This window comes from Salminus brasiliensis, chromosome 3 (assembly GCF_030463535.1).
Source record: "Salminus brasiliensis chromosome 3, fSalBra1.hap2, whole genome shotgun sequence".
NCBI classification, from domain to species: Eukaryota; Metazoa; Chordata; class Actinopteri; order Characiformes; family Bryconidae; genus Salminus; species Salminus brasiliensis.
Window position 1 is genome coordinate 27,474,185 of NC_132880.1, and position 72,089 is coordinate 27,546,273.

General features: G+C 38.7%; 3 protein-coding genes across 3 annotated transcripts; 2 read left to right on the plus strand and 1 right to left on the minus strand.

Moving 5' to 3' along the window:
* The first annotated feature begins 2,740 nt into the window (after positions 1-2,740).
* On the plus strand, positions 2,741-22,273 carry iffo1a (intermediate filament family orphan 1a). Its single transcript, XM_072675791.1, has 9 exons — positions 2,741-4,041; positions 11,464-11,524; positions 11,942-12,037; positions 13,134-13,274; positions 14,625-14,812; positions 15,241-15,358; positions 16,693-16,785; positions 18,129-18,259; positions 18,933-22,273. Exons 1-9 carry the CDS (start codon positions 3,053-3,055, stop codon positions 19,087-19,089), a joined length of 1,974 nt encoding a protein of 657 aa, XP_072531892.1. The 5' UTR covers positions 2,741-3,052; the 3' UTR covers positions 19,090-22,273.
* A 1,676-nt stretch (positions 22,274-23,949) lies between these two features.
* On the plus strand, positions 23,950-36,214 carry vamp1a (vesicle associated membrane protein 1a). Its single transcript, XM_072674748.1, has 7 exons — positions 23,950-23,996; positions 24,127-24,248; positions 24,446-24,488; positions 25,178-25,304; positions 25,675-25,833; positions 32,243-32,294; positions 34,464-36,214. Coding segments are annotated over exons 3-7 (357 nt in total). The 5' UTR covers positions 23,950-23,996; positions 24,127-24,248; positions 24,446-24,486; the 3' UTR covers positions 34,481-36,214.
* A 916-nt stretch (positions 36,215-37,130) lies between these two features.
* On the minus strand, positions 37,131-44,326 carry LOC140551951 (uncharacterized). Its single transcript, XM_072675792.1, has 2 exons — positions 44,161-44,326; positions 37,131-42,200 (listed from the first exon to the last, which is right to left on the minus strand). The coding sequence occupies exon 2, from the start codon at positions 42,119-42,121 to the stop codon at positions 40,808-40,810; it is 1,314 nt and encodes a 437-aa protein (XP_072531893.1). The 5' UTR covers positions 42,122-42,200; positions 44,161-44,326; the 3' UTR covers positions 37,131-40,807.
* Between the last annotated feature and the right edge of the window lie 27,763 nt (positions 44,327-72,089).

The following is a 72,089-nucleotide window of genomic DNA, read 5'->3' on the forward strand; positions in this document are numbered from 1 at the left end:
TCCTAGACTTTGTAGTGTTTCCCTGCTATAACACACCTACTGTAGCTGAGGAGCAGTTTCTTATTTAGGATGATTAGTCCTCTGTTCATGGGAGTTTTTTTCTTCTGTCATCAGGCTTGACATCCTTTTTTACTCTTCAAGAATTGACAACCTCCACAGATTTATTAAACAAATAAAAGGGACTTTACTTTGGATATTTCATTATTCCACATCTGAAGAGGTCTAGAGGCTGCACTGTTATTTTTCCTAGTGATAAATCCAGGTATGGATAGGTGATAAGGGGGTAACCAAGATGATGACTTTATTTGCTGTTAAACCAGCCAGCCACATTTCCCAGGATCATCCTAAAATGTAGCATCAAGAGTCATTATTGAGCAAATGAAGCTCAGGGTCCATGGGGAGGTATGACTTAATCATAGAGGAGATAGATTCAACTGCCTCCCCTCAAAAAAGCATTGACTTTTGGGCAGTCCTGTACTGTCCATATGTGGACAGAATGCCACAAAGCTCTAAAGAATGTATTGGTGTACAAGGTGTACAAGGCTCTTATTCCTTTGTCTCTATGGAGATTCCCCTTCGTCTGCCGGCCTGAAGTGGTCACTCCCCTTCTTTGTATATGTTAATTCAAATAGCCCTCCAAAAGTTACAACAATCAAATGGTCATACCGTTAATCAGCTGTTATGTGATACTCCAAGTGCCCTCAACTTCACCCCCTCCTACCCCTCCTTAAAGTGATAACCATCAGCCCCTACTGTTGATACTCCAAATGCCCTCACCTTCATCCCCCTCCTACCCCTCCTTACACTCCTCTTGATCAATCTTTCCCCTCCCACAATTCTCAATGTATATGTATGTGCATGTAGGCCCTCCCAAAATATCCCTAATCAGACTAGACTAACTGTGACTGTTGTACATCTCTGTGTGTATCAATAAACTCATCAACACTGAAGCTCCAGTCTCCTGACTCCTGAATCTGCCTCTTGTTTGCCGGATTTCTAACACTATACTTTTGTAGACCACTGCAGTTCCATTACAGAGCGAATGTCTGATTTTCTCTAATGGTGTACATCCTGAATATGGTCAAAGGTTGATTTAGTTAATCCTGGACAAATAGGGATTGCCGCTCATTGACTGGCACTGCATTGTGTAAACTCTGAGACAGTAAGGATTGTAGCAATAATGAATCAAACACCATGTTGTAGAATAACATGATATAATGCAGTGCAAGTGATTAATATTTCTCCTTGTAAGATTGTCGTAAAACTTTTAGACATGTTTAGTCTGCTTTTTAGTTTTGAAAGACACAAAATTCTCTACCAGTTTATTAATGATTTAATGACAGGTGCTCAAACTGAATAAGGACACTTTTACTATCACTCAGGGCCCATTTTATAGGAAACATCTACCTTATAGTTCCAACTTGTTGACACACACTTTGTGATAGCCCTCATCTTGTCCTTTAGTGGCCCATGTCTGATCACCAAACCAATCTTTGTTGGGTATTTTTGGTGGCGGGCCATTGTCAATCTAGCAGTGTCACTAAAGTGGGCCTGATACACTCAAACCAGCACCACACACACTACAGATTCACCACCTACATAACATCGGTGCAGTAGGAGGGTACCTGACATTGGGCATGATTGTACATATATTTTACTATTAAAAATAATATTCATGAATAACTTACATAGATAAGTTAAGTAGATATTCAACTATTATTATTATTACTATTGTAACTAATTCTCAGTGTTATACAGCTTTCTCAGTCATTTTTAAAGCTGTCAGTCATTGTGGACACATCTAATATTTTTAGATTTTTATCTACTAATTATTTGAATTATTTTTTTTTAACTTGATCTGCATCAAAACTGATGCTCTATTCTTTAAAACACTGATCCCAAACTCTAGAATGTAGTAAACATAGTCAACATACACAATTTGGACCTTTTTCAATGGGTGTAAGAGCAAGGTAGGGGTTCTGAATGCCATTAAGCTTTGAGCATTTATACTGGAAGGACACAAGCATGGCATTCAAAGACATGACATCACCTACACTTCCTGGTTCCTCCACCTCCTCCATCACTTGATGAGGGGTATGGCTTCGTGCAGTGTCTTGTTGGCATATCAGGTCATTATTTTTATGCTGATTCAGCCCAAAACAGATCAATCTTTTCAAACACACCGGTGTGTGACATGATCTTTTTGACAGTCAGGGTCTACATAAATACGGCACATCCGCATCCAGCAGAGGTCTCACATGTCTGCGCAGACCATCCATAGATCGGTGAGATCACGGAGAGAAGGGAAAACACCAGGCAGACTGTTTTGGTTGGTTCACTAACTCTAACCACTGCAGTGAATGCATGGCTGCGTCCTGATCCGACCGATCAAGCTTATATCAAACTGAAACCTATAAAGCAGGTTCTGTAGGTTCCGATCCTCCCTAATACACCGACACGTGTCTTACGACATCCCAATTCGCAGGGGCCTCGCGCTGCCTGGTGCCGAGATGTTTATTATGGTCACTGACGTCAGGATTTTGCCCCTGCTACCGTAATACTGCGAGAAGAGCCTCCGATTTTGAAAGCAGGAGGAGATTCGCAACTCTTACCTTTAACTTCTTCAATATTCCGCGTTTGGCAAAGGGATTGAGACAGTCGCCGAATTACAGCCGACGGGTGTCGTGTATTTTTCGTGTTTACCCAGTGATGGATACGACGGTATGACTGAGTGTGCGCACATGCTTCAGCAATTACGGTAACAGAAGCGCCGCAGTTGCTGCTTGTGTTTATCTGTGGCAGAAAGCTTTGCCCAGTCCGGTAGGCTTTCTCCTCTCGCTCCTCTCGTTCAGGTACGACATATTGATAATTCAGTTAATAATAAGGACGAGTGATAGATATTGATATAGAAATTTAGGCAGTTTTTATTCCACCTGCGTTTTTTTTTATCACTGGGTATTTGCATTTCTGCTAATTGGATTCAGTCTGATTGAGGAGGACAAACGTATCCTCACCGTAAGGAGCCTAAACCTGCTCAAAGCATCAAAGGTAAATGCCGGATTTCGAGCACTTCAGCTTCTCTCCCTCTAGAATGAATCCCGTGTTGGGCGAGAGTGTGTACCCGGTCCAGCAGCAGCATCATCATCATCAGCAGCAGCAGGTGACCGGTCTGGCTGATGGTGGCCTCTTCTCTGAGTCCCTGTATGGCTCATCTGAGGCACCCATCATCTGGGCTGATAATGCACTGGTCCCGGGTCAGGACGGCCTGGGTCTGTCCGGGCTGGATTTGGGCACCTGGCCTCACGGCGCCTCTCCGTACCTGCACCGGTGCCCACCTGCACCTCCAGCCGCAGCTGCTCTGCGCAACGACCTGGGCTCCAACATCAGTGTCCTCAAGGCGCTCAACCTGCGCTTTCGTTGCTTTCTGGCCAAGGTGCATGAGCTGGAGCGACGAAATAAGGCACTGGAGAAGCAGCTGCAGAGCGCCCTGGAGGGCCGAGTCGAAAAGGCCCTTACACGAGATGTGGGGGTCCAGACTGTGTTTGGTGGAGTAGTGCCAGTCAAGCCAGATCTGATACCAGTGCCGAACGCCAACTACATGCCTGGAGGCCTGGCACCGTCCCCGACACTGGACAACACAGTCCTTCTCGGGCCTAGCACCCAGGCAAACCTCGGACATTTAACCACAATGAATGTCACTGACTCAAACTCTAATCTGGCCCCTGGTTTTCCCGTCCACAGCCCTTTGTCTCCTGGTGACCCTGCTACCAAAAGCATGTCCAACATCAACGAGAAATATGTCAGCACTGGCACTGGGACAGCCACTAACCCCCCACCTAGATTTCTTCCCGGGACTCTCTGGTCCTATAACCCTGCTCGGAGGCTAAGTGTAGGCCGGGACCCGAGGGTGCCTGGTCCTGGTGTGTCATGGATGCACCCAGATGGGGTGGGGGTCCAAATCGACACTATTACTCCGGAGATCCGGGCCCTCTACAACGTGTTGGCCAAGGTGAAGCGGGAACGAGATGAGTATAAACGAAGGTCAGTGTTTTTGGCTTTTTAGCTTCTGTTCGTGAGGTCACCACCTTATGATCTGCCACCCTGCAGAGTTTAGCTCTAACCCTAATCCACCACACCTGATCCATCTAATTGTGATCAGATTAGCTGGATCATGTAAGACATGAGGTGGCGGTGAAAGTTCTAGGAAGGTACATCTCCAGAAGTAGAGTGGCTGACCCCAGGTCTAAATATTTTAAAATAACCTAGTGTCCATTTAAGCATGGAGCTTTCTACAGGATATCTGGTGGGCTGATTTTAATGTGAAGGCATTCTTTTGAACACCAGTTAGCTTTGAGTCAATATACAGGATATGCATTAAGCATAGTCTTGAATGAAGTTATAATATCAATGGTGATTTTCAACTCTACATTTAGGATTTATGAGAGTCTAAGAAACTGAACCTATATGTTTGTCATTGCACTGTGTTGCGCTGTCTTCCAAAGATGATAGTCATAGCTTTAGTGTTATTATACACATTGTATAGAAGTAACTTTAAAAACTTTTAAAATAATTTAGAAAGAGGTTCCACTCTTTTAGTATAGGCAAGGTTTCTGTAGGTTCTGTATACAACCATACAACTCAAAGAACCATTTGAATAGAAAAAATATATATAATAGTTCTTCATATAAACCTGAACAGAATTTCAATGGAAACAAAAATAAATTGAATTATTTTGAATAGAAAAAATAATAAATGGAAACAAAAATAAATAGAATAAAATAAATAGAAACAAAATAAAATGTTTTTATATAAACTTGAATAGAATTTGAATAGAAGTAAAAATATTTCAAAATAAATAAATTCTAAATAATAATTTTGAATAGAAAAAAAATAGATACAAGTAATAAAATGGTTCTTCATATAAACCTGAATAGATTTTAATAGAAATAAAAACAAGTAGAATCCATTTGAATAGAAACAACTTTTGAATGTATATAAAGAATAAAAACAGAAATAGAAATAAATAGAAACAACACATATGGTTCTTCATATAAACAGAAAACCTTTTGAATATGTGTAGCCAACACAATAAGGTCTTCCACAGTCAGAGAACCCTTTTTTCAGGACTATGTAGATTGCTTTTTGCTTAAGGAGTAAGCATGACTATACTGTGCTGTGTGTGTTTAAGCGGTCTGTGACCTGGTGTTCTTACCTAATTATAGTATAGTATAGTTTTCACATTCAATCTGTGCTAACCAGTGGACAATGAATACGTCAGCCAGCCTTGTTCCTTTGAAGTTGTGCATGACATCATGACTTTGCACTGTCCTTCTGCTGGCTGTCAGATGCAGATACTGGACTTCACTAAAGTGAGCCAAATTTGCACTCTAAATCCTGTTATAATGAATAGCAGGGACTAAAATGAAATCACTTTGGATAGAAAAGCAGAACCACTCCTCAGGCATGCACACACACACACACCTCTCAACTTCATTTCCGCCTCCTCCCCTTCTGCCTTAGCATCTGCAATGCAGCACTACTGTAAGTGCAGCTAATGTTCGTCACTAGTACCCAGCTTTCTCTCGCTCCCTCTCTCTCTGTCTCTCTTTCTCTCTCTCTCTTTTACACAGTGGTTCCACAGCCTTGATGAGTTATGGATTAAATGGTTTTGTAATGAGTTAGTTCTTTTTTCTCTTTCTTTTTTCTTTTCATTTTCCAGTGTTTTTTTTCCTCATTTGTAACCATTTCAAACTGCTTTAAAGCAACATCAAAAACCAACCAACTAAAACACCATATGATAACATTTATTTCAATACCTTAATCTGAGGCAGTTTGTCTGTATATACACTTAAACCAGAATGGGTTCTGTATATTACTGAAAACAGGATTCTTTGCGTCCAGACAAAAGTTAAAGCCTGTATTGTGTTATATAGAACCTTCTTAAACCCCTTAATAGCCTGTGGCCCACTAGCAGGCCGAAAGTGTTATTACAAACTTCTATTACAGAGGAATAGCCCCACCAGTTTGCACAGAAGTCCCTGTAGTTACTGAGTAATGCACCTTAGTGTATAATAAGCCTTAAAGTAAATTAATGTTTTACCCAGGAGAGACATGTTTTAGCATTCAGAGGGTTATTGGAGTTTGATTTTTTTGGAGTTTCATTATGAATAAACATTTATTTGTAAATTTGTTTTTAGTTTTTAGTTTTCTCTATCCTTTGAACCCTGTAGTACCACTCTATCAATCATTCTGGATGAATGGACCAATAGAAATCCTCTAAGTTACTTGGAATAAAATCTTTCTACATTGATATCCATTTCCATTGAAAGTTAAAAAGATGTTTTCCTCCTCCTGTAAAGTTGCTATTTTGAAGAATATACATGTTTTTCATTGGACAGTGGCGATATGGACAAAATTAATAATTGTTTCTTCTGAAATCAAGGCTATTAAAAAGAGTGTATCCTGCTTTTGTTGGAGTAAAGGAAGACTTTCAGCTAGATCTCACCACCATACACACAACCGGTCAAAATCTTTTTTTCAGTTGTCCAGAATCAGTGTTGGATGGCCCAGGCAAACCTGCTTTTCTTTTTTTACGATGGCAATATTACTACCACACAACCTGCAACTGTCAACTGTCAAACCTGCAGCCCCAGATCTTCTCTTGACAGCTGAAGCTGAGACTTGGTCTAGTCTTGAGCTTTGCTGCATGCTTGTCATGGGAGCCGCCTGTCACGCAAGCTGTTGACTCTCAGGATCCTGTCTTCTGATGCTGTTGTAGATTTGAATCTGTCAGACCTCTTCTTGTAGTAGACTCACTTGCAGTTTCCAAGAGCCTTTTGATGGTGTAGGAAACTGTACTTATGGCACTCTGGCTTTATTTGTAATTTCTCTAAAGGAAAGCACTCCACTTTGCACAGTGATAATGCTTTATATGTATTCCTTTCATTTTCTGTTTCTAGTCATTATGAGAGCAATCCAGAGCAATGCAGCATCGGCTAGATACTGTAGTAGAGAGTGCTACAAATCTCTACGACTTACACAGTCTGTTCTAACACTACTTTTTTGTAAAGCTAATTCTTTAGGTTATAGTTGTTTCAGACTCCCTGGCTGTTTGCTGCTTAGTACAGTTTGAGGTCATTGGACTTTCTACTATTACAGGTTATTAACGTGACATAAACTCTGTAAATGTCAACAAAACTGGAACAATTAGGGTGTTCTAAAACTTTTGATAGGACATAAATCACAGTATTAAATCCTATCTACTTTTATGTCTTTCTTAACATAACAAATGAAAAATAATTAGGATCATCAATTGGCCTGTGCAAACGGTTGCAAAGGCCGAGATTTGTTTTGAGGAGGCCTCAGTCCCTATTAGCAAATCAAACATGGGCTCATTTATTTTGTATTACGTAATTAATGCAGATAAGGCATGGGAGGACTATAAGAAGACAGCCAAGTTCATGTTTACATAGCATACTATTATTAAGAATTGGCTGTTCAGGGGAACTATGGAGGTCAAGAATATATTTGGAAGAAAACTCTGAAAGAGCAGCTTGTATTCTGGTCAGACAGGCAACAGACACTCCATATGACTGCCAAGAACCTGCATGAACGCTCAACTGAGACAAGGGGGTGGTACAATGCTCCACTGTGCAATCGTTAAAGCCTTCTGCAAGCATGGGAAACAGTTACAACTACAAAAACTGAAAGACTTTTCACGGCTACAGAAGCATATGCAAACTGTCTTTCCTGACTTTGCAAGGTGCCCAAACCTTTTCTTAAGCCACATTGATGATTGTAAATGTAAAATGTAAAAGACAGAGTAACTGGGCTTTACACTTTGCTGAAAATAGAGGCTGAGTTTAGTACTTCTAAAAAAAAAATAAAAAAACACACACATAAAATGTGTCCAAATGTTTGTGGACACCGCTTCTAATAAATGCACCCATTGCTGACACATCTTGTCTAGTGTATTTTCCCAGCATGGATTGTTTCCTGTATTACAATAAAGCGTGCTGCAGTCTCACTTGCAGTGTGGGTAAGATAAGATTAGGGAGAGAGAGGAGTATGACTTTGTAGATTTCTTCACTCATAGTGCGTGCAGTGTGCCCAAGCGCTACATTACAACACCTCCCGTTCAGGAACCATAGGATGCATTTTAGGATGATATCAGAAGATACAGAAGAGAACTCTTAAGTCTACCTTGGAGGTGAAATTATGTTACACTAAAAGTCTGTAATATCTAAAGTTCAGTGCGCTGTAACAGTAACAGCCTGTCATGCGCAGGTGTAAAGTTTCAATGCATGGTTCAATTGATTATTCTCTTTAAGTATGTTGTCTTTCTAGGTAAAATTTCTGTAGATACCTATACATTCAACATTTAATCCAAAATCCAGAGTAATAATAGTTTGCCCTCCTAGGCATCTGTATCTAAAATGCATCTGTAATAAGCATCTTACACTGCCTGTTATAACATTGCTTTAAGGGTATGATTGCATTCAGTCCCAAGATCATTATTGAGGTCAGGTGTTGTTGGCACTCTAATTCATCCCAAATGTGTTAAGTTAATCTCTTGCTCCTGGGCTCCCCCTACAGTCTGAAAGTGCAATTATTTTTTCAAGATGAAAGATGAGAGAACTGTCACTGAAAATGTAAGAAACATGTGGACTGAGGCGGAGGAGTGATATTACCGGATTTGACATGAGTATGACTCGGGTTACGCAGCATTATGCAGTTCCTGCCCACTTCTCCAAAGTCACATAATGCAGTTAGCTGCGTGCCAAGCCCAGAGTAGCGAGGACTGTGATGCTATTCTTCCTGTAACAGTCAGTGGAGCATCACAATGATTTTGAAGGTAAAAGTGATCCAGGGTGTTGCTTTAATACCTATGGATTTAGAATGGGATGTTATAAAAGCTCCTGGTGTTTTAATTTGTGTATAGGGCCCCTGTCAGTCACAGGCTCTGAGAATCGTCCTAATTTTTCCCTATCATATGGCACCCCTGCTGGTCAGTTGTGGTTAGGTCAGGTCTTTTTAAAGGGGGTGAATATTTATAGTCACTGATTAAGTAAAATTAAGTAAAATTATTTTACGTGATTTGTATTTAGTTAACATTACTTTTAGAAATTTACATCACTTTACACTTTACAACAATTTTAGATTCTTGTAAAAAGCCAGATTCTATTGACCATGATTCCATGCTAAAAGCAATAAAACAGGGTTTTAAAACAATTCACACATGAACACCTGTGAGAAGGTTTCTGTATATATACTATTTGGACAAAAGTATTGGGACACACCTCTTAATCATTAAATTCTGGTGTTTCTGTCCCATTGCCACAGGTGTATACATTGAAGCACCTAGTCATCATGCAGTCTGCTTTTACAAACATGAAGTGAAAGAATGGGTCGTTTTAAAGAGCTCACTGAATTCCAGAGTGGTGCTGTCACAGGATGTATAAAGGCAACAACAATATATATATATATATATATATATATATATATATATATATATATATATATATATATACACCCACACACATATATATACAGTGCCCTCCATAATACAAAGTACAAAGTATTAACATTAGGGGTGCCATTAATTGTGGCACACATGATTTGATGTTAACAATTTCTTAATGTGGGATTTTTTTCCTACTGAATAAATTCACTTGAGTTAAAGGTTGGATTTTACTCTTTTTTCCATCGTGGTCCTATATTATTTAGAAAAAAACTCCATTTATTAGAAGCTAAAGAACACATCTTAACCAGGGGTGCCAATAATTTTGGAGGGCACTGTATATATACAGTGGGGGGAAAAGTATTTAGTCAGTCACCAATTGTGCAAGTTCAAATCAATACAGACCAAATCAACCAAATGTTCATCTCAATATATACATCTCAATGTTATATATCCTTTGTTGGCAATGACAGAGGTCAAATGTTTTCTGTAAGTCTTTGCTGGTATGTTGGCCCATTCCTCCATGCAGATCTCCTCTAGAGCAGTGATGTTTTGGGGCTGTCGGCAGGCAACACAGACTTTCAACTCCCTCCAAAGGTTATCTATGGGGTTGAGATCTGGAGACTGGCTAGGCCACTCCAGGACCTTGAAATGCTTCTTACGAAGCCACTCCTTTGTTGCCCTGGCAGTGTGCTTGGGATCATTGTCATGCTGAAAGACCCAGCCACATTTCATCTTCAATGCCCTTGCTGATGGAAGGAGGTTTGCACTCAAAATCTCACAATACATGGCCCCATTCATTCTTTCATGTACACAGACCAGTTGTCCTAGTCCCTTTGCAGAGAAACAGCCCCAAAGCATGATGTTGCCACCCCCATGCTTCACAGTTGGTATGGTGTTCTTTGGATGCTACTCAGCATTCACTCTCCTCCAAACACAACGAGTTGTGTTGTGTTTGTACCAAACAGTTCTACTTTGGTTTCATCTGACCATAAGACATTCTCCCAATACTCTCCAAATGCTCTCTAGCAAACTTCAGACGCGCCCGGATATGTACTGGCTTAAGCAGGGGAACACATCTTGCACTGCAAGACCCTGGCGACGTAGTGTGTTACTGACGGTAGCCTTTGTAACGTTGGTCCCAGCTTTCTGTAGGTCCCCCCGTGTGGTTCTGGGATTTTTGCTCACTGTTCTTGTGATCATTTTGACCCCACGGGCTGAGATCTTGCGTGGAGCCCCTGTTAAGGGAGATTAGCAGTGGTCTTGTAGGTCTCCCATTTTCTGATTATTGCTCCCACAGTAGATTTCTTCACACCAAGCTGCTTGCCTATTGCAGATTCAGTCTTCCCAGCCTGGTGCAGGTCTACAATTTTGTTTCTGGTGTCCTTTGACAGCTCTTTGGTCTTCACCATAGTGGAGTTTGGAGTGTGACTGTTTGAGGTTGTGGGCAGGTGTCTTTTATACTGTTAATGAGTTCAAACAGGTGCCATTAATACAGGTAATGAGTGGAGGACAGAGAAGCATCTTAAAGAAGTTACAGGTCTGTGACAGCCAGAAATCTTGCTTGTTTGTAGGTGACCAAATACTTATTTTCCACCATTATTTGCAAATACATTCTTTAAAAATCAGACAGTGTGATTTTCAGAATTTTTTTTCATATTTTGTCTCTCATAGTTGAGGTCTACCTATGATGTCAATTACAGGCCTCTCCCATTTCTTTAAGTGGGAGAACTTGCACAATTGTTGACTGACTAAATACTTTTTTCCCCACTGTGTATATATAAGAGAAAAAAAAGTCAAATTCAGTGTAAAATATTTTGGAGCTCATTCATCATGAAATTATGACAAAATGCTGGGTGCCCACACTTTTGTTTTGGGCCATTGTTTGTTATTTTGAAATGATAAAAGATAAAACAGTAATCTTACTTGACGTATTAAAGAAATGTGTGTTGTTTAACTTCGTCTTAACAACTATGTTTATGACTGTATTAAATTCCCAACAGGTGGGAGGAAGAGTATACAGTGAGAGTGGACATGCAAGAGAGGATTGCAGAGCTTGAAGAGGTAGAAAATGACAGCATCATATCTATCCTATTTGAACAGGTTATGCATGTTGTATGGATCACTGTAGTTGATAATATACAGTACTGTGTTATAGGCTATTATCTGTGACAATTGCTTGGGAAATCAGTATAATATTTGTACATAAGAACATTGTAAACACTGATGCACTTATAAATAACTACATATAAAGCTTTGTAGACACTGTGCCAGATTAGTACAGGTTTATGTAGCATATTTACCTTTAAAAATCTTCAGAATCTGATTTTCAAGTGAAGTGAGTTAAAAAGTTTTTTTTAAAGGTAAGAAAGCTACATCTCAGTGCATAATACCTTATAGGACATGTAGTTTGTAAAGTTAGTACAGCATGTCTAGCTGGTGATTCACAAATCATATGTGTGTGTTTGTGTGTGTATGTAGGACCTGCAAGAGAGTGAGGTGTGTCAGGATGAACTGGCTCTAAGAGTGAAGCAGCTGAAGGCTGAGCTGGTCCTCTTCAAAGGACTGATGAGCAATGTGAGTGTTAATCTTACCTGCAGTCTCACCAGCATTCGGAGCTTGTCTTTGTCTTCCTTAAATCATTCCAAACCGTCCCCAGTTGTAATTTGGACAAATACAGTGCCTGTAAACATTTTTTTAAATAAAAAAAAAAAGGTTTTCTACATAGTAATGTGAATGAAATAAAAACATATAATGTGAAATAAGTGATTGCATATTCAGTTGACATTACTTTGTAGTAATTCAACATTAAAGTAAAGTTTAATTATGAATTATTGTAAAAAAAAAAAAAAAAAAAAAAAATTATATTAACCATGACTCATAACTATTTATGAAAGCAATGGAGGAAACATCCAAGGGGGGTCAATACTTTTATAGGCACTGTATACTTCCACTGCCTCTTCCTAGTCACTGTCGTCTTTGGCTTGCTCACCGGGGGTCTTTATGTTTTTTGTTTTGTTGATCTCTTGTCCTATCAGTGGGTTTGATTTTATATAAAGTGGGGTCCAAAAGTCTGAGATTACATTAAATTTAGATTTTTTTAATTGGAACTGGAAAACAAAACATTTGAGATTTTTTATTACAAATTCAAAATGAATACAAGTTGTCAGGAGTACAATGAAGCAAAAATATTCAATATTTTAAGATATTTAAGAAATTCAAGAGATTTGTCTTTGTCAATATTTGAATATACTAAGTTAAGGCTTTTGTACAGTATAGACTTAAGAATTTAGTCCTTTTCCTTTCCTCAAACAGAATTTTGTCTACTCATCAGAGACTTTTTCAGGTAGTGGACCCACTGTTAGTTCATGCTGGTAATTGTAGAAAGGTCCAAGTTGGACTTTTGAATGATAGAAATTAATGGGATTTTCATAATGTTCCAAACTCAGTATGCTCATCCATGCTACAAGCAGGACGAAAGCTCTGTGTATTAAAACAAATGAAAGATAATCATCTACTAAACTAAACACATCAGTATTTAAAATGCACTCTACTACTGCTAAAACTTACTTATTTAGAGAAATAACACTGGTTTGAAGTATTTTGTTTAATGACCTCGAGATTCAGATTGACTGGAGAAAATGTCTTCTCATTGTCTTCTGTGTCTCTTCAGAATCTCTCAGAGTTGGACAGTAAGATTCAGGAGAAGGCCATGAAGGTGGACATGGATATCTGCAGGCGGATAGACATCACAGCACGGCTGTGTGATGTGGCTCAGCAGAGGAACTGTGAGGACATGATTCAGATCTTTCAGGTGTGTCCTTCACACTTTGCCATATCGCTGTGAAACCCTAATCGTTCTCCAATTCATTTTTCTTCATTTAGAAATTACATTGCATAACAAGCAAGAATATTAATCTCTGATCTCTGTGTAACCTCTGCTTACCAAAAATCCAGCCTGTTTTTAGATGTCGGTAGACAACAAGCTGCTTAAGTGGGAACTTGGACTTGCTCTGTAATTAGCTTGGTGACTTGGCAAATGAACACTGTATCACATGAGCAGTGTCCAGTGTTCTGACTCTACTTTTGCTTTTTGACCTTTACCCACAAGACACAGCTTTACGGACAGCAACCGCTCTTAAATCATCCCAAATCGGGGATGTTTTGATTATGTTAGCAGTAGAGCTGGAAATATTAGGCTGTCAGTGTGGCATGACATAGTAAATGGTGAGAAAGCAAACCCAACTCTAAAATCTGACCACACACATCAGTTGAATTCTGTACACTATTAAAAGTGAAAGAAACGCCATGTAAAGAATATTTTTTGTTGCTTGGCAAATATTGCCAACTGTTAACAAACATTGCTTTGTGAAAGACTCCTTTAGGGCAGATATTGTCAATAATAAATGAAGCAATTTATCAAACATTGAACATGAATGATATATTGCACATTAATACTATTTAATAACTAGAGTAAGGCCGTGCATTACTCTGCTTTGTGCTGTGCCAAGCATGTCAAGTCAAGTCAGATTTATTTGTATAGCGCTTTTTACAACTGTTGTCGTCACAAAGCAGCTTTACATAATTAGTACTTAATAAAGGACAGAGACAGAGAAGAAAGAAGAAATAACATGAAGGATCAAAGACCACCATGAGCAAGCCAAATGGCGACAGTGGCAAAGAAAACCTCCCTCAAAGCTGGAGGAAGAAACCACAAGGGGGACCCATCCTCCTCTGGCCAGACTATTTAAACATTAATGATAAAAATTACTAAACCAGATACAACAGAAAGTTAATAGTGGTGATAATAATAGTGGCAGACAGCAACGAGTCCATCTAGGTTTCAACACTGCCACCAAACAGGCAGCAGCGGCAGGTGGGAGAGCCCGTGGCGGGTGGGGGGGCCCGCTGGCTGGACTGGTAGGTGGCAGCTGGTTTGACGCAGGTAGAGGGGACCTCAGCGGGCAGTCTTCCAGCAGGTCGGGCTGGGTGGACATTTACTCGGAGAAGGTAAAAAGAGAAAGAGAAAGTTAGTTCTGAGAGGAGATGGATGCTTGGAGAGGACACTAGGGATGCTTGGAGAGGAGATCCAAGCATCTCTAGTGTCCGTGCATTGCTGTGCCAGCTTTGGCATTTTATTCTTATGCATTTCTCACTGTACTAGGTCGCTACGCCTCCCTCAACACTAAACCGTCGTCCTCGGAAACAGGCCCCTTCATCCACCAAGAGCAACGATGGCGAGGAACCAACCAGCATCTCTGAGAGTGAGGAGGGCGGAAATAAGGAGGTGGAGCTGTGCAGCTCATCGACTAATCAAGTCAATGAAGAAATGCAGAGGATGCTTAACCAGCTGTAAGTGCTTCTCTGTTTAGGTGCATGGAGACACACAAGCTAAAGTTTAGCAGTTGATATATAGCAGCCAGATCACTGCCTGAATTTGGTTTTAACAGCCTGGACCTTCATTAGGAATTTGCTTGGACTGCTGTGTTCCTAAAACTAAATATTCATACTTTGTTTTTTCTTTTTTTGAACTAATTTTATACATCTATGCTAGCAGTGAATCCACTGAAACAGGAGCAGGGTTTTATGTGTCCCAATATTTAATTAAAAAGTTTCATTCATTTGGCAGTGGCAGAATGTGGCAGGTGTCCTTTCAGTTCTGTGAAAATATTATTTAGCTTTTTTCAGGCTTGTTTTTGTTATGCTTATTAGACCTCCTTAATAGCCTGAGTGTGTGTTTGTGTTTGTGTGTGTGTGTGTGTGTGTGTGTGTGTTTTCAGGCGTGAGAGTGAATTTGAAGATGACTGTGATAGTCTAGCGTGGGAAGAGACAGAGGAGACTCTGCTACTGTGGGAGGACTTCCCAGGATACACCTTGGGTGTGGAAACTCAGGGGGAGGTAATTTTTTTGTACTTGTGTTTGCTCTGCCATTTTCCCCCCTTTATTATTTTATACATTTTTGTAATAATACTACAAATAATAATAATAATAATAATAACAACAATGGGTTTACAAAATTAAATAAACATTAAAAGTAATTATGTTCTACGCAGTAAATTGCACACAGTTGTATATTAACATTTGGACACCCCTGGCCAAATAACATATTTTGTTGATATTTGAAAATAGTAATTAAGAAAATAATATATAGTAATTAAGAAATAATTGTACATGTTTATTGTTTTCTGGTTTGAATTACTGTATATTTGATAAACTTAATGAAGTAGTAAATTGTTGCTTGAAAAAAGGTTTGGATGCCCTTCCTGCTGTCTCGGTAAAGTTAGTTTGTAAGTGAATGATCAGGACTGGTTTGGCAGGTCAAGAACTGTAATTAGGAATTGTTAGCTGGTGACAACTCCAGGGTGTAATAAATAAAGACTTTTTAAACCATACTTACGCTCAACAACTACAATTTCCTCTGAGCAGCTGGCTGAGGATTTAAAAATTAAGCAAATATGATCGAAATGTCATAGTGCTTCCGGCTCTCCACTGTTAGAAATCAAAGAATAAAATAATAATTAAATAATAAATAATAAAATGATAAAAGGAACTGCGTAGATAAAGGCAAGATCAGAATTACATCCAAGAAACATTTCACAGGATTTCTCAAAATATCAGCAGATTCTGGAGTCAAATGTGATTGAGACTGTCAAACAACTGAAGCTGAAAAGAGGCTGGCTTCTACAACAGGACAATGATTCAAAACCTCAGTCAAATACCACCATGAACTACTTCAAGACACGCAGACTGAAGTTTCTGGAATAGCCCTCACAGTCCACTGACTTAAGTACCATTGAAAATCTATGGGTAGATCTTAAGCATGCTGCACAGTAAGATGCATTATGAGAGAACGGTTTAACTATTTGATCAGTTTAAAATTAGTTTCACTTCATGTGTTATCCTAATTTTCTTTTGTTCCACAAGACATGCAGAACAAAAATTAGTCCCTAAAAAAAACAGAGCACTGGAAGACAATTACTAATAGATTTATAGGTAATTTGTCTACATAAAAAGACCATTTTACTGAAGATTTTATGAAATAATCGCTCACTTTCATTGTAAAAAAGCAAAAACACTTTCTCTCATATTTGGGCTGTTCCATAAGGTGCTTTTCTCTCTATCATCATAAATAAAATAGAAATACATTTGAAAATGAATCATGTTAGAATGAAATTTGTTCTTATTTTTGCACTTGTCCCCCTATCTTTGTTGTGTGCTATGTTTACTCACAGCAGGAGGAGTCCATCGAGAAGGTGATAAAGGATACTGAGTCACTGTTCAAGTCTCGTGAGAAGGAATACCAAGAAACCATAGGCCAGATTGAGGTAAGAGCAGTCCACATGTATACGTGTGTGTGTGTGTGTGAGATGCTTTCCTGATGGTTATTAGATTGTATAGTTTTATCATTAAATCATCTTTTTTTAACAGTTGCTGCTATAGTACATCCTGCTCATTCATTGTTTCTACTGAAATCGGGTATTAATAGGACGTTTTCCTATTTTTTCTAGAGCAGCAACCTCTACTCTTCTGGAAAGACTGGAATGTTACTCTAGATGTAGTCAAAAGCATAAGTGAGGTCAGGTACTGATATTGGATGAGAATAGGAGATGTCTTCCTCTGTCTCCCTGTGTCAGATCTGAAATATAGGTGTCATTCTCGATAAACCGTAAACTCTGTAGTTAAAACTTCATCTTGTGCAACCTGCACAATATGGCCAAACTCAGACCATCCCTCTCTTAGTCTGCCATAAAAACAACTTTTCATGCAGCTCTGTTCTTGCTGGCTTTAGCTCTTCTTTGTCCCACAAACTCCAGAAGGTCCAGAACGCCTACACCCACTCACATCACCATATTACACTTGTTCCTCACTTTCCACTAACTTCCTGTAAAACCACGTTCTGCATTGTGTCAATTTGTGTCACTGTCTGATTTTCTTCCCTGCAAACCCTCTCACACTCTCAGGTCTTTTCCAATCTTCATGGCATCCAGCATTTTCTTGATTCTCTACTCTGTGCATATTGTAACCTAAAATCTTAAAACATAGATTCTCTCAAACATCTAATCTTCCTCAAGCCTAACCGTCTCCTCCATAAAGTCTTGCATGTGTCTAGTACTGTCTATTTGTATGTCCATTTGTCAGTGGTTCTGTGTACACTGTTAAAAGTATTTTTTAAGGAACCTTAAAGATGAAAAAGGTTCCTTGAAGTTTCCTCAAGGCACCTTAAGAGGTTCCTCCACAGTTTCAAATTGAAGAACCCCTTAAAGTTCCTCAAGGAACTTATAGATTTTAACAGTGTGCTGACAATTGTAAGTTCCTTTGGGTTGAAAAGCGCTATAACAGTTGGGTCACAACCTGAGCTCTAACCCATCTCAGATGTATTGGATGGAGCTCAGAAAGCACAGTACTCTAAATACCAATTCTAGAGAATTTTATACCCCTGTAGCCAACACTCTGCATAGGGCATGGTTACTTCTGTCAGGAAAACATCTCTGTCAGGAATGGGTGCAGCTTATAATACCTGAATTTACTCATTTTAAGAGGCATCTATATACTTTTGGACAGACGGTGTGCTGTAACGTTATTCATAACTCATGTCATTAATGTTTTAGTGTGTGGGTTTATGCTTGTGTCTCTTACCCACCTACACACACTCTCTCTGTCTCTGCAGCTGGAGCTGGCCACCGCTAAGTCAGACATGAACAGGCATTTGCACGAGTACATGGAGATGTGCAGTATGAAGAGGGGTTTGGACGTGCAGATGGAGACCTGCCGGAGGCTCATTACGCAGAGTGGAGACAGGTACACACACACACTTTAAATGTCGTTAAAGATAAAATGCTAAGTGACATGACTTCATATCTCTAAAATCTCCTTCATGAACACAATTTTTTTTTTGGATGACTGTTTAATGAAGGTCATATTTGTACAGGTGTGGCTGCATAGTAGAACTTTAGAGTTTGTTAAATCTTCCTGAAGGTGTTTTGCCTTTTCAGCAAATTCTACGAGTTGTCCTTTCAAAAGCTTTTCTTGATCTTTCAAACCTCAGACCACACTTATATTGCTTTGTGGGCATCAATTATTTTTATTTTCAGTGCTAGCCAGCTAAACTTATGGCTGCTGAATGTTGGATCAATGTTTGAGGAATCAGTATTTATAAAGCTATGGAATTCACCTTCTTTTCCTAACGATGATTCTAAACAAGCCATTGCCCTTACCAGTGAATTAAGGAAAAAGAGCTCAGATTTTTTGGGATGCCTTAACCCTTACAAAAGTCTATGACCTGCCGGTGCGCCAAAAGTGTTATTACAAACTTCTATTATCACCAGTTTCCACAGAAATGCACCTTAGTGTGTAATAGTTGGAGTGTTAAAGGGTTAACTTTTGCTTTTGCGTTTTGGAGATCAGTTTTTGGGGTGTGCGTATGTGTGTGTGTGTGTTGTTATTCATCTCTCTCTCCATCCTTTCTTACCAGAAAATCCCCCCTGCTCATTTCTGTAACTGTGGAGGAAGGAGAGGATGGAGATATGGAGAGGAAGAAGGCACCTCCTCCGGCAGATTCTGGTGCTGAACCATACTGCGACATTCAGAACAACCTGACTGTCCCTCATCTAACCTGGAAAAAGTCCTAACAGTCTTTTTGTCTCTCTGACCCTACCTAACAGGAAAGGCTGTTTACATTTCATGGTCAACTGATGATTCTGCACTTTACATAGACAATTTACAGAGCGGTTGAGGGCAGCCTCTTAAAGAGCCACCAGCCTACCACAAAACCTGCAAAGGCCTCTAGTGCCACCTAGTGGGACAGATTCTTGCTACATCTAACAGAATCGCAAACATGTAGGCACTTTGAATATTTATAATGACACTATCAGCACTTTTTGAAATTGACCTAAATAGTACTAATAATACTTTTAAAGGTATCACTTCAGAAACTCAAGAAACTACATCAATTAATATAAGCTTTTTGCTGAAATAAGAAACATATGCTGCATATGGAGATCATTTAATAACCTGTAATAGCAACACATGTAGAGAATTGTTCAGCATTCCCCTAATCAGGGAATAGGGCTCACTTTGGGACCAGCAGCATTTAGGACATTTTTGAAAACGATAAGTTTCCTTTTACCATAGTGCTTACATCTCTCAATACGCATTAGCTTAAATACACTGAATCACCCGTCTGATAGCTGTAGCTACATTCTTTGACCATTTTAGCAAAAACACTTAGGATATAGGTGCACTTTGTATGTTTTTAAAGAAGACAAAGTGGATTTAATGCTGCACAATTTATCAGCTGCCGCCTACCTGGTCGATCAATGTAAAGGGACCACCATAGGACTACCACTGACCAGATATGGGCAACCATCAGTGACTGTATCTGTCCACACAGTGCACCTATATGATAGGAGTTGCTGATAGAATAGTGTAGCTTGTAGCTCTATGTGTATATTGTGACTTATTATAAAGAGGTTCTGTTACAGTGTTTTATACATCGTTTGTACATGTGTTATACTGTATATAGTTGGTAAGAGCTGGAGGAAATTTAATTTTGTTTATTTTTCCAAAAAAGTAAATTTTATGTAGTTAGTTTACACCTCTAGTCTTTACCGTTGCAATCAAAATGATTCAACCCCCGTTGCAAATTAGGTTTATTACAGGGCAACTTTAAGGTATGCTTGGGATCATTGTTCTGTTGGAAGGTCCTATGACGTCCAAGCTTCAGCTTCCTCACAGAAGGCATGAAGTTTTCACCTAGGTTTTCATCTTGATACTTGATTAAATCCATCTTGCCTTGCACGCACTGCAGGTTTCCGGTGCCAGACAAAGAAACCACTTGTTATATTAGTTGTGTTGAGCTGTTTAAATTGATCCTGTTTGATTGGTTGAATGAAAACAGCTGAAAGTTTGTACATTTTGCTAATAGACCTACAAATTTGCAATTGAGGTTGAGTCATTTCGATTGCAACTGTACATAGTCCCCCACATATGAAAAACAGAGAGAGGTTCAGCTTGACATATCAGGTTGTAGAGCTTGGTTCTGCCACCAAAATGAGCCTTAACAGATCAGTCTTGGAAGACATCACTGTAAAACCACCAGTGTTGAATTACAGACATCTCTGTTCTCCACAGCACCACAAACAACTGTAACTGGATGTAAATAATATACACTTTGGCACGAATGCTGTTTACAAGCTTCTGAAATGGACTTAAAAAAACTAAAAGTGCACTCGTAGGCTTCGTGAAAGAGTTTGCTGGTTCTCACCCTTCCATACCATGCATCTTTCCCTCAGTTAGCAATGAATGTCTGTCTGTTCGGTCTCAGTCTTAATAGTGACAGTAATAGTAGCAGTCTTAATCATATGATCATAGTTGACCATGCCCACTTGAGAACAGTTTAGCGCATTTAGCAGTTGTTCTGTCATACACTGTACATCTTCTCATTATCTCAACAATGTACACTAGTTCTATAACACATGAATGTAAATCTAAATGTGGATATGTGAATGTTACTATACATAATGTATAAAGACTTGAGTGTGAGTGCGTCTGCTGCCCGAGGGAAATAGTTATGTATATGCAGTCCCAGAGTATACAGATTCTGTAAGATATGCCCTTAAAATGAATTCAAATGCCAATATTATCTTCTTTGATATTAATTTAGACTTTGCAACATAATATCTGATGAGTTTCCAATTTGCTTATTATTTAAGTTTCAATATTTCTGCATAATTAAATGGTTGAGGAACAAATCTGAGTAGTTAGATGTGAAATGGTTAATTTTAGAGAAACATACAGACCTTATTTCTTTACAGTGGTGGTGACAGAAACTAGTAGTTGTTGGATGTCTAGAACACGAATATGGCCTTTTAATTTACTATCCAGAATGACTAGTGAGTCTACTCATGTCTTCTGGGTTTTAGATATACTTCTGTTAATGGTAAAGTAGTTCAAACTATTTTTAGGAGAGTGGTTTGCTTTACTATGCCTTACATGCCCCTTTCTGCAGTTATTTTATTTCTGAGGTATCAGACATTATTTCCTAATAACTTTCTATCATGTAGTTTTTAGATCACCAGTGACTTTGGTTACATATTTACTGGCATTATGCAGAGATTTTGAAATTATGTCCGTTTGCTCTATCAAATTCATCAATAAGTGTTCCATTGCTGGTTAATTTGAGTGTCATTAGAGTATTTATGCCTTTATTGATTTTGTCATTGCTATTCATTCGAATGTCTATGGTTTTGGAATGTTTAATACAAAGATATTGGCTATAGCAATGGCATTGGCACTTATTAAATATGACAAGACGAGACAAGGCAACTTTATTTATATAGCACTTTAAAAATAACATCAAGTGTCAACCAAAATGCTGCACAGTAAAATAAACCAAATTAAGAAAATAATCAAATTAAGACCCAGACTAAATTCTCTAAGCCTAAAATTCTAGCTTAGAAAATATTACTGATAAAGGTAATAAGTATAATGAACAAAAAACAATAAAACAACACAGTAAATCATCTCTGAAAGGATTCTAAATATAGTTAAAAATCTGTATTTTTTATATACTTCAATAAACTCCTGACCTTTGGGTTAAAATTCAGATTGTTTCAGAAATATTTAAAACAGGCTAGCATCAATTCACTTAAATTAAAAGACACCTTGCCCATATTGCTGCTGAGATTTGTAAGACGAATGAGGCTGATACTGTATGGTATATTGTATGTATGCAAATGAAGAATGGAGAAATGAATGAATTATGTCAAGAAAGAATTGTGTGACAATAAATGACAATAAAAACATTTTAAATAACTGAGTTTACCTTCTACATGCATCGGTTACTGCCCTGTTACTGCCCTGCAACTCAAAAATTCGAAATTCAGCTGGAGAGTTTTGGCAGTCCAGTGGAATTATTTCCATTAAGTGTTGTGCCTGTTCCAGTTTTGAGGTGGGCAAGAGTCCAGCTGATGTAGAAACTCTCCTTCCGTCCGCCAGAAGAAAAAAAGGGAGAAAAAAAAAAAACAGTTTCAAACAATTGATTGAATTTGTTGATTGAGCCAAATTGCCAGCCTGTACTGCTCAGCTCTTTGCTGACTGGTTGGGCTCTGTGCCTGATTTTAGTGTCATTGATTGGTGGTCTTTGCTCAGCAGTCGGCATGGCTGTTATCACAGTGTGTGTGCTGGCCGTAGGACTTAGCTGAGCTTGGTTACTGGCTGCACCGATGCCACAGCACAGTCTTCTAGCCAGAACAACGTTATCACCCATGATGCAGACCAAAAAGGACAAGCTAAAACTCAACAGTAAACAGCAAACCTACAGTATATGCTCCCTACAGTCTGCAGTAAATACAGAGAAAGCACAAATATAGACATATCCAGTATGTTTCATGTACATATCTTCTGACAGCGATGTTGATACAGAAATATTTATCTGAAGCAGAAACTGAGAGCAGATCTCGCCGGGTTAACATTAGAGACACATTTCTGTGCAATTGCAAATGCAGTCGAATGTGATTTATTATAACTGTTACTAATAATTCATAGCTCATGATTTTAGAGTAATGTGATGAAGACAGCATGTTTCCAGAAGAACAGTCCTGCTACCCCCATGTCAGTCACATAAACACAGAGTTCATTACGATATACAGTTTATATACACACATCACAGATATAAATATCACTCTTTTAATTGAGCTTTCAATGACTTCTTTAAACTGCCCTTTCTCTGGGACAGAATGAGTGTGCAGGGTCCAAATTACACACAGGGTCAGAAATGCACACACACACACACACACACATACGTGTATATATATATATATATATATATATATATATATATATATATATATATATATATATATGTGTGTGTGTGTGTGTGTGTGTGTGTGTGTGTGTGTGTGTTTATTTGCGTCCTCTCAGTCCTGTCCATGCAGAAATCCTTCTCTGAGCATGAATGGGGCTTATACTCAAGGAGTACTAAGAGCTGTGTGTGTGTGTGTAGGGAGGGGGGGTACCAAGGGATGGCTTCCCTTTGAACAAGATAAAAATATATAATAATAATCATTTTTATTAAAACTATGATTAAACATTTAAATCTCATAATTCTTATGAAATTTAAGAGATTTCATTTCATTTGACAATACTTTTTGAAAGACTAAGAAAAGACAGGCATCATAAATAAAAACAAACAAACAAACAAACAAATAAATAAATAATAGTAATAATAATCAACCCCCCTGAGAATAAAGGGAAATATTCCCACTGAATCCAGCACTCTGATGAGTCTGATGCTTTGATGTGAACCAGGGAGGTTTTATCCCAGTGCCTAAAGAGCTGTGGCGCAGTGCTGTCCCGTCAGCTGCAGAGAGGAGAGGAGAGCAAGCACGACACACAGCTACTGCACCAGAGAGAGAGAGAGAGAGAGAGAGAGAGAGAGAGAGGGAGAGAGAGAGAGAGAGAGAGAGAGAGAGAGAGAGAGAGAGAGAGAGAGAGAGAGATCCCTCCTCCCACTGCTTGTCCTTCGTGCGTATTTAATGTACGTAGTTATTTTCCTTACAGCTTTTAAACAGACTCTTTCTCCAAGCTGAGATAAGACACACAGACACACAGACAGTCTTGCTAGCTACTTCTTTCGCCTGGACCTTCTCTTTTTTTTTTTGGAAAAGGGGGAGTTAGCTGACTGAAGGCGTTTAAGCGGACTGAAGCTCAACCTGCTCGGGTTTTTTGTGTGTGAGGAGAAGCGAAGTGACAGACCTGCAGCTTCAGAACCGCTGTTTCGTCTCTCCGGGTAATGCAGCACCTCTTAACTCCTCACCACCTCGCTCACTCACTGAGCTCTCTGTCTGACCGCCGACTGCTTACATCTGATAGTTTTCATTTCAAGACTAAATTAAATGCTTTCATTTTTGTGCTCAACTTGGTTTTAGGGTTGTGGTCATAAATCCTTCACTGGAATATTACTCTCTCTCTCTCTCTCTCTCTCAGTGTCTCTCTCTCCTCATTCTACTAATCACTTGCTCGTCGAGATGTAAGTATGCGGATTTTTCTCTTTTTCTCCCATCTAAACCAAACACAGATCTGAGAGTATTACAGTGTGTTGATAAAATTATGCTTCATGAATTATGAATTATTAAATAATTAAGGTTTGACGATTGTTTCCAATGTTAAGTTTTAAACCCTAGCATTTTTTTTTTTTTTTGTAATAAATCTGTTTCCTCATGTCGAGTGTTTGTAATCTACACTGAAGATGTGTCTGGTAGTCTGGAAGCTGTAACGTTTTTAGCAAAAAAATAAAAATAAAAAAAAATCATTAGATTGGGCAAATCCGCAGCCTTATGCGTTTAATCACATAGTTCTGGACTAAAAGCCCCAGAACAGAGAATTACTGCACACGAATGAACTGCTGAATGAAGACGATGCTCATGATTTCTTGGAAGGGAATCTATGTGGTTTCTGTGTTTCTTGTAAGAGCATGGGGTCTCCAACTCTGTTGTGGAGAGGTCTATTGATTTTTTGACCAGCAGGGCAAGAAAGACAGCCTACTCAGGCCTAAATTAAAAAATGAATGAATTATGAAAAGAATTTTACATAACATCACACAATGTAATATAATAATACAGCACATCAATAAATCTATGGCCAAATGTAACTAAACAGAAAGACACAAGTATGTTAGTGCCTTTTTTTCTGATCCAAGCCCCTGATTCTTCTGCACAGGTCATCTCCTGCCCCGGATGCTGCTGCCAGCCCAGGTGCTCCAGAGGGTGAGGGGGGAGCACCCGGCGCCGCCCCAAACCTCACCAGCAATCGCCGCCTCCAGCAAACGCAAGCCCAAGTGGATGAGGTGAGCACCCTCACTCAAATCAAGAATAAATAAGACTGATTGACAGACTGAAGACGCTGGAGTACAGAGATCCAAACTGAGCGCAAAGAACGTGCCCAGAAGATATCTGCTGTATTTGATTCAGTATGAATTCAAATAGACAGAGGCGGTAGAACACTCTGCACGTATTGTGTTCGAGCTGCTAACGTGAGTCAGACTGTGACTCGTACAAAGAAATCAATAAGGTGACATCATTGACAGAAATCCCTTACATTTAACAGCAGAAACATCAAGACTGGGGTATTTATGGCAGCATTAAGGTTAGCGTTGAAATGTGCATTGGATAAAGATGCTTTATAGTACTGATTCCACCTTGAACGAACCCATCTAGGTGGTGGACATCATGCGTGTGAACGTAGACAAGGTTTTGGAGAGGGATCAGAAGCTGTCGGAGCTGGACGACCGTGCCGATGCGCTGCAGGCTGGAGCCTCGCAGTTCGAGAGCAGTGCTGCCAAGCTGAAAAACAAATACTGGTGGAAAAACTGCAAGGTGGGTCCTGCAAAACACCTTCTAAAAAGTAATGAAAGAAATGCTTGCAGAACTGGAAGCCCCAGCTTGAAGTACGACCATCAAGTACTATAAAAATATATATGTGCCAGGAGAGATGTTTTGAATGATGCAGTAGAGGAACCTCTAGTGGGTGGTTCTTTAGATAACTGTTTCTGTAAATGAGATGTAGGACCAAGAATAACCTATTTTAATGTTAAAGAACCGAAACATAATGTATATATTTTAGGGAGAAACTTAAGATTGGTGTGTTACCATAACATTTTGTGAAGGATTTCACAGTCTTACATAGTTCTGTAAGAAAGAGTATAACATGAATTGGACAGAATTTATATGGAGATTTTGAACTTCATTAATTGACCAGTAGGAATGTTGAATGTGAATGACAACCTTAAACCGCCAGAACAAATTCCTTGTGTGTGTGTGAACATACTTGGCCAATATATCTGATTCTGATTCTGATGAAAACAAAAAAAGCTGATGGAAATTGGGGATATGAGTCAATATAGGAGACAGCAAAGAAAACGGCAGAGACCTGGTTTAAAGGATTTAACTAAAAAAAAGCTAAGATCCTTCTCGAACTAGCCTGCAATTACTCCTTCTTTTGTGCCTGTGTCATCCAGTTCTTTCATTAGCAGTGGAGAGAGGTTTGCTGCTGGAACTGTGTAGGGCATTGCTGACTCAGTGTTGATGCTGGAGCGTTTCTCATTTCGAAATAACCCCAATGCAGCCTGGTCTATAAATCACTAGGCTAGCAAGCAGTGTCACAGATACAGCATTGCTGGCATATCAAAAGCTTGTCAAATCCAACATTTTCTGTATTTTTTCCGCTGCTATTTGTGTGAACATTGCATGACAAAGGCTGATGGAAATGCTCCAGAAACCGTTCTTACATTAACATGCATTACATTTTTTTTCACTGAAGTAGTAGAGCGTTGGTTTGAGCAGTGGTGCTTTTATATTGGTGAGCTAAAATTGTCACTTAATGGCTAAATTGTTTTAATTAATAATACATATGCTGTTTTAGAATTACATTTACAGAATTTAGCAGAATCTCTTAACCAGAAAAAATGTCCCTATACATGTGAACAGGATAGTGCACTGTTGGTTTAACATAAAGTAAATAAGCTGGTATGATGCATCAGTTATGTTTGCCATCTAAGCGTAAATGCATGGTGTTTTTACTCTTTACCTCAAATGAATGAGCTGCTTGTGAGGGTACATTCTGGCATGACTATACCCACAACTAATTTCTTTGGGCACTGACGGTTTGCGGCTTGAGAGTGATTTTCCGGGGCTTGGTTATGAATTTTACGTGCCTTATGTTTAGGGAAGTGCAACCTTAATGAGTAAAACTCACTCTGGCACCATCTATTTGCATATTCTGCATTCCCCCCTGACTCACCATTAGTGTGTAGTCATTCCTCACAGGATACACCCCCTTATGCGTTCACTTGTAATCTATATTGCGTTGTACTTGCCTGCCCTCAGTGCGGAAGGTCACATTTACTGCTGCTGAGTGTGGCTTTATGTTGGCTGAATGTTACAGTGTCCCCTAATGCAGAATTATGCCATCAGCATTTGTCAAGATGGTAATTGTTAATATGTTAATAATTAGAAGTCTATTTAAGTTTAGTTGATGAACACAAGTAAAACATATATATATATATATATATATATATATATATATATATATATATATAAGTGTGTCCAAAGGAAGCTATAAGCTTACTTCCAAATAAAAAAGTCAGTATGAATACCTAGGTAAAACATTACTTAACAGCTAGATACATACACTACACTATATCAAGTACATTAAAGTACGGCATATACGTGTAATCACAAGCATTAATAGATGCAAGATTAGTGCTACATTAAGTGGTCGTAAGGTCTTGAAAGAGCTGGGTCAGTATTTGAGGACAGCAAGTGACTCAGCTGTTAGGACATTAATTGGAAGACCAGTCATGGGGGGAGTTACAGTAGTCAATGAAATCATGAGGATCCTGGATGGCCTCCCTAAAGAGAAAGGGTCAAAGTCTCTGAACGTTACTGAGGAAAAATCTGTCTGACCGAAACAGCTAAGGCCAAGGCTTTGGGTTCCTGAAGCTGGAGTTACCAGGGGGTTCTTGATAGAAATGGCAAGACTGAAGAGAAGGGACAGGATGAACTTGTGATTGACTGTATCAAATGTTGCAGATGGATCAAGAAGATTAAGAAGAGGCAAGAAAAGAGAGATACTGGTCCGTAGTTGTTGATGTTGTAGTTGAGAATGTGGGCGTCTTAAAGATGCAGACCACTCTGGCAGTCTGAAAGGGCAGAAAGTGCAAGACCTCAGGACAAGGAGCAGTTTAAGGGTGGTGAAAGAAAGAAAGGTCTTAAACTACTGTCTTGAACAGCATTAATGGATCAGAAAGGTGGTTGGGTTATTAGAAGTGTGAAGCCATAGCCATAGAGACATAGTCTGTGAAAAAAGGGTCAGAAGAAGTCGAAGAGGCTATCTGGTGGAAAGAGTGGAGACCGAAGGAAAGGACTGGGAACTTGTTGACCTCCTCTTCGAAGAAAGTGGCAGTGTAGGTTGTGGCGAGTGGTGGAATAACTTGCGGAGGAGGTGCATGCAGGAAGAGCAGAGAGGGAGAGCGTGTAGGATAAAGAGTGATTATCAAAAACGTTGAGAGGAGCTACTGTTAGATCTAAAGCTGGGACAGGTCTGGTGAAGGTCAAGTTCAATGTGTTGCCTGCTTTGTGCATTGGAGGTGAGATCAAAAGATGAGACCAACGAAAGCAACTGTGGTTTATCTGATGGAAGGTTAAAGTCGCAGAGGAGAATAAGCGGGGTCTTCTCATAAAGGAAACCACCCAGAAGCATGTCAAACCAGTTCATCAATGTAGTTGCTTGAAAAAATAAAAATTAACAATATGGACCGTGGAAAGATACTAACAGCAACAGTGCTCAAAAGAGGTATGTCATGCTAGTGCTACCATCATTGCCAATTCCTCATGGGGTATGGGAAAGGCAATGGCAGAGCTGTAGAGTTCTCAGAGTGATCCACGTCTAAGGTAGAGCCAGGAAGTTGATTGAGTGATTGAACTCTGCTTTCTGAACTGCAGACTGGCATTTCCAGAGTCTTGGCCTGAGATTGTTCTGAATGAGTGGGCTAGATAAGGTCACTGGCATTTTGGTTTCTGCGTCAGAGTCTTTGAATGCTATAAGACGGCATTGAGAAGCACAGGTTGGAAGCAAGTGATACAAGGGTCTGATGTCTAAAAAAGACAAGCAATTATTCTAGCATTGAACCTGCTAATGAGCACCAAGCTGTAGGCTTACCAAGACAGACAAGAGCTTTTCTCAGGATCTAGCAAAACACTATATTAGAAACCAGCAACCAAACAGGAGAAAGCCTTCTCCAAAACAATGCTTCTCAACCCAGTCAACTGTTACCCCACATGGTTTAGTTTTTTGCCCTCAACCCAACTTCATCCAGCTAATAATATGAAGCATCTGAGGGTAGATTTAAAAACCACTGTTCTATAACCTAGATAAAAACTTGATGCAAGGTTTACCAATATCCTTTCCTCAGGTTGGGGACATCTTCCCCAGAAAATGGGCGAACATGCCCCTTTTAAAGATTTTGTCTTTTCTCCTAACTGGGAATAGTTAAAGGAAACTATTTAAAGGCTCTGATGCTAGTTCCAGTCCTTTTAACTGAATGTTTCTGCTCTCCTAGTCATGGTGGCCATCTTGTGTGAGTCAGTGATGATGGTGTATTTGGCTCAGCTCCACTCTGTCAGCCTCACTTTACATATTACATTTTTATCCCTTCATCCAGCTCTCTGTCAATCCTTCCCTCAGTATAAATTTATAACTCCCCCACCCCTCTCTCTCTCTCCTTCCTCTTCTCTTGTTCCCACCCCCACTGCCTTTTTTGCCCAGATGGCTGAACAAACTCGTATCCAATCCTGTAGCAGGACAGCGGTGGGGGGGAGGGCGTTTCTAGCCTCAATCTGGATTACAGCACGACTGGATTAAAACCCAGCTGTGACTCGTGATGTAACCGCCACTAATAATAATCCCTCCCCTCTCTTGCTTTCTCTCTTGTTCCTGCACAAGCTACCTCTCCTTTTTCCTCTTGGTCCCTTTTTCCACCCACTCCGTTTATGTATTTAAAATATAGTAACCTCACACTCTGTGTTTGGACCCACCAGGCCCGCCACTTTGCATCATTTTTATTTTTATTTTTTGTTTTGATTTATTTCGCAGAATTTCTGCTGCACCCTTGATATTGTGTGCATTGTTGCAGTGTTAGGTATGCTCAGCTAAATGCAAATATTAAATCATATTTGAGGACTTTTTTCATATGACCTTCTTGGAAAACTCAATATACTTTCGTTATTGCTGAGCATCGTTTCAGGTATACCATGATATTGACTTACTACTGCTGTTGAATGATATTTCTGTTGATATATTTGATAAATGAGTACATCAATATCTAGCTCTAATTTATTTTAAAAGCTCCTCAGAATCAAATGGTACTTGAAATAAGGGTACTTCTTCCACAAAGGCTGACGTGTTGTAATCATAATAGACCAATTGTAAAATGTAGCTGTGTTCTCTATAGGTCACTATCTTTCATCTGTGTAAACCTGGAGCTCCCAGAGCACAAGGATAGAATACTTTAACAGCATACTTTACATACTTTTTAACAGAGTACTTTATTACTTAAAATAGAGTAATAACCATAGAAAATACTGTAAAAAATATTTTACAATAATCATTTTGAGGGTCAGTCTTTAAAAATATAACGCAGTTGAAAATATCAATGTGTAATTTTAAATCCAGACCACTCTGATGACCTTTCAGGGGGTTACCTACTTTCTCAAGGTGCTGTGTATAACTTACTGTGAGAGCTAGGTAAAAGAACAGCCTGGAAAGGTTAGCTGTAATGAGAAGTTACAACAAAAGCTTCTTAAAGTAAACAATAAGGGAAGTCCAGAACCTCCTCCTATGTAAACCTATGTAAAAAAAAAAAAAACATTAATTTACAGATGAATAAAAAACATTGCAGATGTTATGTAGGTAAAATAGATATTTCCAGTTTGACATCATATTTATTTAAATAATAAAAACTCTATTTAGTCATGATGCACATACTTTCATGAATTTAAGTTTGAAGGCTTGGTTTATTCAAACAACACAGAATTATTTGGAATTCATGGTGTTTCCATCATTTAAAAAGGGGAGGTGCCGGATATAAAATATTAGTGTTTTATTGCTCAGGTTTGGTTGGATAAAGTAGCAATGTGCAGGTTGCTTATATGAAAATATTAATTTGATATGATATATATATATATATATATATATATATATATATATATATATATATATATATATATATATATATATATATATAATTAGATAATTAGATATATAGCTTTTCTCACCCCTGCCAATTCATATACCGGTTTCTATCTGCTTTTAAATAAACCATCTAATACAAACAAGCTATGTCAGGAGTACTTATCATAGCATACCAGTACAGTACAGGGAAAGCAGAGGTTAACTTACTTTTTCAGCACAAACCTTTATATCATCTCATAACTTAATAACCTTATATATTTAGAAAATATTGTGAGATTGATTTTTTAATAAATGATAGCCGGCACTTATTATTGGTGTCTTATGTATCTCTAAAATGGCAACTTTATCAGAGAAGGAAATAACTTTAATGTGTATATATACATATATATATATATATATATACACTCCTTAGAGTTGACTCACAACTGAGAGTTGACTCGTCAAATACACCATTACTGTAACCAAGCAACAACTACAAAAATGTCAAATGTAATTTAATTACTTTGATCTACACCTAAACCTGTCCTTAACCTCTACCTTAGTCTACACTTGAACTTAGCCTTAACCACCAACCTAATCTACACCTAAACTTCACCTACACCTGAATCTAAACCTAACCTTATATTAACCTTAACATTGGGTTCATCGGGTTCAGAAGATTCTTCTGTAATTTAATTATTTTAGGCTACCGCTGTAATTAATTGAGTTTCAGTCAATGACTCAGTCCTTCCCCTGCTCCCTAGGGTCTGTTGAAGTGAATAAAATTCTAACTTCATGGTGGAAACGACAGTAGTGATTACATTGCTGAACTTCAGGGAAGTTGCTCACAGATTTATTGATGTATGATACAGTAGAAGGAATACAACTAAATCACTTGGACCGAGACTGAGTCTTTTTGGACCACTAAAAAAAAAACATAATAATTTTGAAAAATTTGGAACTAGCTCAAGATTTATTGTGTATATGATGCAGTTGTTCTCTGTATATGAATGAAAAATGATGAGTGTAAATGATCTGGCTTTTTCTTTTCTGTAGATGATGATCATGATGGGGGTTATTGGAGTCATCCTGATGGGCATTGTTTTCAGTGAGTAAACCTTAACTACATAACCCACAGTGAACATACAGTATGTCGTGTCTCCTAATCATATCATAAATACATGCATGTGGAGTGGCATGCAAAAGTTTAGGCACCCCTGGTCAAAACATCTGTTACCATGAAAAGCTCAGCGGGTAAATGCTTTTAGAATTTAAGCAATATTATTTTTTTTTTTTTTTCCAACCTCTACTTTAAAAATAATCAAAAAAGGGAAAGGGTCCGAAGCAAACTTAGAACCCACCATGGTCAGTACTTAGTAACATCCCCTTTGGCAGGTATCAAAGCTTTGTTAGCAGTCGTTCAGTACTTTTACTGGGCCATCTAAGATGCACTGCTCCAGTCAGTGTTTTGCTTTCAGTGTTTGGCTCTGGGGACTCTGAGAGCCATGGTACAACCTTTGCTACTGGCTGCAACATGAACCCAAAGCATGATCAATTCACCTGCTTAGTTTAGCTGTGGCCCAAAAGTTTGATTTCAACTTCATCAGTCCACAGGCACCAGACTTGTTCCTTTAAAAAAATCTGATGCTGAATTTTGTGGTGAGGATACTCTTCCGTGAAAGTTATATTTGTGCAGGTGTCACTGCTCAGTGGTATGCAAAATCTTCCTCAAGGTCTTTTGCAGTCAACGTGTTTTTTACAGCCTCTCTAGCAAGCCAAACTATTTGACCTTCACCATTCTTGCTAACCACCATTTCTCAATTAAATCACAAACTGAGGAAACGGCTATCTGAAAAAGCTTTGCTATTTTCTTATAGCCTTCTCCTGCTTTTCAGGCATCAATTATATTAATTTTAGAGTGCTAGAACGCTGCATAGAGGGGGCAAGGCAGCTACTTATTGGGACAGGATTTGAGAAGTCAGGCGTTTTGATAAGCTTTCAATTCTACATGACCTGACCTTTCCTAACAGTGATTGTGAACAAGCCCCCAGTGATAACAAGCTCTCCAAGATCTGTAACCTTGGTGAAAATTATTTGAGAGCTCAAATCTCTCAGGGTACTCAAACCTTTGCATTGTGCTTTTTTCCTTTTTTCTTATTCACAGTAACAGATATTTTGAACAGGGGTGCGTAAAGTATATAAAACACTAATAGGACAAAAGTATTGGGACACCTATGTATTCATTGTTTCTTTTGAAATCAAGGATTTTAAAAAAGAGTTTCTCATGCTTTTGTCAGAGTAACTGTCTCAACTGCCCAGGGAAGGCTTTCTACTAGATTTTGGAGCATTGCTGTGAGGATTTGATTGCAGCTCACGCCTTTCATCAGGCATGGTGACAATAGGTTCATGTTTATCTGCTCCAGAGAGTCCTATTGGCAGTACTCCTCTACAGGGTCCAGCTGAGGGTGACGGTTTGGGTCTTCTTTCAGACCAATGGTCAAATTAGCTACACCTTCAAATAAGTTACTGTACTGTAGAAGGATATAGGTACAAAAGAGCTATACAATGGAACTCAAAATGCAAAAGGGATATAACAAATGAGAAAAACTGATTTTAAACTCATGCTATAGCTTCAGTTATTGCATATAAAATATTATATGTTTAATATAGATGTAGTAGGTAAATATGCAAATCATTTCTTTTAACATAAAGAAAGTTAAATATTATACTTAGTGTTGTTTTTGGATCGCTGGTCATGCTGCAAGCCATCAGCAGCCAAGGCCCAGAGAGCAGTTGCTCTCTCCAGGGTGGGTACATAGTGCTTTCTTCCCACATCACTCCAGTGCAGTGCTGGCCTGCACCAGTGTCCATTGGCCAATGCATCAGAGCTGGGTACCTGGTTTCCTCAGAGTGCATCGGTGGTCCGGTAATGTTGCATCGGCGGCAGTTTGGGAAAAGAGGTGATGGAAGGCTGCGCATGTGTCATAGGAAGCATGTGTCGGTCTTCACCCACCCAGTGTCAAGAGCATTGTACGTGATAGGGGACAATATGTATGGCTTGAGTACTTGGTGATCCAGATTGGGCTTTAAGAAATAATAAAAATAATTTTAATGAAAATGATGTGACCTGCCAGGCTGAAGCTTTAATTAATGTAATAATTTAAGAAACAAAAGCTATTTGGTAAAAATGACTGTCTGACTATACTCAAATCTTCTTATTTTGGTTCAGTAATTATTTGGCTTTCTTACGTAGTCTCTCCTCATCTTTTCTCCACAGTGTATTTCTACTACTGACTTGGCCTCTCTGTATACAAGGACGTGAGCTATTCTGCCAAGGGTGCAGACGCTTTGTGTGACTTCCACCATGCCTTGTCCTCACCTCAGCCCTTCTCCCAAAGGATGCCTTTCATCTGAATCCGCAGCACGTGTGTAGCCGTCAGCGCAGTGCCTCTTCCACATTTCCTCCTTTCAGCGTGGCCAAATTCCTTCATACCTCTCTCTGAGTGCTCCTCTTTCCCAGTGTCTGTCCTTGTTGTGGGCTTTTCCCCTGCTGTTATAGCTTTGTTACTGAACTGTCTGTGTTTTTCATACTGCTTCAAGGGGGCTAAAGTAAGCGATTCAGGTGTGTCCCAGTCGCCCTTACTGGGCAACGATCAAAATGAAACCAAATTATTCATTTAAAAAAAACTCAAATTAGAAAAGAGGATTCGGAAGATATAGATGTACTGCTGGATTATGTGGATATGTATGTGTGGCTTATAGGTTATAAGTACAGGAGAAACAACAATCAGTGACTGTTTTTAATTCTGTTTAGAAGTGATGAGCCAGTAAGACCTGTAAAAAAAAGATTTTACTGGCACTTAAAGGAACTAAATTTCACTTTATTCTCCATTACACTATTACCTGTGTGGTCCAGTCTCATGTTATGTTTCTAGCAGATTGCCTTTCACCATTGTCGAATCCTCGAATCCTTCAAATTTACAGCATGAATGGGTTTACACTGAGAAGATGATAATATTCTCAAAGCATTGTAGAGTGGCTCTGTTTGGCTGGCTTCTCAGTGCATAGTGCTGGTAGATGGGGGGAGATATGTTCCAAATTCAACACGCAAACTGAGTTAATTTGTGAACCATGACCCTGAGCTATGCAAAAGTACCAAGTACTTTGACAACACTGTACGATGTTGAATGTACAAAAGTGATTTATAAACTTTCTACGTTTATAAAATGAGCATGAGAGCATTTTAGCTAACAGGAGGAGACGCAGGAAGATTCTCTTTATTTAAGACCTATAAAACCTGAGAATTGTAGTTAAGTTGATTTTACATTCTCGCTGTTTTTCAAAAAAGAAAAATTCAAAACAAAAAAGTGGTTTGTTATTTTTTTTCCTATGAATCTCGGAAGTAAGATTACAGTATGGCAAAGGCTTCACAGATGCCAGATAGGGTTACATGATTAGATTCACTGAAATGGATGGGAAAAAAAATCTCATCTCCACCTCGACTCGTTCATGAAGTTGTAAAAAGCCATGCCAGTCAGATAGGCTGGTAATGCCATATTTGGACCCTCCAAGAATCCAATCTGTATGATCAGTGGATACGGTGGAAGTTGGGTACAATAGTAGCAAATTCCATAAACCAGTGATGATTAATGTCAATGATCATCACAAATATTTAGCCCTAACTTGGAAGACGGCACATTGCTGATTTACATGCAAGTTGTGCCATAAGGCTCAATAAAAAGCTTTAGTGAACAGACAAGTCGAGACAATGTTATTGCTCCTCCAGGATTTAAAGAATTTTGATCAATAAATGCCCAAATCAAGCAGAACTGCACTACGCTGCCCCCGGAATTTCATTCAACATCCATCATTCAGGTGGCAAATCCTATGCAGGCCAGTGAATGTAATTTTACCTAATACCAAAACATTTAGTGGCAAAGAGTCAGGGATTTTCTGTGGTATGTTTGGTCTTTAACAGCATGTCATTTGCCCATCTTGTGCTGATTCTAATAAACTGATGAAAATGTGCTTGCCTGCTCTCTGCTTTTTTCCTGGACATGGTCTGTTTACAGTTTAATAAGACTTTGTTGTAATTGCATTATCTATCATCAAGTAGAATTGCTCAGATGTGCATATGTCTGTCCGTTTTGGATGGCAAAGGGATCATCAAGTGGAATGTGGTATATGATGTCAGTGAGTGTGAATCACTTCATGGCAGTCAGCATGAGTAGACAGCGGAGTGTACACTGATTTAATACATATTTCTCTTTATTGCAATGATGTAGATGTTTAACATTGTAAGGGCTGTTACAGCAAACATTATCATATCTTTAACTGGCCAGGATGTTAACTGCCAGCCATAATTACCACCAAACTAAGCCGTTGTGCCATAACTAGCCGTAATTCCAGCATCAGTGGAAACATACTGGTTTGTTTTCTTTGCTGTTTTAGTGAAATACATCAATCCACTTTCCAAAATTAAATGAAGATCCACAACAAGACGTTACACGTTTAACATTTAGTCATTTAGATTCTTTAACCCCTATTAATTGAGGATTTGCTCGTTCAGTGTTTTGCAGTCATTTTTTTTTTTTTTTTTTTTATAGAACGGGGAAATAAAACCACCATGTGGTCTGATCACAAATTATAGACAAATAATATATAACCAAACTAATAAGATATATACGTGTATATATACAGTATTTATATATAGTATTTATACATTTATGCAATTTTTACACAAGGCAGGGACCTTAAAACACATAAAACACAAGGGAAGATGAAAGATCAAAATCTGCATTTTAATTTTAGTTCTTTTTTATTAATTATTCACATATTTCACAGTTTTGCCAACTGGTCAATAAGCTATTCTTCTGTATTAATAGGACTGTCTAGAACACTGTCTACAGAAAATGTGAAGTCTAGCTAAATGAAGCACAACAACTTGATTGAACATGATTATTTTATTAAGATAAAGTAACATCTCAAGAGATACAAGATCTCACATTAAACAGCCTCTAATGGTTACTAGTACAGATTAATATCTAAATCAAACATCTACAAAGTCAATGCTAGAGTAAAAGAGGAGTCTACACACTTATGGCATACTCAAGTAGACTACACAAAAAAAAAAAAAAGAAAAGGGAAGAAAAAAAAAAAAGAGAAAAGCATCAGGTCAGTACTTTTAGGGAAAGGGGGAGAAAAAAAAAAAAAAAAAAAAAAAAAAAAAGCAGTTGTTTTATACACATCGTTTCACCTAGGGACGTTCACGTTCACGGATTAAAATGTTTCAAAGAACAAGGCATTAGAAACACTGAAACTAAATAAACAACAGCATATCCCACAAGTGCGAGCTGCAGATTTGAAAAGACCACATTGGTGCAGAAGCAACGTTCATGTAGGCTATCCCACATTCACAGTCTAACAGTTTTAGGACAATTTGATTGAATGATCTACATTTTCTTGGAATACAAGAAGTTGTAGCCGATAACAAATGTACTCATCTTCCCAATTCTATGACAGCACCATCCAGTCTGAAAGAGAAAACCCTTGTCTGATGCACATGAAGCTTGATGGGGCATTTGTCTGAACCGCTAGGCACATGAAGGTCATGTCCCGAAAATGGCCGGAGCTTAACCCTTCCAACTGGAGTATGGTACTTAGAAAAAGGTGACCTAGGAACACTTGAGTTGGTATTACTGGAGAATTGCCCATTTATTTTTGTATTATTATTCCTGACGGTGGCGTTTCAGTGTTAAACATTAATTTATTTGGGAAATTTTTGAAGACCTTGGGCCTCGTTTATAAAACGCCCTCGAATTTCACTCAAAAATGGCTTTTTAAATGGATTCTGAACGTTTACATACAAACAACAACCACATTAATGAATCCTGTGGGGTAATGACTGTGGCACAGGGTTGTAAACCTGTATTGATCAGCATACATTTTCCTTTTAGACTGACATTTTATAATTTTTCCCTCATATAAAATCATTCTAATTAAATCGAATCTATGCGCATGAACGTTTTATAAACAAGACCCAAAAGCTTCCACTGATGCATCAGGGCCGAGCTCAATCATGCAGATTTTCACATTTCCATACAACAACAAAATGAACTCTAAGACCACATGGACACTTTACCATGTCATGATAATTACAGTGATGGTTCTTAAAGGTGAAATTAATAAAACAAGAAAAAGTTAGGATTAATGAAAATCAGCTTAGCAGACATAAATGACAAAGTAAAAAAAATAAACAATACCAAGGTGAAGTGCAATTGTACAAAATCAGGAGGGGATTGAGGGAGGGGTTACAACTCATCAAACCATCAATTCAGCAGAACCAGCTATGTTGGCATGCTGATTTAACACATTTTTATTGGAACACCATTGCCTTATTACAAATTATCACTGTATTCCAATGTATAAAACCATAAAAAAAATATTCTCTGCAAACCTTTTACACCCCCCCCATCACAATGCTGCACTATTCTTTCAGAATTAGGGGATAGGGTGGCACCATTCGTTGCTATATTTGTACTAACGAAACATCTTATAGCACCTCCACGAAATGTTAAAAACGTAAGAGTTAGATTTAAATTAGTTTTAAATGTCATGGCATATACTGACTGACTCCTGTGAGAACATAATGTAAGGCAACGGCAACAACAAAAACTTACCCGCTTTATAACAGTTTCTTAATGACCAAAAATCTAATTAAGGGGCCTGTCGTCTTCCGTGACGGGGAGATCGGGTACAAACTACAATGATCTTTTTTTAAAACATACAATAAAAAAATAGCTCTAATTTAGCCCAGGGTCACCAACCCTGCTCTTGGACAAGTACCTTCCTGAAGAATTCAGCACCAACCTAAACCACACTGCAGAGCCGTTTTCATTTGGTTCGGTTGGTTTAAGAAATAACAGACAGACAGACATTTGTCCTGCTCTTTGATTGGTCAGAAACCATAGCTATTCCTCATACGGCACATGAGGCAGGAAAATAGAGGCAGCTTCCTGTATTACAGTCAGAATATTAAAAATGATTTTGGTCTCAACACATATTGTCTGATAATGTTTTTTTTTGTTTTTTTGGTGAGCCCAGTTTACACCGCTGTTGTAAAGGCGCCATGAAACTGCCCCCCCCCCAACCGAAATGATCGGCCGATAGGTCACAACCAAACAAGGTAGGACTGATCATCTGGCCTGAATCAGATTTGTTCAGTCAGAAAGTCTTTGGTCTTTATCTCGATTCCGATTAACGAACCATTAAATAATCTGCTCAGTCTGCCTGTGTTCAAGTTCTCCGTGTTGCTATCAAGACGCAGACTGGACGGGGCGAAATTACGCGACTACACGAGGTAGTGTGCTTTTGTCTCCTTAAAAGCACAAACTCACACAGTGGGAAAAGTAAGAACAACAAATTTACATAGATTAGAGTTTCCAAATGTTGATTTCCATTAATTGCTCAGCCCTAGCAGACCTCCAGGAGCAGGGTTGGAGAACACTCATCTAGAAGGTGTACATTTTTAGAAGACCACCCCTCCCCCCCTAAAAAAAAGCAAGAAAAACTAACAAAAGTTAAAAATAAACTAAAAATAAAAAGGAACAAAAGCACCGTTTAATTAAAAATATGATTCATGCTTCTATTTTATTGTGGTAGGAGCCACCAATTTGAGTTTTAATGTAAGCCATTAAAACACCCATAAACTGAGTAAATATGGTGGTTACAGTTGTCTTGTGTGTAGACGTTCTGTACTGAATACATAAATGACAACAGAAAGCTTCCATTGCAATGATAACTAACTAGTATGTACCACAAACCGCAACAAACAAGTATTAGCAAGAAATCTCAAAACACGGTTGATAAGAGAGCTACAAATCATGGTGCGGAGACGTAGCTAAACTTCTGGATATTTACATTTTGCTGTGTGGTGATGTAACTTCTAAGTAATTGCCGGGCTCCTCCTCTTCAGGTACGACCGTTAAAAACCTCCCACATTCTGCTGCCACTACCCTCCAAACAATATTCTTGTCAAAATGGATGGAATCAGCACACACTAGCGTGCAATGTACTTCACAATGCATTTGATCACACTGGTTGATACGAGATTAACATTTTAGCACAGTTACTGAGAAAAACAAATACTTTTGAGTCATATTCTTCATTCTTTTTTTTTCCCCTGGTAGAATTGCATTGTTAAATAACGTTGAATTTACTCAGACTTACTTGAAGATGAAGATATCAAGCCGGTCATGCAAACAGTTCATTTTTAAAGGCTGAAATGTAAACGCCTTTAGTTCATGGGTATATTCCATTTAGTCTCAGAATAGACTGGAACATCTACATTTACAAAACGTCTGGTTTAACTTTGGATTAACATTAAGCTGATGGAGCAAAATGTTAAGATACTGAACAGTCATAAAACACATGCAAAAGGCACAGGACTCGAGCAACAAAGGGGGGGGTGGTGGGGGGTTCAAAAACAAAACAAAAAATAAAATGAAATCTGAAATGGTTATTTGTCAAGATAATCGATAGGACGAGACCATTTGTTTTAATTTTGTTAAAAACCTCATTCAAAAATATTCTGTGTTCTGTCGCACTCAATTATTTCCTTTGTTACTTCTTTTTTGGGGATTTACCTGCTACCCTGGGGGAAGCACCTTTTCTGCTGTTACTCTCATTCCCTGTTAAAAGAACCTCCTGAACGTCTTCCACCTGCTTCTTCCACTCGCCATCACCTGCTATCATCGTAGCATCATTTTCACTGGCATTTTGGTCTTCAGCATGTGCCACTGTCTCTGCCTCCTCACTCTCGGATGAGGCAAATGAGCTACGGGGTCGTTTAGGTGAGGAAGCATCATTCGCCTCGCTGTGCCCCTCTTCAGCTGCACTCAGTAAAAACGCTTGAGCCAGGCTTGCCTTGCTAGGACGGCCCCTCTTACGAGGTTGGCTGCTGTGAGGGAAGGCCTTGCTGCTGCTGCTGCTGAGATCAGGATCTTCTGCCTCCTTCGCCTCAGTCTTGGCTTTTCCTGAACCTGGCGGTCTTCCTCTTTTTCGAGGGGTTCCGTTTGCCTCCTGTGGTGGCACTTTCGCTTTGGACCCAGAACCTGGCGGTCGCCCTCTTTTTCTGGGAGTTTCGTCAGTCGCCCGCACCACAAACTTCATTTTCATCCCAGATCCTGGCGGTCGCCCTCTCCTTCTTGGAGCTTCATCTGCTTCCTCCGTCATGAGGTTTAGTTTGGTTGCAGAGCCTGGAGGTCTGCCCCTCTTCCGAGGTGTTCCGTTTGAGGCTTGCTTGGCTGTTATCTTTCTTCCAGAGCCTGGTGGTCGCCCCCTCTTTCCAGGAGTCCCCCCAATCGCCCTTTTTGCTGGACTTGAACCTACTGGCAGACCCCCTTTCTTCTTAAATGAACCTCGCGGCCTTCCCCTCTTTCGTGGAGTGCCCTCACCGAGCTCAGAGAGCCTTTTTAAACTCTTCTTCAGGTTTCCATTGACGGTACTGTTTTGTGAGGACGCTCTCGACAAAGGTTCGTATTTGCGTGGCCTGCCTCTCCCCCTTTTCGCCTTCGGCATGTCTACAAGGGGATGGATACGTGGCCTCCCAAGAGGCTTAGAAAGCCTCCGTTTCTTTTGACGGCTCAATCTCAACATCCTCTCTGCCTCCTCTTCTGGCGTGAGAGGGATCTTTCTTGGCCGCCCTGGCATTCTTATCTTCTTAGGACGGCCGCGCTTCTTCACCTTTGGTCTCAGCACTGTGTCCGGTGAAAAGAAATCCACTCTTTTTGATGTCCTGGCATTGTGAGTTACCTCAGTCACAGAGATGATGGTCTTCTTAACTGACCCTCGTGGCCTGCCCCTGCCACGTTTAGCAGAATTGGTGTTTCCATTGGCCAGAGAGTTATCAGATCCACTCTTCAGCTCAACCTCCATCACGATTTTATTTCGGGCTTACCTTGGGTAAGCTTACCTGGGACCTTTACCCAGGCTTGCCTTTTCCAATCACTAGATTCTAAAAAAAAACAAAAAGAAAAAAGAAAAAGTGGATTATCATTTTTTTTTTTAATCAGGTGTTAAAAACTTAAAAAAAAAAAGGTCAACACTTCCCAGCTCTGGCCCCATGTTACACACTTTAGTGTTTTTATCCACATTCATCCATCTCAATGAGGGTCAGGTAATTAGCCGGTTTGGTTTAGGTTAGATCAGTCATGTTGGACGTAGGACTGTGTTTAAAATGTTACTGCGAGACATAAATCACATTAATACACACATTAGTACAATTATGGCTGTACCGATATTTATGAATGTACTTGTACAGGGCATGCACATGCAAAGGGGAACAAACGCTGTGTTTATCATTTCTTTACACTTCTGAATAAGAGAAGAATGGGTTTCACTCCAGTCCAGATCAGATTGGTTCAATTTCTTGATCACATTAGCGCAACGCAAGTGGATGGAATAATGAGGGCGGACTACTTTAGAATTTTTCAGCATAACTTCAAACCCTCAGATACCCAATTGGGTGCTCCAACAGTACAGTCACCCCAAACACACATCCAAGGTAGTTGTGGAATAGATGAAGCAGGCAACATTCATCTTTAAATACAGCCTTCCTAAAGTCCTAAATACGCAGCTAGAACCTATATAAACGTATTTCTGCTTCATACTGAATTTGCCTAAATTTAACAGCACTTTCTTTAATTGCTTTTTAACACTTTCTTACAATAGAACAAATAATGCATTATACAAAAATAAATATGCAAACTGTCGTGTTTACATGTTTTCTTCTCCGAATGATCCATTTTTTTAAGAACTAAAATTTACAAACAACCTGATTAGTGAACACTGCACTGAAACCCAGGTTTTACATTCAATTTGGTCAGTCTGGGCTCCAAGGTTCTGTTTCACAGCCCTTTCGATAGAAATAAACCTGAATGTGTTAAGAGAGCTCTGGTCTGGTTTCTGTCCAGCAGTTATCGCAGCATCATTCATAAATCTCACTGACTGATCTTATAATTATTAACTTCAGAACTATAACCTGGTGTGGGTTATAGTTCAACAACCCCACCACCCCCCTAAGTCAATTGAGACTTGTTAAACATATTTTTCCAAACTCCTAAAAATGCATTCATTTTTTAGTAGACCTTTAAGATGTGTATTTACAAACATACATATACCTATACGTTACATGGCCAAATGTTTGTAGACACCCTTTCTAACAAATGCATTCAACCACTTAAGTTTGCACTCACTGCTGACACAGAAGTGCACAGCTTGTCTGGTCTCTGCAGAGAAGTGCTGCCAATAGAAGAGGACTTTTTGGAGTAGCTACATAAATAAGAGCTGGCACAGGAACCATGTCGAAAACCAGGCATGTGCTCTCTGGAAGGATGGTGCTCCATCCAGTACTCCTGACTTCACTAACGCTCTTGTCGCTGAATGCTCCGAAATCTAGCAGAAAGCCTTCCCTGAAGTTCTGAATACTCCTGATTTCAGAAGAAATAATAAATGAGCAGATGTCCTGAATAAATCGAGAGCGAGATGCATTGTATAGCGCACTACAATTTAATGTGTGTGTATATTAATATGTGCGTGCGTGCGTGCGTGCGTGCGTGCGTCGAGCAGAGCTTCGCGCGGGCAATATCGTAGGGTGCCAAGAGATTTTCACACTAAAAAATATATATACATTTTAATTCTCGTTTTGAGCCGCTTCGCTGAGGTAAAGGCGTGTGAAGAGGGGTGTGCAGTAAACACACTGTTTTCTAGGCCCCTGCTGAAGAGGCAGTCTGTGAGCGGCTCTCACACGGAGGCATTTTCGGCTCAGGTGATGAAAGGACCGTGGCTAACGGGCTAGCGGCTAAACGGGAGCTCGGTTAGCGAACTAAGGCAACTTCTCCCTGCAGGATATGAGCCGCTAGCGCCGAGTCGAGAAAGACGAAACGTGTAAAAAACAAAAGCACCTACGTGTTTACCTGTTAAGTCGGGCGAGGGTGTCAGTTTCTCATGCACTCGAGGGAAATCTGGACGCAAACACACCGGACAGCGCGCTGCTGCTGCTGCTGCTGCTGTTGTGATGATTTGAAAGGTAAAGCCTTTTCCGTCTCTGTCTCGCGCTGCGCTGCGCTGCTGTGCGGCTGAGGCAGCAGTGTCGCCCTCTTCCGTCCCGGAGTTTCCCAGGCATGGATTAAACGTAGATAGCTGGGTCTTGACTAAATCGCAGTGCCAACAGCGACTCACCACTGGCAGGTCTTTATAATCAAAGCCCGGATTCAGCCGTCGAGGTTAACGCGCGTGCACGTGATATTTAAGAGGCCCAGGCAGTCCAGTGCAGATGCGGACAGCTAAATAAAAAAATCCTAAAATAGACCCAAATATATTTGAAGTTTAGTGTGATTCCCAGAATTAAGGGATTATTCCACAAAGCGAGTTTATAAAAGCCACGCTTATTTGAGCCTTCCTTAAGTTAGCCAAACAGTCCACTCCAGGCTCATTGCTGAATATTTAAGAAGCCCAGACAGTGCAGTGCAGATACAGCGACATGTCCGCCATAAAAAAATCACCAAAAATAGACCCTAATATACGGATATAAGCTGTTAAGAACATGCACTGCTAAGCTTAGTTTGAGCTTAGTTTGAGCCTGAGCCAACAGCAGCAGCAGGCACATACAGGCAGCATTCCTATTATAAAGAAACTCTCTGATTCAATTAGCTTAAATTCATTTAGTTTTTTTTTTAGTTTAATCTAAAAAGTTTAATCTGATCATCCTATATGAAGATCATTTTTTAAAGTCTTTCATTGTCTTTCCAGTCTGCTTTGTCATTTGCAGTGCCTGAAGTGATCCGCCTAACAACCCTGGTGGATGTGAGGAGGGCATGAGATGCTCCACATCAGGTACAAGAAGATGCGGTGTCTGTTCTGCAAGGCATTGACAGGGTAGGACCCAATAATGCCACACGACGTGAGGGAGACCTTCTCAGGTTACTTGAATCAAGAAGCTGCTGCTCAATGGCAACACCATGTGGTGTCGTCTAGCCTAAACCAAAGGCTCTTTTAAGTGCCACAGACACTCCTGCTAAAGAGCAGAGACCAAATAATATTATTTAATGTAACACATGCATGTAACAGAACTAATATGCTTCTTATCAGTATCACAAAAACAGAAAAGAAAATTCATAAGGTAAGAAAAGCAGGAGTGTCTGTGGCATTTAAAAGAGCCTGGTTAAGGGTAGACTACACCACATGGTGTTGCCATTGAGCAGCAGCTTCTTGATTCAAGTAGCCTGAGAAGGTCTCCCTCACGCCGTGTGGCATTGTTGGGTCCTACCCTGTCAATGCCTTGCAGAACAGTCACAGCATCCTCTTGTACCTGATGTGGAGCATCTCATGCCCTCCTCACATCCATCCAGGGTTGTTAGGCGAATGGCGTTGTAGGGGACACAGGTGACCTTGACACACACCGTTCAGCAGTTGTGGGGTGGGACTTCAATCAAACCCAGATACCACACCACTGGGAGGAGAGAATGCCAAAAGCACACTTCACTATCAGCCTGACACGGCTGTTAAAACTACTGGTAGTTTAAAACCCTGTGCTCTCTGGAGGTGTTGGAGCCAGGGAAGGGAGGCAGCGGGTTTCAGCAGAGGGGAAAGGACTCATCTCCCACATTGACAAAAGGCCGTGGTCTTCTGGGAGGTCTAGGGTGCCATTTTGCCAAGAATCACTTGTTCTACCATACCTGCCAACATCAACCACCCAGAAAGGGTAGTCTGCATCTACAGCTGCCAAGAGGACAGAAAACGTCCCTTTAGTTATAGAACATGGAGCAAGAATTAGAGGGGGCCTTGATGACCACATGCTTTCCATCTAAGGAAAAAGTACAGTTGGGGAAGTTCCCATTGATTTAGAAAGCCTTCACTGATGTTGTTTCAGTCCTCCTTTGATAAGACAGGCATGAAGTCATCTATCAGGGAAATCCAGAGGGCTTCACTGACATCCCTGAACCAGCTTACTGTGCAGTGCCCAACACAGTAATTAAATGCAGTGGTTCTAAATGAATCTCCAGTTGCAACGCAAAGAAAATGGGTTATTCTCATTCTCATCTGTGAATTTTAGCTAGAAAAGAATGACAAAGTCTTAGATGGACAAATGGTCAAAATGGCCAATGATCAAAAGTCGATCTGCACCAAGAGACCTTCGAGCTTCAAGTACAGCTCGGCTCGACCCGCCATCCCTCAAAATCCACGGAAGACAAGCGTCCAGGCTTTTTTCTGTCCTGGCACCGAAGTGGTGGAAAGAGCTTCCCCTGTGTGTTCGAACAGCCGAGTCGCTCGCTGTCTTCAAACACAGACTGAAGACCCACCTCTTCAGAGAATACTTGGGTGAATAGCAGAGTACTATGGTCACCTCATTGACTTGTGTTTAGTAGTGTCTAAACTTAGAGGTATCTTTGAATTATAAGTCTATTCAAACTAGCTGAGGTTATTCTTAAGTAAATAGCAAAGCACTTTTGTAAGTCGCTCTGGATAAGAGCGTCTGCTAAATGCTTTAAAAGTAAATGTAGATGAGATGCAGTGGTAGTAGAAGTAGTAGTAGAATAAATACAATAAGATGTAGTCTAATTAATAATAATATAATACTCAAATATTAATAGTATTAGATTAACAATAATAAATAATATAAATATAGTATAAATAGTAGTAAATAGTAAATATTATAATACTATATACAGTAGTTCTCACTGTAATGTTCAGTCTTGTTCAGTCTTACTTATGAAAGGTAATCCCTGAGATCTGGTTTGGACCGTGTGACGTTTCGGGCAGCCCCAAGCTCAATCTTTTGAGAAATACCTGAACTAATATGGAACCAATAGGGAAGTCAGTAAGAGAAGAGAGTTTGTGTCTATTGAGCATTGCTTAATACATTATTATGTGTTTATGTTGACCGTCACTGACTGTTTTACCAAGTCAACAGTGTGAGCAGAGCAGAGAGATACAGCAACATGAGACAGAGCCAAATGGAGACTGGGCAGAGAAGAATGATAGGTATGTTAAAGAAACTGAAACACAATCAGGAGGCAGGGTGAGTTCTGTGTTTACTTTTTAATTCTTTTGAATCAACCTTTATTTTCAACCTGTTGTGACTGGGATGGTCAGTGAAGGACATTTGATGTTAAGTGTGTTTGTTTATATATATATATTATACATACAGTTGTGTCAGGACTATGGGTAAATCGTTCAGCATGGGCAGTGCCCATGGTGGGCATATTAGGCTTACACTCAGGATGTCCACTGAACCTAGGTCCACAAATCTGAGACCATATTAAAAGTTTATTTTTTTCATTGAAGCCCCAAAATAAATGGAAAGTAAGAAGTAAGAAGAAGAACATTTAGATTGGTTTGTTCCCTTATTAAGTAACTATTCAAAGATCAATGTATATTGGTATATTGGTGTCTTTGTGCTAAAAGTCAGATTTATTTGGTCCCATTTTTTGGAGGATCTGATCTGATCGGAGGCTTTTGCACAAACCTGTGCAAGTTCATGCAGCTCACATGCACACTGTCATTAAAACAGAAGGGTTTACACACCGAATACTAAGCAATTCTGAAACTCATGTTGCAGTTTTAAATATTATAACAGAATTTGAAAGGAAACATTTTTAAAAGAATGTAAAATAGGAGCATTTCACCATATGGTCATGTGCACCAGCATGGACAATGAGTAGATTACCTAAGGGGCTGTTTTTTGAACTCACTGCCCTTGTACCCCTGTCCTCTCAGTTCTTTTCCATGGTTACGAGACAAGGTTGCTGATGCACCCATTTAATGTGTTCTTCAATGCTGACGAGGGCGATCGCTGCTAATGCTCCTCACTCTAATCTATTGCTCACCAGACAGGCCGATCGATGATTCACATTTCGACCTGTTCTCTCGCAGACCCACATTCGGCTGCTTTTTTTTCCACCCTTTCACTCATGACCGTATAGTCAGCCCTCCTGGACCAACCATTCAACCACTGCTTTAAAAATGTGAATGAACTGTGAGTTCACAATCTCAGTAACAACAGTAAGAGAGTTCGACTGAATCTTTATTGTAAAAGATGACCGGAGACAAAAGGGTGATACATATTGATGTTACATTTTTTAAAAAGGCAGTATACAATCAGAAAACAGTGCTTTTCACATTTGTAGGATCATTCTTAAATGATCCTAACAAGAATGTATTCCTTGATCTTTTAAAACATGTTCTGAAACATAATGACAGAAGAATTACATGAAGAAAACGTAGAGATGTTTCTGGAATATTTCTGGAAGAGGGTGTATGCCAAATATTATGTAGGTCTTGGGGTCAGAACATCTCATCAACATGCAGTCAGACACCACCTACATAACCACAGGGTGTTTGGGAACGCTGCCAGAACAAAGCCTCTGCTGTCAAGGCCTAACAAACTCAGGCACCTACAGTTTTCCAGACATCACTGGAAAAATGAGACCACAGGAGGTGTGTCAAGCTATGCACAAAAGTACCATATTCCCACTGTGAAGTAAGTTGGTGGAGCTATGATTCTTCTGTTTTAACAATTGACAATTTGACTGTTGACTGGTTTTCTTTCAAAGGCCCTGAAAAACTTGACTCATAGTGATGTGATGAACTGATCATATGATCAAGTACCAGCAGAAAACAACAAAAGCCTGTTAGCTTAAGCCAGGAAGCATAAACTGGACTGTGGTTTTACCTTTAGCAGAATAATGGTCCAAAGCACACCAATGCATCAGTTACCATCCTAGTCCCCCGATCTTAATTCAAAAGAAAACCTGGAGGTTGAGCAGATGATCCAATGTACCTTGTAATCTAAAGGACACAGAGACATTCTTTATGGAGAAATGGTCTCAGATACCTTGCTATGTTTTTGCCAGCCCCTTTGAGCATTAGGAGTAGGAGACTCTTTGTAAAGAGAGGCAGGTTAGATTTTAGACCATTGCTAAGCTTTTGAGGCTAAGGTTTGATTTGACACACCGCCCACATTTGGAGGTTTCTTTGAGATTTTGACATTCAGCACTATCCGTTTGATCAGAGCTACAGCTACTAATGCTACATCAAGAATCAGCTTTGGACCTATTGGTAGCACTCTTTTATATGACCCAATAATGCAAAACACTAATGAATGAGATGGATTTCTGTCTAATCGCTTTGCTAATCAATGCTGGGATGGGGGTTGCTGAGTGCTCCTTGAATTCCCAACCATGGAGGATTGTGGCATTGTCATGATTTAAACTCAGTATTCACCTGATGTATGTAGGGAGTAACAATAAATAATTGAATGAATGCCTTTAACTGATATGCTGTACTGAAACATGTTGCTAAGTCCAGGGTCAAGTAAAGATACATTTTAAAAAAGCTTTGCAGGTTTCAGACGTATTAATTAAACAGAGAAAGATTCCAGTAAGGCAGCTGAAGAATCTAAATAGACACAGGACATTGACTTTGCTGATACACATATTTGCTCTTTGAGAAATGTATAGGGGTCAGGAACCTGAGCCAGCTTCTTATTAGACACAGAGGTCAGTGCACAAAGCTGGCAAACAGAAACTGTCCCCGGCAGCAGCAACATCAGCAAGATCTAGTTTGAAGCATCTTTAAGACAGTTAACCGCTATGACAATAAAATATACAGTAACAGGCAATAACACCACTGGTTATTCAGCTCAATCTTAATATGACATATTGGCTATTCATAATAGTTCTGGTAAGAAAGTGCACCTAATAGTGTGACTCATGTCAAACACTTTCAATATGTGTTAAAGATGTATTTACCATCTAATGTAATAAATATATTAGTGCATGGAAAGTGTATCTTCATCCATACAAATACAACATGTCCAATTGAATTAATTTGTGATAAGCTCTCAAAGGCAATATCATTTGAGATGTTTCCGAATTACATTTCACTCACATTTCAAGAATTTTGGGAACAATAGTTAATTTATAAACATCATATATTTAGTATCATTTTGTTAATTGTTCTTGACAAATGAGACAATAACATATTTAGTGTTATATTTGATGTTTTACAGCTTTCTTAATTATTTTACAATTATTAATTACAGTCCTGTTTATCATTCTTGATATTTTCTTTGCATTTTTTTAGGTTTTCATAGTATCTACTGTATTATCTTATTTACTTTCAGATACATGATTATCTTAGTTACAGGACTGTTAAAAACATTGGAATCAATGTTTTGATGAAATTTGGTTGCAGATAAATGTATGACATGGTTAGAATGTGTCACGTAATTAAGATGATGATTTATCTTAAAGCTCATTTATGGAGATGATTTCCAATCTCTAGATGTAATTAACTAGAGAACCATAACAAACCTACTGCTGTTTTTTTAATACATATATTATTGTTGTTGTTAAGGCAAAACGCTATAACTCTAGCCCAAAAACATCCTAAAACCGAATGTACTGGTAATGAGATTTTATATCTACTGATCCATCCATCATGAAATGTTTAGAAAATGTAAATGGAAACTGGTGTAGTAAAGTGGTGTAAACATAATTGTATGTTTTGATATTACTCCCACAATATAATGGAAATGTAATCTGCACAATAATATGTGTTAACACTGTAATCCCATTGAGTTTGAAAACATTATTGCAAGATAATTTCGATCATCTCTGTCCTAAACAGAATAAGGTGGGTGAAAAAGGCTTGATGATGCTGAACGTATACTCTGTGTTCCCAAGGACCTCACCTGTGACCTTACAAGACATCACAGGTTAAGGGTCTCAGGGACAGAGAGCCATACTGTAAGTCAGTCAGAGGCCTCTCAGGCTTTTCTTTGCTGGATTTGAAAAGGAGAACATGATGCATTTCAGTTTGCCAACTGTTGCAAGGCACTTTGTAAAGTTACTGCTTTGGTTTTGCTACAATGCAATACAATATACAATATTATTAGTATCCTTTATGTATTCGTGAGGAGCTAGTTATGCTGCTCTAATTAGCAGTTATTGGTAACTAGTAGTTATAACTAGCAGTTATTGGCTAGTATTGTATTGGCTATACATCTTTATTTTCTTTTAACTTATTGTCAGCTTATCAACTTATCAAGACTATACTATCCTTACTTACCTCTGTACCTACCCTGGTACCATGTACCCAGTCCTTTTCCAAAACAGCAGTCCTGTACTGACAAAAACACAATTATTAATACATTTAACATATAATCCAGAATATTTCATATGTGCTATTCACTTTTTTAAAATGGTTGATTAACAGTGACACTAGACACGTTGTAAACTACCTAGAATTTGTTGTATTTCTACATAAATTTCACCTAAAGTAAATCACATCTAAGGATTTTGGATGCCACCTGTCCACTGTGAGGCAGATGATATAGAAATGGAAGAAATCCAGCACCACTGATACTCCCAAGGAATGACCATCCAGCAAAAAAAACTCCTAGGGTGTAGCAAACAGTAACACAGGAAGTCACTAACAGCCCCAGAGTAACAAATAAGGTACTAAAGATCTCTCTTTCACTGAGAAAGGTCATGAAGCCACCATCAGCCATACACTGTTCGAGAATGGTGTGCATGACATAGCAAGGGAAAAGCCACTACTGTCCAAATAGATTTTCACTTTAAGGTCATATGGACAGTCCAGAAGTCTGTTGGAAGAATGTTCTGTGGTGAAGTGAATCCAACGTAGACCTTTTGGATTAAATGTAAACCAAACAATGCATACCAACTGTTAAGCATAGGGGTGGCAGTATCACACTTTGGTGCTGCTTTGCTGCCTTTGGTTCAGAACAGCCTGACATTATTGATGGACCTATGAATTCTAGACTGTACCAGCAAGGTCTACAGGAGAATGCCAGTGTTTCTTTCTGTGAACCATAATAGTGTAGCCATAAACGATACCTTAACTGTAGGTGGAACATGCAGCAAAACAGCCCTAGACACACAAATGATTCTAGAAAGGAATGGTTAAAGCCAAAGAAATTCAAAATTATGGAAAGGACAGACCCAAAGACTTAACCCAAAAAAGAAATGTTGTGAAAGGACCTAAAAAGAGCAGTTCATACAGGCACCTCAATCTTATTTATCAATAAAATCATTAGAGTTTTTACATTTCAATTAAATAAATGTAAAAACTATCATGTTAACTGGACTCTCTTTATCTAGTTTCATCTATCTTGATGTTAAATAAATTTGTTTGGATACTAACCAAGGAGAGATCTGGCCAGTCTGGTCTGACATTTTATGTTAGAGATATTGATGTATTTAACCAACGTAATATATTTACTGTACATATTATGTTAAACCAGCCAGCCAGCTGCATGGATTAATACACATGTTGCAAAGTTGCTACTGATCGAAAATGTGCATCACTTTACATAGCTGTGCTCCTAAGATGAACAGCGATAACAGACATAACCTAGACTCACTCGTCTGGGCTTGAGTACATTTCAGAGCCTTGCTTATACTAAATCCAAGATGAGACCAAGACCATTCATGTGTGGTCTTGAGTCCAGGTCTTGACCACAGCTGAGTATTAACAGCACTAATTAAACTAACTAACTAAAGGCAATTTCCAGACCCTCATCTCAAACAGAGACTCCTCAGGGCTGTATTGAACTGAACTGCATCGTAAGGCTAAACTCTTATTTGACTAATGCGAGGTCAGTAGGTGTGACAGTGACTGGTGCAGGCATTTAAACTGGTTGTGCGCATTTCAGCATGCTAAGTTGCCTGAGAATTGCGGCCGCTGTGCTGACTGCAGACATGCGCCACACAAGTGAACTCGGCAGCCCCTAGTGGTAGACGCCGAGCACTGTGGATGAACTGAGTGAACTCAAGGAGAGGAAAAGATGCACATGTTGGCTGCCCTCCTTTTCTACATAGTCTCAAAGACACACACACAACTATCTCCCTGTCTCTCTGTTTCTCATGCTCCAGTTTTAAAAAAGCTGCTTTTGTCAACCGAAAAGGAAAAGGAGAAGCGCGCACAGAAATGTGAAAAAAAAGACGAAAGAAGAAAGAATGTGTGCAGAAATAAATAAATAAATGAATGAAAGAAGAGAAAAATCCCAAATGTAAAACACACACACACACACACACACACACACATATACACACAAAGGGAAGAAGTGTGAGACAGTGAGAACGGATACAGTCTCACAGCTTCTTCCACACTTATCCAAACCATAGAATACATAGATAGTTAGAATAATTCCTAATTCAGTAATCCAATTATTAAATGCATGCATAGATGATCATATTAATAAGGAATAGAAAAAATTATATAAAAAAATAACAAAAAATGCACACATAGCAGAGAATTATAATTAAATAGAACTAATAGAATAAAAAGCAATGGATGAAGAGCACTTAACAGGCTACACACAAACCAGTAACACACAACTGCTGACAAAAGCGAGTACAGTTCAAGCACACACACTCCACACACCTTGCCCATTAATTCCAGTGAACAGCTGTCAATGAATCCATCAGCCTGACCATATGAGGAATTATTGCATGCCTCTAGAACAGCCCCTCTTTTTTTTTTAACTCTCTCACTGCTGCATGTGATAGAGAAAACAGGATCCCTCCAATCATTACTCCTTCTCCTATCCACCTATATGTCTTTTTATATATAAATATATATATATATATATATGTATCTTTTTCTTGCTACTTACTTGTGTCTCGGGCGCATCTTGGCAGTAGCAGTAGAGCAGGCAGCTTATGAGTCCGGTACGCTGCATTGATTTCATTCTACACCACTCTACCTATAACCCTCCCCCCTTCTGTCCCCCTCTCGTGGTCTTTCTTCATCTCCCTTCTTCGCTCTTCCCCCCTCTTCTGTTCTCCCATGCACTCCTTTCCTCTCTCTCTCTACACACACACACACACCAGACAGCAACTGTTTCTTGCTCCGCCCCCCATATCATCAATGAATGTCATTTAAACACAAATGCACTCACCTTTCTCTTTTTCTCTCATTCTCTCAAACACACACACATAGAATTAAAGCAGCATGATGTCTTTTTGCCAATTGTAGTGTATGTATATCTCTGAGTGAGAGAGAGAGAAAGAGAGAGAGAGAGATGTGAGGGGAATGGAATGAATGAGAAAGTGATCTAAAGTGATTCACATAGACAATGAAATACGCTCAGCAATTAGCTAACGTTACTTCTATTCATAAAATGAAAGGTTCTTAAATGGTGTTGGACTGCTGTTGGATGTATGGCTCTATGAAAAACCTTTTATTTGGAGAGAATCTTTACATTATGCGAAGGTTCTTTAAAAAGGCTCTAATTTGCAGGAATGATATCATCCACTGCAAGATCCTTTTGGGAAACAAAAGTGGTTCTTCTGTGCCATTGCCCTAAAGAACCCTTTCTGGCAGCTTTATTTATAAGAGACACCAGTCATGCAGCACTTTCCACCACTGTGCACAGCAAAAAGTCAAAGTGTCAGAAATGGAGGTCATATATCTAATATTTATCATAAATAGAAAGTTGTACAGAGTTAGTGATCTTATCAACTGAAGATAATTGTACTTCCTTTAAGCATTAGTCTTCTGGAAAAAAGATGCTCTGCAGGTAAGATCATTTCAGCTGATGAGCTGACGTTATATGTGTGGAAATGTTAAGAAAACTGAACAATTCAGTCTCAGGTTATACGATATATCCAAACAACTTCACTCTCCAAAACCACTAGTTCTCCAAAGAACTTTGAGTTGGATGAGTTAGGTGCTTTGGAAAACCATTTTTGTAAATGAGAAGTGGGAGTGCAGGAACCTTATTTAAGATTTAAATAACCACAACATAATACAAAGGTTCTGGGAAGAACCTTGAAACTGGAATCTTTTGAAATAGACGTTTTCATCACTCAAAGAACCCTTTGTGGCCCTTTGTACACCATTTAGGTTGTTATCACTGTTTCATTAGGGTTTTTTGAGCAAAGCAAAGTTCACCAAATACAGGTTCACCAACAGTTCAAATTCCTGTTTAGTAGAACTGGGTCTTGAATCCCAAAAAGAGTTGATTCTTTGATTCAAGTCATGACTTCATTTGATTCAATGTAGACTGAGACTGCAGTCTCAGAATTATTCAACGCCTTCATGACAAGTGTCTTTGGTACTTAGTAGAGCCCCCTTTTACTGTTATGCCAGACACCAGCTTCTGGCAGCGTTCCTGAGGAATTTTAGCCCATCCCTAATGGGCAGTGGCCTCCTGTTCACTAATATTCATAGGTTTGGGTGCTGCCACCACCTCCCTCAAATCCCACCAAAGATTTTGTATGGGTTCAAGTCAGGCAACTGTGAAAACCACTCCAGAATCTTCCAGGACTTCTTCTGAAACCAAACCTTGGTGGAATATGTGTCCTGTTAGAAGGTCCAATGATGCCCAAGCTTCAGCTTCCTCAGAGAAAGCCTGACGTTTTCTCTTAGGATTTCCTGATACTTGATTGAATCCCAAAACGTTTGGGGCTTTTTTATTTAATTATTTGCTTTTTAGCATATTGGAACCAAATGTTCTTGGGCTTTAGGGTGAGCATGAGTACATTTAACGTTTAGTAAGCATCTTACTGTGCAAAATAAAACCTCAGTGCCAGCTGCCACCAAATCCTTTTACAGGATGTTTTTAATCACCTGCCTCCTCACAAATGTGGTGGTAGCCAGTGATAGCTTCTATATTCTGCCACATCCAGGTAGTGTAGCCAGTGTTCCTTTACCTTTGAACTTGTGAACTATGTATATATATCTCCAGCTGTATCTCTAAGAACATTTAGTGTTTTGTTCTACTTTTGTATCCTTTTCCTTGTCTGTGTAAGGCAACAATCTCTTCTCTGAACTTTTGGGACTCTCATGACTTTCTAACAAGAAGTTAAACCCCTAGCCAGTCCAGGGACTTGATGTGTTTTTATCTCAGGCACACCTGATGCAACTAATGCATCAGTAAATACATTTTTTTAACAGATTTCATTTATAATTACCAGCAGCAAGTGCTGGAAAGTGCTTCTTTCTTTTTGTGGCTTTAATAGCAAGCAACCACAGATATTTATTTTTTAAATGTATGAGAATATTGGAAAACATAAGAGCTCTTTATTATGTAATCCATTCTGTATAAAGTGATATGTCTAAAACAAATTACAGTAATGGACAGAAATGCTTTCTCCTTTGAGGTTACTGAATGAGATGGCAGACTGTTTCTGACAGGCTAATGGTTGTGTAGAAGTGTGTATGGCTCAGACATACAATTATCGCATCATATTGATGCAAATACAAATATTGCAGTCCTTAGATTAGCTTGACTTTTCTGTTACTACTCAGTGTATATGCATCTCATATCTTTACTCCTGCAGCCTGGAGAAGACATTTAAAAAGATGTTAACAGTGATATAATCTATGCATTTTTACATCAACCATCCCACATCCCTCCCAAGAGGGATGGAGACATGGCCATGACAAACAACTCATCAAGAAACCTAAACCCCTAGAACAGATGATTCCCTATATCTTAGCTTCAGTCCGAGAGCACAATGAAAGGTAGAGGTTCACCTTACCCTTATGTCTGCCCTTGTGTCTGCAGTTTTGGTCTCTCACCTGGCCTTTTCCACATGTTCAGTGTCTCCTCCGCATTTCCTACCCTCTCCTTATTGTATCCAGGCATTCTTAGTATGTGGCCCTGATACTTTTGTTTTTATTGTCAGGTGTTAAATACTCTGTCTCTGTGCATGCATTAACCCCTTAACGCAGAAAGGCTTATTGCACACTAAGGTGTATTATTCAGTAACTACAGGGGTATAAATTGGCTACATTTTCGGCACCCCAGCTGATGGGCCATAAGCATTTTAAGGTTTTTTGAAGGTTAATCTGCTCTAAGCAAAGAATTACTATACTAATTGAATTAAAAATGCATAATTAAAGAGTGATAAATGTGGTAGGAGTGAATTTCCCACATTATTTGTTTTTTAGCAAGGCAAAAATCAGCAGGAAAAAATAGACAAACAGCTGTGTGACTCACACCCATTTTGCACACCTGAGTCTGGAAGAAAAGCAGCTTAAATGCAGTCAACGCATTAAAGCTGTACATATGTTAATCGTGTTTTCATGTACCACTGTAAAATAATTCCTGTAGATGCTTAAGGGGGAGTTTTCTCAATGAATTTTGGCAATCCAGAACATATACGACAGGCTAGAGAGAGAGAGAGAGAATATTGTTGTATGTCTACTGGAAAGTCTCCCTTTCCTGCTACTGGGTGTTTAAGTGTGTAAAATCTGTGTGTAGAAATGAAATAAATAAGAATCAGAGCAGACTGCTGATATATGCTCTTTTTCCCTCTTCTTGGAGCAGGGCAACGCACTGCGGATCATGGCAGACTGTGAATGGCTAGACAGTCTGAGGGAGAGGGCGGGGGGCTGGGGAGGGGTTCATTTGTCGTTTATCATGTATTGGAGGATGGGAGGGTGCCAGCTGCTCCCACAAGCGTCTACTTGTTCTCTCTAATGAAAAGGTAAGGTGAAGATGAAGGGATGAAGTGATTAGTTTACATTAGTTGAGCTTGCTGGACCAGTAAACCTTGCCTGCGCGATGAGGCAAAGTTAGCACACAAAAATGACGGTGCTTTGAATGGACATAATTGTATAATCTACAGTGCACATGCATAAATTAATTTTATTTTACATTTATTATAACTTAATTCGCAATGTTCTAAAGTTTTTTCAGCCAATTTGACCATGTCAGCTTTTTTTCAGACATGTTTCAAGAAATCAGGATTCATTTTGTTGAGAATTTTGCTTCTTAAATGGTTACTGGACCTGTTTGTAAATGGTACCCTGTAACTCCAAATGTATCCAGACACAGCTTCTAATTAGTGGATTTAGCTTTAATCTAAACCTGTGTCAGCAGCAATCTTCATAGTAAAAAGCTAAGATTGTCCTCTAAATCTATTTAGGAAACATTTAGCTTCAACACAATATCGAATGTCACAATAATGCAACAAGAATGGCTTATTTATTGTGATAATCTGTAGCCTGAATTCAGACATTTGTTTTTGTTTTGGTTCGTGTTGCATGACTATTTTGGCATCCAAAAAGGTGCTAAGCGTTGTTTAGTAATATGCATGAGCTCATTAACATGTGGATTTTGATTGGCTTTTAAGGAGGATGTGTAAAAAAAATGCAGCAGAGGAAAGTGGTGTGCTGATAGCCACCATGATGACTCATGAACAGACTCTATGACCATGGTGCACATTTTGAATGGCATAGCTCGGCTGCCGAATGTTGTTTTATGAATCTGCCCTGTGTTGCATGAGATTAAAGAGGAGTTAAGTGGGGTAATAAGCTGTTGCTAAGCTGAATTTCTCTGGCCAAGCTTCACACATCTCTGGTGTCCCTGTTCTTCTTTGAATCAATCAGCTGTCTCCCATGATTCCTGCAGTTCTCTCTGGGTTTGAGGCTTGTCGAGGTGGTGTCACCGCGGGGAAAGCTAGAAGGTTGTACAGTTAACTCCAGGCTGATTATGATGCAAAACCATACAACCAACTACCTCAGCCCGCAGCGCACAGATATCGGCCAGTCCAGTCATGGTTGATTTCACAAAGGCATCTGAACACTGTGCTGAATCACCGTTAAGACGGATTCACTAGAGAAAAATGACAGACCTACATTTAGATCATTCCAGTTCAGTGGTGTCCAGACACTGCTGTAGTCTTAAGTGGACTTTGATCTGTTATGAGATATGATCTGTCAACTTTGATGTGAAGAATTCCACAAGTCAGACCCATAAGACCATCTACAACTCACACAACCAAGCAATTTTATGGTTAATAGTCGCAACAAGCACCAAATACAAATGTTCCAGTCTGGGATGGAAGGAATGCACTCTCACATTTTAACATGGTGTTTTCTCAAGCATTCTTATGATGCTTAGGATGCCCTTAAGGTTCATTTCAAATGAAATGTTTAGTTTTTGGCCAAAATATCCTTCAAAGTCATGATGGATCCTCACTGGGCACCACATTGCAAAATTCTAAAATGCTGATTTTTAAAGGATTTATAGACTTACAGGCTACGTACATGTATACATTGCTTTCCATGAGTGTATTTTTCATAAATGTACATAGTTTCCGACCATGGTAGAAAGAAGGACGCCCTAAAAAACATGAGCCAACTCAATTTTAGTTGCGTTTTCAGAACTGCATGACAATTTACTCATCTACTCATTTACTCAATACAAGATGACAGTAGTGCAAAGCACATCAGCAACTTATCATTTAGATTAGATCCTTTAGACCAAACTAACTAAAGATCACTGTAATATGTCCTCAGTCACCTCAGAGTGACCAAATCATAAAATCATAAAAGTAAGGAATGCTCTGGCAATATCTAGTCAAGTCAAGAACCCTCTTGAGGAGGTGACCGTTTCATTGTCAAAGTCTACAATCAGGAGAGACTTCAATTAAGTTAATTACAGAGGTTTTAAGTCAAGACACAAACCACTGGTAACACTGACGAACAGAGAGGTCAGATTAGACTGCTAGAAAACATCTACTACCCAGGTCTAGAACATGACTACCTTAAGTACGGAGAAGAAAAGGAAGGGTTTGTGATCCAAAGCATATCACATCATCTGTCAAACATGGTGGAGGCACTGTTATGGCATGGGAATGTACGTCTGCCAATGATGTGACTGCAGATAGAGGTAGCAGGATGACTTCTAAAGTGTTTCTCCTTACCCGTAAAATATTCAACAACAGATGGTGTTTCACTGTACAGATGGGTAATGACACTAAATATACTATTAAAGCAACCCAGGAGCTTCTTAAGGCAAAGAAATGAAGTCAGTCACCTAACCTAAACTCAGTTGAGCAGCTTTTCACTTACTGAAGACAAAACTGAAAACCGAAAGACCCATTAACAGGCAGAAACTGAAGGCAGCTACAGTAAAGTCCCAGCAAAGCAAAGCACAAAAAGAAAACCCAGCATCCATGTGTTCCAGACTTCAGGCAGTTATTGACTACACAGAATTTTCATTCACGTATTAAAAAATCTATATATATTTAGAATGTGAGAATTGAGGTACTGATAAATTCCTGTAATTCCTTCATAGTTGATGACATGTTTTTGTTAAACTCATTGAATTAAAGCTGAAAGTCTACAATTCATTTACATCTCAATTGCTGAATATTAAATCCTCTGAGAGGATGTATGGTACACAAATTGTGTCACTGTCCAAATACCTACAGACAGTAATTTAGTAATTTAGAGCATTTCTATTGGTCGTTTCATCCAGATTTATTTACACAGCATACAGAACAGCTACAGGGTTCAAAAATAACAAATGGACAAACCAGGACATACATGTTTTGCTCTGGAGTCTTTCACTCTGTCTTCATTATGTCCTTTCTGTCTCCCTCTTGTGGAGGAAACTTATAGAAAATCCCCTTCTCCCCATGCATGCATAAATTTGAACATGCAATCACCTGTGCCGGCTATGGAATGGCCTTCAGTCTGTATTACCTGGATGTTTTTGTATATTTTGTATTGGTAGGAAAACCAAAGACAAACTGGGCTAAGGTATAATGCCAGCAGCAGCAAAATAGCCCTGACTTTGTCTGATGCTTGTTAATTAAAACTGTTAAATGTTTAATTAAAAAAAAACAGGTTTTTGTGTTGTTAAATTTAAAATGTGATTATATTTGGGCATAGATTTAGGCACAGAAGAATAATAAATAATTAATATTTAGTACAATTAGCAATAATAGATTATTAGAATTGTAATACAGATGTATTATATTTAAATGACAAACACGTAAATGCATATATATCAAATAAACATGTATATAACCACACATCCCAGCATGTTATTAAAAACGTGTGTGTGCATGTGTGTGTGTGTGTTTTTGAAACATAAGGTGCACACTGTCTGCTGAGGCATCTGCCCTACTTCAGGACCGCTGAGATTCCTGTGCGGATGCTTTCTTTGTCCGCACACACTTATCTTCCTAGACACGGTCTGCATCTTCAAATCTGGCAAATGCTTTGGCAAAATAAATGTAATAATGGAAGCCTATCACGTATGAATGAAGTGCTTTAACTTGGGAAAGAAAAAGTGAAGTATCTCAGTTTTATCTCCCAACTGCAATTATAGGCTCAAATTCAATGAATATAAAGTAAGCATAGCTGTTGCGGTTCTAGGTGAATGAATAAACTGTAAGGCTGGATAAAGAAATACAGTTTTTAAGTATGAGAGAGAGGTATTTATGGGCTTAAATAACTATGAGATGAAAACAAAACTAGGAGAGAAAAACAAAGACATCCTATGGACTCCTTGTCATACATAAATGTCTAAGTACACTAAAGGTCTTGAAAAATGTATCTGTTTGATTTGCTAACCTGGAGCATTCAGGACACAGATCTACTTTAAAAGTGTAATGTTACTGTTGTCATTGCCTCTTTCTTCAGTTCGTTACATATATATATTATATATTATATATACATATATTATGTAAATTGGAGAAAGGGTAAAGCGGAGAGTGTGGCACAGTCAAACATTCGTTGTTACTAAATAATCTAAAAAATGTTTTATTTTATACAATTTCTATTTTATTCTATTGTGGTTGGGAAATGTCTAGTATTGCGCCAGTAAGCAACTGTACAAAAAAAAAATATCTTGTGGATTATTTGTTACAATACACATAACTAACACATTCCTGATACAAACAAACTGTACTCTTGGTGAACAATTCAGGTAAAAAGTGGTGTGGGTAGAAATGTTACTATATAAGAAGTTTTATTAACTATAATAATTACTAGAACACCTGATAAATTAATAAACTGACGTGAGTGACGTGACAATAAAAGTGATTTGATTTGATTTGGATGTATTATCATGATCATATCGTTGCTGTCTAATGAAAAAAAAAACATGTATGCCCATTTCTGTCAGTTTTTTAGTTTCTCCATTGTTTAATCCCTGTGGCTACTCTGTACACTGTGTAAATAAGTCTGGATAAATGGACCAGTAGAAATGCTCTAAATTACATGGAATAAACTCTTTTTTTAACATTAATTTCCATTAAAACGTAAGAGCATTGTGGAGTTACATGTTTTTCATTGGACAGCGACAGTATCAGTCACATAACACATATGGAAGGTATGTATGAGCCCCATGCCATTTTATAAAAACTAGAGTGTGTGTGTAGATATGTTATCCTACAGACTAAGTATGTTTTTTATGCCTACTTTGTTAGCTTAAGTCTGTACTGAAGTTTGGGTGGCATTGTGTTTGTGGATTGTTCAATAATTAATAATTACATTTCTTAAAGTTAAGAATTTTGTATTGTTTATTTCAATGTGTTCCAGCAGTATATGGTGTGTTGATGATCAAAAGCACACATACTGCCGGGGTACATGATTTGCTTAGGTGTCTTTTTGCACAATAGTCTAGGTGTATTACAGTCATGCGAGCTATCACACAACACATAGTCTGTGTTTTGTAGTGAAAATGCAATATTTCTAAATATGTCTGCCTTGTTCCACTTTTTGCTAAGTAGGATTTCTGTGAGGCTTGGAAATGGTAAAAATGAACACAAGAAGCAGACTCTTTATTGTATTAAGGTTATATGTATTTAATATAATATTAGTGGTTGTCTGTATGGTACTGCCCAGACAAATCGATCAATCTTATCTTATTATGATCTTATTGACTAGGTGTAAGTCGTTGGGAAAAGTGTACATAGTGGACTAATAAGCTAGGTGGAGCTCAAAGAGGGATGCAACAGAACAGAGCTGGCTTTCCCGAAAGCTTCTTACTGCAAAGATGATTTTACCACTAAGATTAGACAGCTCATTCCACAAAGCGTCCAAGAGAAGCGTGAAGGTCACTCATGCAGCTCAATTATGTTAGAAATATTATAAAATCACATCCCTGCTGGATGGGACATAGACTTTAGCTTTAGATTATCTTTTTATCTCAAGCTAATCATTTCTTCAGCTTTCAAGAGCAATGATAGAAGTGCATTGATTGCATGATGTTATTTTATGGAGTTATGACGACTGTCATCTCTGATCCTGGCTTTTGTAACATCTTCACAGAGCCATTTGTGTTTTTTCAGTAAGCGAACTGACCTTGACCCTGACTAACTGTTTAGTAAGTTTACAGTATGGCTTTGAATGGTAACTCTTCACAGTGAAATGTGAAGAGTTTAATCTGCCTTGGGTATACATTATTCTTGCTGATTTATGTTAACTTATTAGTTTATTTAGAGATTAAATGTACAAATCCCACAAATTCCCAGAGCATTAATGTAATTACACAGCACATTTGGCAGTATTAAATCAACACTGTTAAATGTTAAGTTAATACTGTAAGTTTTAAGACACTACAGGTGAGTGTAAGGTGAGCCCTTTAACCTCACTGTATGTTCTATATGTGACTTCAGAGGGTTTGTTTGTTTGTTTGTTTGTTTGTTTTATAATGACTGATGTACCTGATGACTTCAGTTCATCAAACAGGCTGTCATTGTCTCTGTCAAATTATAGATATGAAAGAAAAAATACATGAATAACAGCATCGGGCAAATTATGGTAGACCGAGGGGGGTTATATGCAGGAGATAACAGGTGTGCTTTAAGGTTGGATTTGAGCAGAGACAGACTGTTGTTGGTCTGACTGTTGAATTTGTGATGAGAGAGAGTTCCAGAGGCATGAAGCAAGCTCACCACAGCCATCACAGCTACAGGGGTTGCAAGCAGGGAATGGTAAGCAATCTAGCTGAACTGCAAGAATATCTCAGAGTGCACATAGGAATGTAAGGTTTAAGAAGGTCAGACAGGTAGGATAGAGCAAGATTGCTGAGAACCTTGTATGTGAGTAGACAGATTTGTCTGTGGAAACTGAAGTGGGTATTTTATAGGAAGCCAATGAAGATTTTGTGATGATGGGACTGCATGTGAGTAAGGAGAACCAGCTGAAGTTAATAGTAAAATTATATATCAGTATAATTCAAGTAAGCATTTCATGCATATTTCGGTGAATTTGAAGAACGCAAATGCACACACAGCCCATTTATCCTCACGTCTTAACCCTCCTCTTTGTTCTTTCCATTTGTTTGGCCAGTTCTTGTGATGTGCAACCTTTCTATTCTATTGCAGGTCTAACTATGAGACCCTTGTCTTCAATTCCTAGGTAAGTTTCATTCATTTGACTGTGGTGATGCCACAGCATACCTTTGTCTGTATGTTGTCTGTTTTTTTCATTTAATATTTGCATTTTTTTTACGTTTTCCTCACAAACACCTTTTGTCTTCAGCCTCTGCTCCACCCTTTTCTGTCTCTGTATCTCTTTCTCCTTCTTTCTTTCTCTATCTTGCTCCCTCTCTCTCCCTCTCTCTCTCCCTCTCTTTCTCATTCACAGTCCAATCACGCACGAATGCGGCATGGTTGTGCCCGTGCCAGTTTTCTGCCAACTTGATTGTGTGTCTGTGTGTGTGCATGTCTGTTGGTGCCAGTGTGGTTAGCCTGTCTGGGGTCTAATATACGAGGTCATTTTCTTCTCACTGTCCGGACTCTGGGCTGATGGAAAGCAGTGAAAGGAGGCAACAAGAGTCGGAAGAATGAAAGCAATTCAGCCTCCTGTGGTGTGTCTCATACTGACACTTGCTTAACCTTACTCCTGTCAACGTTAAACAGATGACCATGTTGAAAGATGTTGGAAGGCCATCTTTTAAATAAATGTTTAAATGTTTTTTGTTTCCATAAAATAGATCTGAAAAGTAGTGAATTATGTATGCTCTGCCCACAAACTGGTACTTTGGTGGCCATTACTTCGAGACTGGAAATGATTTACAGAATGCCGGCAATCCGAACCTACTGTACTGTATTTACATCAGACTGCTACCATGTTTGCATGTTTGACAAGCATGCCGCCAAAGCCAATCAAAACAGAGCAGACTGGAAACAGCAATGATAGATTTGCCACCAAGTCAGCTTTATGTGTTTTGACATAAAATGCAAAACATGTAGGTGTACTCTACAGTTTCTTGTTGGATTGGATTTTTCAGTGTTCCAGTGAAAATCAATGGTTCAAAAATAACAGTTAATAACATGCCTAAGAACTTAAATATTTAGATATCTGCTAGCTTGGCATTGGAATTTTTTTCTCAGTTGTCAAAGAACATCATAGTATATCAAGTACATCAAGTATAAGGGCGGAACAACACTGATTTTGTAGCTTAGAGCTGCCCTTTCACATGGAACCTATAGAGAGTGTTACAGCCCAGGCAGCTGTTTAAATGAGGCACAATAGCAGCCAGTCCGAACAGAAGTCATGTAGATGTATAGATCCTTATGGCTCAGGAAACATAAAGCCTAGAGAATGGGAAAATAATTTATGATAGAAAAAATGTGTGAAATAGGAGTATGTTTCCCTTTACATAAATTGGCACTTTCTAAAAGTAACCTAAATTCTCCAATTATTTTCAAATTATTCCAAAATGTTTCTATAAAGTTCTGCATCTGGGCTATTTGTAACAATATTGAAATTGAAATCCTGGTATGTTAAGAATGATTCTTGGACCTGTCACTGTCCACTGACCTGTCCATTGCTTTTAGGATTGGAAAAAAATGAGGGTGTGCATTTGGTATAAGGGCAACACTACTGCATATCCCCAGCAGACATTCAATTTCCTAGCTTGGGGAAGAAGGAGTGCTTGGGAGAAACCTTTAAAACTCACTGTAACACAATGCTATATTTGATTGAAATCCTGAGATCGGATGAACAAACAAATCTAGGATAAATAAATTAACCTTTGCTGTTAAGCTTTTGAGAAAACTGAAAAATCCTAATGCATTATGTTGCCTTCCTTTTTTTTTAGAACTATTATCAAGTTCTTTCTCACAGGTTACAGAACATAAGTGCATAGGAAATGACAACAACCGCAAGGTTTTTAAAGCTTAAAGTTTACCACATTTTTAGTTTTCTCCATTGTTTAAGCCCTGTAGCTGCTTCTGAACACTGTGTGAATAATTCTGGATGAATGGACCAATAGAAATGCTCTAAAGTACTGGGAATAAACTTTTATTTTACATTGACTTCTATTAACAATCATTCATTGGAAAGCAACGATTTGTTTCCACAGTGGAGGGGAAATTGTTTGGTTGTTTCTGGGTGACTGTAAGATTCGAGGTGGACAGTTCATTTTGGCCTGTTAGTGAGTTTGAGTTTCATCTCTTTTCATGACTTTTCTGGCTTTCACTCTTTCTCACAGTCACCCTTCTCAACAGTCTGCCTCACCCAAGCCCTCTCCCAAAAATTCTGCTTTCTCGCCGTCTCCTCCCGGTTGTCTGCTTCTGTCCGTACCTTATTCAAAGACCAGCAAATACCCGGTTGCTATGGGAACTAACTGCCTGGCAACCTCCCTGGCTTGGCGGCATGCCCATCGGTTGCCAGGGCAGTGCTGTCAGAGACAACCGAGCGTTGTGCCAGCTGTGGATGTGTCTGGGTGTGTGTGTTCGCGTGATTGTGAGTGCGCCTCTGTGTCAGTCTGTGTGCGAAGGAGGGCTTATGTTGTATTTTGCATTAAAAATGATCTCCCATAGACTGGCCTCAAAACATAAATAGAACAGGTCAGTTCCCCCTGCCTCTCTTTGAAACATCACTACTAGAAGTCCCGTTCCTCTGTTTAATGTTTACTGACCCCCCAGTGAGTGCCTTTTAATCCTCAAGCTGTGAGCTGAGGCGTGACACCCGTAGTGCTTTCTTTATGAGAGACCTCTGAAAATGAAAGATGTCTTGTGACACAGTTGGAATAACAAAATATGGATATTCAGATATCTGGACATTCCAAGGGCATATTCACTTATCTGTGGAGTTTCCGTAGAGATGGAAAGAGAAAGCCTTTCTTCACCTACAGCACACAAGCTCAGGTCCTTCTTCAATTCCAGTGGGACAGAATTCTACTGCTGATAAAATATAGGTGGTGCAAGAGAGCATTCCTGAAACACAGACAGATGGACTGTTAATAATTATGTAATAATTCCATATGCAGATAGTATGCAGGTTGGAAATTACCTGTTTAATTGGTGACAAACAATCAATGATTATTTTAAATGCTAGAAACCTGATCATTGTAATTGAATAATTATTAGGAATTTCATACTTCATTTCCTACAATTCATTTTCCTTTATGAAAACTCAATTGAAATTAAATACAAAAAAAGACAATAAAACAATAGCATGTATTAATGCATATAACAGATTTATTACAATTATTAACACAATTATTAACCTTCATGAACTTCTATGAGTTATCATGATTCTGTATGTACATTGTCTTTACAGTTGACTAACCCTTGTGTGTTGGTCACTGCAGTAAGCATTTGGCCGTATACATGGGAACATGTATAAAGTTTGGAATCTTATCCAAACATTAACCTTAAAAGACACTGAGCTCTTCAGTATGACCCGTATTCTACTGAAACAGTATTTGCATGGAGGTTACATAACACATCAGTTAAACATCTTAATTAACAGTGTTTAGTAAAACCATACATTTCTGAAGCATGTATGTGGCTATGGACTGTTGCTATGGATGGATATTATTATCGTATGTAAATACTGGGTTATTTTCACTAGTTCATTACAAGCATGAGTCATGTAATAATCAACTGCTTAGTAAAAGCTGAAGAGTGGAGCTGAAGGACTAAACTGTAGCTACGGGAGTGCTACTGCACCTCTTCACATTACATTCTTCTTATATTTTCCACATCTGTTATGTTTTTACTGCAATAACATACTGTACACTGATGGACTTTTAATTCCATTGCCCCTCGCAGTGGTGACTAAACGTTTGAAACAACACTTTTTTACTCATCAGTAACCTTTAATGAAAAAACAACAACAGAATGTAACTAGTAGTGGTAGATATTTGCCATCCTTTTTAAGTGATTTTGGCAATTGAGACGTGAACTAGCATGCATCACCACTCCAAACCATAGGACATAGGTGTATATTGTATCGTCATTATGATTAAGTATATCTATTAATGTCATAACTCAGTTTATACCAACATGAATGGTAGTTGTGAATAATTGTTCAAATGTCTTTTTGTGTTAACCAACGATACCAAAAAAAGAACAAACATCTAAGAGTTTCTATCAGTATTCTGTAGGTCCTCATCTGGTCTTGGCTGTTTCACACAGCTTTATCATATTATCATAATCAACTATCATAGCCACCTAAACGTGTGTTTTGTGTGACAAAACATTACTGTTTACATGTTTGCCGTGCTTTTGTAATTGCTTGATGTTATTTTCAATGTAAAAAAGTTGTGAGTATAAACTGTAAAAGCTGTTGATACAAATGTTGCACTCATTGTATTACAGTCACATAGAATTAAATGTATACTTTTGTAATTGCATTTGAGCAGCATGGCAAAAATAAAGTTAGATGAGTATTGTGGGCAGTTTCACTCGTGGATGTTTTGATAAAAACCTGTAAACTGAAAAGAGTAAGTACAAGTACACAAGTATTCAGTTTGAAGTACAAATCTAAAATAATAGCAGTAGCCTACAAAGCTTCATACAGAACCATCATCAACGTTCACATGTGCAGCTGTTGTTTAGGCCATAAGTCTGTGTGTATTTTTGTATCTGGGAACCTGTACAATACTGAAATGTTAGGTGTATGGCTTGGTCTGATGAACGTCATTTTGTTTGCACTCTTCCTCCTGGGTGAGGTCTACCACTGACACTGTCTAATGACTGAGTGTGTGTATATGTATGTGTGCATGTGTGTGTGTGTGTGTGTATGTGTGTCATCATGCTGGGGTGTTAAGGCCAACGCTACGACTGTCTGATTGAGCTCAGCACGATCCAAGATAGGGGTCAAGGGACAGTAGACATACAGTCTACTGTCATGGAAACTATAATCCTAACACAGAGAGAGCTCTACGTATTCATTTAATCTACTGTGGAAGTAAAGCCGACACTTACATAGCTTTAATATAATTTATGATGCTGACCAGTAAACCAGCCTTCTGTAATATAATAAATTCTGCAAATTGTTTATAAGTGCATTTTACACTCTGATTCACTTAATTATGCTAATATTCAATGTGGCAAATAAATTCTAAAATATTTATTTAGGTCAGGTTTAGTGAGCCGTACTGTATATGTGGTTTTGGCTACATTGTCAACAACAGGTACTTTATGTCAGCTGCTGATGGAACTGAACAACTCTGAACAGTGGCTGGATTGAACAGAGAAGATCAGCAACCAGAAATGTGTTTCTACTAACAGTATTCTTCTAACCAACACTTCATACTACTGCAAGTATGTTTATTTGGAATTTTATTATGTGTAATTAATGTATAATGTATAATTTATAAAGTTGATAAAGACAAACTCATGGTTAAGACTGAAAAATATTATTTGACAAAAAATTACTTTTGCACAGTACTGCATATGAAAATTATTGAAATCTAAACAAACTAAACATGATTATCATGTCATTACTACATCATTTTTGTTACTTCATAATTTCAACAATTATTTTTATCTATGAATGACTTTTTTGTTCAATTATATCCGATTATGTGTTGTTTGTTAGCTTGATTTAAGGCCATACTAGCGTATACTAACAAATACAAATACATTAATCAGAATGATGACACAATGCGCCATTAACAGCACAAAGAAAGATTTTTCCAGGACATTTTAGAATTCTATATAGTAATGAATTGACATTGAAACTCATGCCTTTCTCTCTCATGTACACCTGCATCTGCTTACATTACACATGTAATCATCTGAAATCAAATTGAAAGGAATATATCAACAAAAATAGAGGCAATGTGTGTGTGTTTGCTCATCTGCAATCTAAAGAGGCTCTTCAGAGGCCTTAGGAGAATAAACTGCAGCTCTAATTGTGTTACCTCGTAGGCCTGCATGGGACTCTTCAATTCATTCCTCTAGGAGTGCGATCAATATATCATTTGAACCACTCGTCTACATTACAAAGCTTAATAGAAAGAGTCTTATAGGTGTGTGTGTCTGCATATGTGGGCATGTGTTTTGTTCTATTTTTCTATTTTTTATAATTCTATTGGCTTTTGTCCTTAAAAAATAGTTTTTCTAAGAACATTTACTTGAAAATTCCTCATAAAACCTTAACCCATGTTTTTAAATGAAAACAATCAAGTATCAAGTATCCTTTCCCTTTAACAGTGTGGTGTAACACCCTTGAGCAACTTTAACTTCAACCAAATGTTTCCTGTAACTGTTAATCAGTCCTGCACAACAAATTTCGTTCCATTCTTTCTTCCAAAGTGTCTTTAATTCAGTGATGTCGGTGGGTTCCGAAATTTCAATCGAATGAAGGTCTACTGTCTAGCTCAGATGAGACCATATCCAGTAAGGTCAGGGGTGCTTCTACACAGTGCTGATGTCTGTGGATACAGCTGTGAAGCAGGATTAGGTTTACCAAAGTATTCATGAGTCCATGCCATGATATCAATTATAGAAGCATTACAGTTTTTAAGACAGTGATGTGCGAGGGATCTGAGATCACAGCGTTTTAGATGTTCTAAATCCTATTGCCTTCTCTTTGGTAAGCACTGTTTGAGCTGGTGTTATGAGGACCGAGCTTTTTTCCAACCCTGGCATTATATCTAGCACTTGCCGAAACATGGATAGGAAGAGACAACGGAGGCTGTTAGTGTGTCAAAAAAAAAGAAAGATGATTGATGCTGCAAAGTATGCTAAGAGATTTAATTTGTTGAAGCATAATTAGCGAGATTTCGAGGCCTTTTGTTTGGAACAAGATCCCTGAACTTTGAACCTATACCACTAAAACGAACCCCAAGAAATATTGAACAGGAGCGCCTTGTGAATCTTAAAATATGTAGGAACACATTCATACATATTTTACGACTTACAAGGAACTCCCATCCAAGGGTTGTGCTGTTTTGGCAAATACACACAACCTAGTCTGTCATGTACTTGAAGAAGAACTGAGAAAACAGCATTCGTCTTTTTCCGTTATGGAGCTTCTAAAAGAAATGTATGGACGGAAACTCAATTTCACATTCTACTATGGGTTATGGTTAGGTTAAGTGTAGGTTAGGGTTAGGGTTAGGTTAAGTGTAAGATGTGGTTTGGGTTATGGTTAAGTTAAGTGTAGGTTATGGTTAGGTTAAGTGTGGGTTAGGGTTAAGTGTAGGCTGTGGTTAGAGTTAGAGTTAGGTTACATGTAGGACATGGTTTGGGTTGGGGTTAGAGTTAGGTTAAGTTTAAGTTGTGGGTAGGGTTAAGGTTAGGTTGAAGGTTATTTTAAGGTTAGAATTAAGTTTATGTGTAGTAGTTTTAGGTTTAGGTTGAGTTTGTTGCTTTGTATCATTCTCTGTTCAGATCATCTGATTTTTGCACATCTGGGCTGCATGACAGTCTATATTTAGTAGATATCTACATTTAATTCTATATTTTAAATCCTGAAATGGTCTTTTGGTCACATATGTATGATTTTCTCTTGAGACCAGGCTGCCTTTTGCAAAGCTTTTTTGCTATTTACTAAAATATAATTGCAACACCTGTTAAACATCATATGTTTCGTGTCACTTTGTTATTTAAACCTGTCACATCATTTGTGGTTCTCTGTAACAGCTTTTCTGGAATGTGACACAGGCATCAGTTTGAAAGATAAACACATGTCGTGAAGTTAAACAAAGTTATTTAGGGTAAAAAATAGGTAAAAATAGAAACACCTTGTCTTTATACTATTTTTGTTGGAAGTCAAAATTAATTTACAAATGAAAGCTTTCTGTTTTTGTTAACATTGAAGCAGAATATATATGTGGTATATATACTGTATAAAATATAAATAAGAGATTGTT

Excerpts from the sequence above, each read along its gene's own strand:
- iffo1a (XM_072675791.1), top strand. The coding sequence starts at position 3,053 with ATGCCGGATTTCGAGCACTTCAGCTTCTCTCCCTCTAGAATGAATCCC. Across the intron at positions 14,813-15,240 it reads CAGAGGATGCTTAACCAGCT|GCGTGAGAGTGAATTTGAAG; the intron begins GTAAGTGCTTCT and ends GTGTGTTTTCAG. Across the intron at positions 15,359-16,692 it reads GTGTGGAAACTCAGGGGGAG|CAGGAGGAGTCCATCGAGAA; the intron begins GTAATTTTTTTG and ends GTTTACTCACAG.
- vamp1a (XM_072674748.1), top strand. Across the intron at positions 25,305-25,674 it reads CGCAAGCCCAAGTGGATGAG|GTGGTGGACATCATGCGTGT; the intron begins GTGAGCACCCTC and ends GAACCCATCTAG. Across the intron at positions 25,834-32,242 it reads ACTGGTGGAAAAACTGCAAG|ATGATGATCATGATGGGGGT; the intron begins GTGGGTCCTGCA and ends TCTTTTCTGTAG.
- LOC140551951 (XM_072675792.1), bottom strand. The coding sequence starts at position 42,121 with ATGGAGGTTGAGCTGAAGAGTGGATCTGATAACTCTCTGGCCAATGGA.